The following is a 72,089-nucleotide window of genomic DNA, read 5'->3' on the forward strand; positions in this document are numbered from 1 at the left end:
TAAATTCAATTTCTTTAATTGGCTATGCATATTTTATTTCATCTATGGTAGTTTTGATTGTAATTTTCAAGGCATCTGTCCATTTCACCTGTTGTTAAATTCCTTGGAAAAGAATTATTAGAAATTCCTTATTATCTTTTCAATATTTGTAGGATCCATAGTGATGTCCTCTTTTTAATTCTTGATATTAGTAATTTATGTTCTTTCTTTTTTAGCGATCAGTCTAGCTAGGAGTTTATCAATTAGTTGATCTTTTCAAAGAAGCAATTTTGGGGTTTGTTATTTTCTCTATGGCCTTAAATTTTGTTGATTTCTGTTTTAACTGCAAGCTTTGTTGACAAAGCAGAGCAAATTTTGTAAAAACATAATCAGACAATTTTATTCTCCTGCTGAAAACCTTCAAGCATTTCCATTGCATTTAGGATAAAAGACAAAAGTATTACAATATCCTGTAGAGCCCTCCATGACCTTGCCTTTTGTCTACTTCTCCCACCCCATTTGTTGCTACTACCTCATTCGCAATATTTCACTTGCAGTGGACTTTTGACAATTCCTATGGCAAGCCAAGCTTTTTCCTGAGACTATTCTCTTCACCTGGGCCATTCTTCCCCTACAACTTTGCATGGCTATTTCCTTTTTATCCTTCATGTGTCAGTTTAAAGTATAGAATATCAAAGAAACTTTTCCCTGACCATTCTAAAGTAGCTCTCTGATCCCTAAATCCCACAATTATTCCATATCATGTGATCTACTTACTTACTTAATAAGCACTTTCTGTAAATTATCATTTTTGATTAGTTTATGTTTATTGACATGTCCAAATTTATTTGATGTTAGCTTTTCATCTGAATAGGATACTACTGTGTTGAAGTACAGCATCATGGCGAGTTAGGCTGTAGATTCAGACTGGCTGAATTTGAATCCTAGATCCACCACTTATTGTGTGAATTTGGGCAAATTATTTGATCTGCCTGAACCTCCATTATTCTACCTGTAAAAAAGGGGTATTAAATAGTAGCTATCTTATAATTGTTGTAGAGATACAGTTAAGGCATCAAAAGTGCATAAAACAAACCATGGAATATAGTTAAGTCCTCAGGAAATACACATGACTTATTGTCATTGATTTCTAGGGCCTAACACAGTGTCTGTTATTCAAAGAATGGATGTGAGGAATTGTGTAAAGTGTGCAGTTGTTATTCAAGTGTGTCAGCTATCATTGGCCCAAGTCCTCAAGGCAATGCATTACTCATATAATACAGGCTTTATTATTTGCCATTCACCTTGGCTCAAATTAGCAACAAGACATTTCTATGAAACAAGCCGAATGAATTTCTTTTCAAATTGCTCTTCCCATGGGCTGTTTGTGCCTTATTTCTCCCTACTGAACATAAAGTCTCCAAAAACAGGGACTGAGCCATCCTTCTTCAGTAAACATCCCTGAGCACCTATTATGGTGCCACACCGTGCTCCTTATAGGGGATGAAGGCATAGCTCTGTCCTTGAGAGAACCAACTTGGGGGCACATAGGTAAACAGGCAGTTGCCATAAAGTGTAGTACATACTCTATTAGAGAAATACCTGAAGTTAGATGCTGTAGGACATCCATATCAGACTGAAAGTACAGCTAACAGACCTCCCAAGGTAAGCTCTCCATAATGCTGATATAATGCCTGACACACAATGGGTGCTGAATAAATGGATGTTGAATACCCAGAGGAGGAATAGGGTAAGATGTAATTATATATACCCGTTAACTTTTCTAACTCCATACCCTTGAGAGCTAGGAGTGGTACCTCACTTATCAATCGCTGGACCAGATCACCGTCCCATTCTATAGATCAAAGGGCTATTCCCACAAAAGGCAGGAAGAGTAACAATGGAAATCAAAACAGAAATAGTCAATCTTCAGTGGAAGATAACCTGGCAAGATACACTTTGGGTCATTAATCTGAAATAAATCAGATATAAATATAGTTATTATTTTAAATATTCTTCTGTTCTGACTACTTATGTTTAGCATTTGTGCTTCAATAATGTGAATATTTTTTAATAATGTGAATAGTTAAAAAAGAGAAATAATGGCCAAAATATGAATAAAATTTATTTTTAATATCCTATGTATTCTATAACTGACATAGAATGCAAATTTTTATTTAAAAAAATATTCGCAGTCCTCTTTTATTGATAACATGAGATACTTATTTCATACATTTAAATTATCTTGAGATTTGATAACAATATTTAGCTACAATGTAGCCCAGAAATGAAGATATACAAAATAGTTTTAAGAACACATGTATTTCTACCTGTGGGTACACTTACAAATCATACAAAGATACATATTTATTTTAAAATAAAGACTTTGAAAATGAAACCAGTTCATCTAATTTTTACCAAGGTATAACAAAAAATCTTTTATGCAAACAAAATTAAAATTGAAGCAGAAATAACACCTTCAGCTTAGTTTTCTAATACATCAATTAGATGGTAACTAGACTTATTATGGTGATTATTTTGCAGTAAATACAAATATTGAATCATTACATTGTGCACCTGAAACTAATATATTGTTATATGTCAATTTTACCTCAATAAAAAAAATTATAAAGTTAGAACAATTAAAATAGTTTGCATTGATCAAGAAGAATCACATCAATTCTACAAATCACTATTTCTGAGGACAACTATAATTGTTCCCTTCCCATTTCTGTCATGCTTACAATAAAAGATAAAAAGTATTCTAAACACAATAAATGGACTTCTTATATTTTAAACCATTTTAATATAAAGAATAGCAATTAAATCGTGTCTTACGTTTCTAAAGGTTATATTGCACTAAAATTATTTTACATGGAAGAACTAGTTGATGTATCATGACAAAATACCTTCAAAACATTCTTTGACATTCACATCTATATTAATGGGTATTTCACACTCCACTTAAATAAATTTTCTAGTGTATACCAAATCACCTAACAAAAACAAATCTATAATGCTAACTGTTTTGAGAGCAAAGATATTCAGTATTTATTATTACTGCCTTTGGGAAATACATTGACTTTTAAAAACAAATTTAAGTCAGTGATAGTACCTAGTACCTAGTAATAACATATGAGCAATACCTGAAAATTCTTCATTTATTGTTGAGTTTCTACAAGGCTAATTTTTAAATACAACATTTATTTTATTTAAAAACAAAAAGAAAAAGTGTCAGTCCTTTTATGCAGTGGAGCAGAATTATGAGAAAAGAGATAATAAGAATAATCTTCAATGCTGGCACCTAACCTACGTGTTTTTAAGGGTTTTTTAAAATTTTTTAATTTTTAGTAATGTCTATATCCAAAGTGGGGCTTGAACTTATGACCCCAAGATTAAGAGCATGCTCTTCTGGGTGGGCTAGCCAGGTGCACCCCCCCAAGCTATGTTTTATATAACTTAAAAATTCAGTTTTCATCATTCTGCTGCAATATAACCAAGCCTATAACCAATGTTAGAGTCTTTGAAAATCATGATTATAATTAAAGCTTGGAATTAAAGCATGATAAAGCTAATGGCAACCTCCTGAATCCCATTTTAAGTTAGTTCTACTTCCAAATAACACTTTAAAACAGTTTCAAATAACCTAACTGATTAGCCAGCATCAGCTTAGGAATTTTTTTCAATGTTCTAAGGTATAACTTTTGGCATCAAAAAGCACAAGTAAGCACTTTTGATTTGTGATGAATAAAAAAAAATCAAGTACTAAAAAACCAGCGGTTCCTGTGACAAGGCAAATATCCCCTTCAAGTAATGTTCCTCCCAAAATTAAAGTAACATTTTATTTCTCCCTCTGAGATATTATTAAGCAAAAGAAATCATGATTTTCTTTAGTTGAGGTGAAAAAACTGCTTCATAAGTTCGTATGTTGTAAAAGCCACTGCTTGAGAGGGAACACAGCGAATGTAATTAAGAGATAAACCACGATACAATCCTCTTCGAATTCCGTGGTGTCCATAGACATACTTCATAGTCTCCCACATGGTACTGAAAGACAACGGTTAAACGATGGCACTGTTATACCCACTCAAGAAGAGACAATTTCAGGATCCGTAACAGAATTTTTTTTAAAGATTTTATTTATTTATTTGAGAGAGAGAGACATAGTACAAGCAGGGGGAGGGTCAGAGGGACAAGCACACTCCCCACTGAGCACGATGCCCAGATGGACACAGGGCTCAATCCCAGGACCCAGAGATCATTACCTGAGTGAAGTCAGATGCTTGACCCACTGAACCACCCAGGCGCCACCATAATAGCATTTTTAAAAGAAGCCAAAATGCCATCTTGAATAGCTTTTGGAAGGCAAGTGTAAAAACAATCCCAATCACAATAAAGCAGCAATTCACTCCAAACAAGTATAAGCATTATGCACCAAATTGCCGGGTTCATTAGTACAATCTATTTTGTTTGGACTATGCCTGTAACATTTACTAGCAACACTATCTCATAATAATACCTGGACTACTGGTAAGACCGCAGTCCTATCTCCCTACTTAATTTAAACATTACATTTCCTAAAGAAAATGAACAATGACAAATAGAGAACTTACAGGCACTTTTCATATTCTGGGAGAACAGTTCCTAACTGCATTCGCCGACGAGTTACATCAAATGGGTAGCTAAAAGAAGAAAAAGGCAGAAAGACTTAAAAATGATTTTTAGTGTTCTACGCAACAGTTATTGAATACAAAGCCCTATATATTATTTCCTTAGAAAAGAATGTGTTCCTATACCTTTATTGTTTTGTCGAATCTGGGAGTCAGTATATAAGCACATGAATAAATTAAATAGCAATACAAAGGTCTTGCTTTTGCTTATGTGGTTCCATTGGGTTAGATAATTCTTCTCTCTCATCATTACAATATAGAGTTCTATTCATTCCTCAAGACCAAATTAAATGCCACTTTCTGAAGATTCAAACTGGGTATTTTTCATTATTGGAACCTAAGACAGGGTTTGTCAACTTTGGCACTATTAACATTCTTAGTTGTGGGGGTAATTCTTAGTTGTGGGGGTCTATCCTGTGCACTGTGGGATGTTTAAGTGCATCCCTGGCCTCTACCCACTACATGCCAGTAGCATACCCTCAGCTGTGACAATCAAAATTGTCATTAAATAAATGTCCACTGGAGGCAAAATCACCCCCAGTTGAGAACCACTACTCTAAGAGTATTCAGCAAGTCCCCCTGTATACAGTAGACTAACAAAAATTTTTCTTTAAGGGCAAAAACCAACAATATACATATTGCATTTAGAAGACAGAGAAAATTCTATGTAAAAAAAATTACCTAAAATGAAATATACAAAAGTAATCTCTTTTAGGAGTGGGACCCCACGTGATTTTTTTAAATTACTTTTATTTTGCTAATATTGACTACTTGTATTAGGTCTTATGCTAAACAATTTACATAAACTATCGCACTCCATCTTCACAACTGCATGAAGTAGGTACTATTATCCCAACATTAATAAATTGAGTCTTAGAGACATTCTCCAGTGTGACAAGCTGCTTTCTACTTTCTTATTCAAAGATCTCCATGGTACATAATATATACCTAAATGATATATGACAAAAATAATGATATACTTTTATATATGTTTATATTTACAATGAAATGTTATAATTGAAAAGAAACCATGTTTTTTAAACCGAACAGCTTAAGAAATAACATTAACCAATCACTGAAGCTCCATATGCATTTCAATAGCATCTCCAGGAATTATTTTTTAAGGAGCGTGGTAAGAGGAAGAAACTTTATGAGAATTAAGGGACAAAAACCTCAACCTGAAGGATTTGGTTTCCAAGCAGGAAAAGATGTATGTGAGTACAAGGAATTGGTTAGTAGAAAGGAGAGAAGGTAAGAAGACCAGGTACAAGGAGTAGAACATGGGAAATAATAGTAAGAAAGAAAAAGCACGCTAGGCAGTGTTCTATAGTAAAACATGGTAAGACAGAGTGATACTTGGAAATGTACAATATGAAAATTGATTTTGAGGTATTACCAGGGCTAGAAGATTAATGGTTATCAGTAACAAATAGGAAAGCTAGGAGCTGAGGATTGTCACCAAGAGGAAGACAAGAAAGTAGTATCTGAACTATGGAGTTTGCACTGATGGCAGAAGTCCAAGTAGAAACATCCAAGAACTTGCTAGAGAAGTAATGGAGAGTCAGCGATGAAGATTTAAATAGAATTTGTTATCTGTGCAGAAGTGACCATTGAAACCATAAAGATAGATAAGCTATCCTAGATATTTATGGGAAGAGCAGAGGACTGAGGTCAGGCTGGGCCTTTAACAAATCAGCATGAATAGGTAGGAAGAGGAGGATATGAATCAGCAAAACACCTGAAAAGGGAAGGGCAGAAAGGTTGACTGCCAAGAGAGGGTACTGTTACAAAAACCCAGAACTAGGACAACTGGAAGGAAGCAAAAGAACTGAGAGGGAGCCTTTGGATTTGGTAAGAGTCTATAGGTGTAGAATACAGTTTAAGAAAAGAAGTGGGAGAGATTTTAAGGATCTAAATTGGAAGTGAGTAGTAAAGAAAAAAGGCAGTAAAAGCAAGAAGAGAATCAGGTAGCTACAGGGTGATCATGTTTCTGCAAATGAGCAAGGTTCCAGAGTCAGGTTTCCAAAAGTAAACCATACACCTTTTCTTTTTAACCTTCAACCTCCTATGATCTACTTCCACACACACCTGCTTTCGCAAAAGTGACTCTTAATTGTAAAATCCAATGAACACTTTATGTTTCGGTACTTATCTTACTTTGACTTTTCTTTTCCATGGGATACTTTTTTGTCTTTGTGACACTACTACTTCCTGTTTTTCAGGATACTCCTCAGTCACAGAAAGCTTTTCTTCTTCTTCCTGAGAAGTTCCTGCTTCTTAGTGTTCCAGCCTCTTTTGATCTCATCTACTCAATCTCTCTTGGGCTGGGGAATTCTTGGAAATCACCTTTCCAATTACAATATAGTAATACCTTTATCTATATTCCCACTACAACTTCTATTAATATATAATTCCATTGTATTGCTACTGTCTTAATAAGAATATAGGCTTTTTGAGGCAATAACTTTGTTTTTCCTTCAGCAAATGTCCCAAAGCCTAGTACACTGTCTGGCACAAAGGTGGCCTTCAAGATTTAGTGCAAGAGAAGTGCCTCCTTATACACACACAAACACACACAAATGGTTCAAATTTCAGAAACTCATAAAGGCAAATTCATGAGAAAATATGGGTGAACACCATACTTTTTTTTTTTTTTAAGATTTTATCTATTTATTTGACAGAGAGAGACACAGCGAGAGAGGGGACACAAGCAGGGGGAGTGGGAGAGGGAGAAGCAGGCTTCCCGCAGAGCAGGGAGCCGGATGTGGGGCTCGATCCCAGGACCCCGGGATCATGACCTGAGCTGAAGGCAGACGCTTAACGACTGAGCCACCCAGGCACCCCATATTTTTTTTTAAACATTTCCTTTTTTTTTTAAGATTTTATTTATTTATTTGATCAAGAGAGAGAAAGCACAAGAAGGCAGAGCAGCAGGCAGAGGGAGAGGGAGAAGCAGGCTCCCCGATGAGCAGGGAGCCCGATGTGGGGCTCAATCCCAAGACCCTGGGATCATGACCTGAGCCGAAGGCAGACACTTAACTGACTGAGCCACCCAGGTGCCCAGGGTAAAGACCATACACAGTAATTCTTTCTAGCTTGCTGTCTTTTTTTCATTCTTTCATTTAAAAAAATTTTTTTAAAGATTTTAAGTAATCTCTATTAGAGATAATGTGGGTCTTGAACTTACAACTCTGAGATCAAGAGTCGCATGCTATACGGACTGAGCCAGCCAAGCACCCGTCTTTCTTTCTTTTAAATGAATCCACAGGAATTTGGATGGGTTCAAACTAATTTGGTCAATTTGGCACCTAATTATTTATAAAATGCTTAAAGTGCTACATCTGGAAAAATGTATTCAATTACTGCTTATATTTTGCAAGGTATCCTGTGTTTTAATAATCTATTAGAAAAACTAAAATGATTAATGCTGAAAATCAAGACTGAGAAACTGCAATTTGATTGAATTAAGTTAATGAAGAAACTTACGATATTGTCTGTGCTATTGCTCCAGCAACACCACCACAAAGTAAGTTTATGTGGGTTTTCAGAACTAAGACATTAGGGTTGTCTGATGAAGGTCTGCCAAGAAGGGTAGGAGCATGGGAAAGCCCAACACTCTTTAAGGTACCAAAGGTAAAAAACGAAACACCTGAAATACAAAATACAGATTCACCACTATGCTTAACATTACATTAACCATGAAAAGACACCATTCTTCGTAATAAACAATTAACTCAAGGAACAAACTATACATTTCCTGATTTCTGATGTTTGGCTTATTCTATAAGAAAAAGGTTTAATTAATGTTTATAAATAGCCTAAAGATGACAAAATAACCATCTATAAAAATTATAGCTGTGGTTTTCATACACTTATACTTCAGTTTACTGAATAAAGGCAGTAGTTGAGTATAAATGCCACCTTATATATTAATAGAATTAAGTAGTTTTCTAAGGTTTCACATGAGTAAAACTTAAATTCATGATTAGTAATTACAAGTATATATGACAACTGATATTCACAATAACAATGACAGTGGTAAGATAAAAGCAAAAACTTTAGGAGTGACAAAGAATTGTTATTTTAACTCAGTGTCTAATTTTGTCTTCAAGGAAGAGTTGTGACCATGAGAGAAATGTTCATATTGGATCACAAGACACGTGAAATCTAATAAATATTATCAATAACATGCACTTGGTGCTTGCTGAACATTTACATGATTTTATAATTGACCCATTAAAGTCTCACATTAACAAAATAAAGAATAGAATTCAAGCAATCCTATCAACTAAACATTACTCAAGATAACTTGATATCTGGGGCGCCTGGGTGGCTCAGTTGTTGGGCATCTGCCTTTGGCTCGGGTCACGGTCCCAGGGTCCTGGGATCGAGCCCCGTGTCGGGCTCCCTGCTCAGCAGCGAGCCTGCTTCTCCCTCTCCCACTCCCCCTGCTTGTGTTCCCTCTCTCGCTGTGTCTCTCTCTGTCAAAATAAATAAATGAAGTCTTTAAAAAAAAAAAAAAGATAACTTGATATCTACTAAATTTTAAAAAATATTTAAAATATACATGATGCTTAACAAGAAATGAGCACTAACAAAAATTCAGTCTAGGAGAATACCTCAATATATGCATTTATTCATTTTTTTTTTAAGATTTTATTTATTTATTTGACAGAGAGAGACACAGCAAGAGAGGGAACGCAAGCAGGGGGAGTGGGAGAGGGAGAAGCAGGCTTTCCGCGGAGCAGGGGCCCGATGCGGGGCTCGATCCCAGGACCCTGGGATCATGACTTGAGCCGAAGGCAGACGCTTAACGACTGAGCCACCCAGGCGCCCCTATTCATTTTTTTTAAAGATTTATTTATTTATTTGTCAGAGAGAGAGAGAGCGCACAAACAGGGGGAGCAGGAGACAGAGGGAGAAGCAGGCTCCCTGCTGAGCAATGAGCCGGATGCGGGACTCAATCCCAGGACCCTGGGATCACGACCTGAGCCAAAGGCAGACACTTAACTGACTGAGCCATCCAGGCGTCCCTGCATTTATTCTTTATACAGAATTCTTATTATAGTATTTTGAATTGATGGTATACAATTTTAGAATATTCATATACTTTTACATTTGGGAAATCTATTTTAAAGACTTAATCTAACATCTGAAAAAGCTCACAATGAGGAAATTCATAGCAAGTTAAATATAAGTTGAAAAAATTAGAAATATATAAATGATGTGGAATAGTATTCAGTGAAATATGATGCAACTAATAAGGACATTTGTGAAGAGTATTCAAATATATGAAAAATGTTTGGGAAATGGGGGAAAATGAAGAAACAAAATTATATATACACTATAATTAGGTTAAAATATATTTTAAAAACAAAAAATTTAAAGAAGAAAATAGAGCAAAAAATTTTAAAGTTCTGCTTCCAACACAGCAATCTAGGTATTCTTTTTTTTTTTTTAAGATTTTATTTATTTATTTGACAGAGAGAGACACAGTGAGAGAGAGAACACAAGCAGGGGGAGTGGGAGAGGGAGAAGCAGGCTTCCTGCAGAGCAGGGAGCCCGATGCGGGGCTCGATCCCAGGACCCTGGGATCATGACCTGAGCCGAAGGCAGACACTTAACGACTGAGCCACCCAGGCACCCACAATCTAGGTATTCTGAATGACTTTGTCATTGTTATTGGACTTGCAAAAAGGGTGAGAAGGTCTCCAAAAACCCCAGCACCACAGCCTTCCAAAAATATAAGCTGGAGCCCACTTGGGAATTGTGGGCCCATAAGAGAGGTGAAGTGACTCAGTACAATGAAGCCAATAGCAGAAAGCTATTGAGATGGATCTTGCCACTGGGTTTGCAGAAGATGGAATCACTGGATCTGAAACTCGGAGATTAAGATCAAGTAATGGGCTCATAATTAAAGAACATCAACCACAGAAGGAGGCAAATAAATTTATACATTTATAAAATAGTGGGTAAGGTTCAGAAAAATCAGTGAACAAGAAAGAAATTTTTGAAAACATAAAAAGAAAAGCCACAGGTATAAATCAAATAGCAAAGTATAGAAACAAGTACAAATGTTATCAATAATCACAACTATTAGGTGGGCTAATTGGCAATTAAGGATTTTACAGACCAGATTTTTTAAAATATCCAGTTATATAATGATTGCAAAAGAAATACCTAAAACATAAAGACACGAAAAAGTAGAAAATAAAAGGATGAAAAAAGATATACCAGGAAATATTAACTTGGATCTATCCAAAAACTAATTATGAGTTAAGGGGAGGGGGCAGGGATTTGAACCATGAATATACTAGATAATATTAAGAATTCTTGGGGCGCCTGGGTGGCTCAGTCGTTGAGCGTCTGCCTTCAGCTCAGGTCATGATCCCGGGGTCCTGGGATTGAGTCCCACATCGGGCTCCCTGCTCGGCAGGAGGCCTGCTTCTCCCTCTCCCACTCCCCCTGCTTGTGTTCCTGCTCTCGCTATCTCTCTGTCAAATAAATAAATAAAATCTTTAAAAAAAAAGAATTCTTTTTTAGGGGCACCTGGGTGGCTAAGTGTCTGCCTTTGGCTCTGGTCATGATCTCCAGGTCCTGGGATAGAGCACCATGTCTGGCTCCCAGCAGCGGGGACTCTGCTTCTCCCTCTCCCTCTGCCTCTCACCCTACTTGTGCTCTTTCTGTCTCTGTCTCTCTCTCTCTCTCTCAAATGAATAAACAAAATTAAAAAAAAAAAAAGAATTTGGGCACCTGGGTGGCTCAGTCGTTAAGCGTCTGCCTTCAGCTCAGGTCATGATCCCAGGGTCCTGGGATCGAGCCCCGCATCGGGCTCCCTGCTCAGCGGGAAGCCTGCTTCTCCCTCTCCCTCTCCCCCTGCTTATGTTCCCTCTCTCGCTGTGTATCTCTCTGTCGTAAATAAATAAAATCTTAAAAAAAAAAAAAAAATTTTTTTAAAGTTCATGATGGTATATGGTTATGCTTTATAAAAAAAGCATAGAGAGGAGCTGAATACTGAAATACTGTGGATGAAATAAAGTGGATTTGCTTTAAAACAATTTGGGATGAGAGTGGAGGGAATATTTAGGGGCACAGATGAAAAAAGACTGGTAGTAAGTTGATCGTTGTTGAAGGTAGGTGCTAGGTGCATGGTGGCTCATTACACTATTGCCTACTTTCGAATATGTTTGAAATTTTCCACATTTTAAGCAAAAACAATAAATAATAAACTCATGGGATGCAGCTGAAGCAGGATTTGGCGGGGGAGGGGGGGGCCTACATTAGGGGAAAAAAAACCCAAAGGTTGAAAATGAATGAGGTAAGCATCCAACTGAAGAATAAACCTAAGGAAGAAGGAGATAATTAAGAAATGAACAAGAATCAATGAAATGGAAAATAAAGGTAGACTAGAGAAGAAAATAAAAGCCAAAACTGATTCTTTGAAAAATCTAATAACTGATTAAACAAATAAAAATGAAAAAAAGGGGCATGACAATAGAACAGATTAAAAAAATATGAAGAAATAAGGGAATTCTTTTGCCAAAAAAAAAGAAAACTAATACAAAAGGGTCAAGTTTAAAATGGAAAAGAAAGGTATGAATTACCAAAAATGGTTCACAAAAGATAGAAAACCTGAATGTTCCTACAACCATTTAAGAAATTAAACCAGGACTTAAAAATCATCCACAATGAAAACTTTCAAGAAACGGATAATTCTAATTATTTTATAGAGATTATTCCTGAAGATGGAAAATGAGGAAATACTCTTCAACTCATTTATAAGACCTATATAACCTTGATACCCAAACCACACAAGGATATTATAAGAAAAGAAAATTACAAGCTAATCTCATTTAGAAATACAGATGTAAAACTTCTAAAAACAATTAGCAAACTTAATTCAACGGGATATAAAAAGGTCATGATGTCATAACCAATTTGGGTTGATCTTAGAACATCTATTAATGTCATTCATCATATTAACAGATTAACGGAGAAAACTTATGATCACCTCTGTAAATGCAGGAAAGGATGTCTGATAAAATTCAACATCAATTCACATAAAAATTCTTACCAAAACTTCCTTAACGCCATACATCAACATTATGCTAAGTGAAGAAGTATTACAATAGTCCCTTTAAAATCATTAAGGAGCCAAAATGCCCAGTATCATCACTTCTATCCACTGCTGCATTGTAGGTCCTTAGCTATTACAGTAAACTAAGATAAACATAAATAAATAAGGAAATAAGAATTAGAATGGAAATTTAAAAAATGATATTATTTGTACAGGATATGAATTGCCCACACAGAAACCCCAAAGCATCTACAAGTAACATGGTGGCTGGCTATAATATCAATAAGTAGAATAATGGCTAGCTATAAGATCATATAAAATTAAGTCAAACAATAAACTGAAATGTAATTTTCTAAAAGACACAACACAGCTTATATGGTATCTATAAATATATCTAACAAAAATGTCCAAGACATTCAACATCCCAACAAGGGTTTTTGTGCAATATCAAAAACTGATTCTAAAATGTGCATGGAATAGCAGAATATCTATAGTTCTTACATTCCTTAAAAAAAAAAAAAAAGCAAAAAGCATAAGGTAAACGGACTTGTCCTACCAAATATAAAGACTCAGAAAACTGCACTCTATTATTTTTTTAGAAGCACCACTGCAGATCACTGGGGAAAGGAGGGGCTATTTAATAAATGGTCCTGGATCAAATGGTTATCCTTAAGGAAGAAAAAAATAAATCTAAATGGAATAGGGGCTTGAGTACAAAATGCTAAAATTTAAAAATCATTCTTAGAAAAGAATAAAAGATCAAGATTCTGCCAAATTTGAAAATACCTGCATATGGAGCCATTCCTAATATAGTGGGCATCAGGCCTCTGTAAAATCCAAGGAAACCACCTTCCTTTTGAATGAAGAAAAATTAGAAGTGAGATTATATTGTGCTTAGTATGAAAACATCATAAAAACAAAACCTACATTCCAATGAAAAAATTATTTTGGAACCCACCCTTAAACATAGATGTGTCATAATTATTATTAATATCAACCATAAAAGAGTTTAAATAACATTCAAAATATCAGTAGAACTTGTGACTCTTGATCTTGGGGTCAAGAGTTCAATCCCCATGTTGAGCACAGAGCGTACATAAAAAAAAGGGGGGGCACAATATAGGTGAGAAAAGTAAATGTGAAATACCTTTGCATAAATTGTTTTGAATGCATGAATAATTCCTGTATAAGTGTGTTCCCCTTTCACCTGGAATGCTAGGCGTACTCTCACCATGTCAAGAGGGTAAGTACAGATAACTGCTGTCATACCTGAAAAAAAAGTAGAAACTTAAATGTAAAATCATATATATGTATCTTCCTATCATTAGTAGTGTTCTCAAATTACAGCGATGTTGAAAACACAATGCAATAAAAAATGATAGTTTACTGAGAATTATATCATAATATCATCAGCTGAAAAACAACCTTGTAAGCAAAGGGTCACTTTGTAAAATCTTTTCAAATTCTTCCCACTGTGAAGTTATATTATTAACAGGAAAATAGTACAGTATCGGTGGATCATGAGTATTTTTTTTAATTCTATTTCTTGTCTATTCCCAGGTAGGATACCAGAAAGAAAAAACTATCTTCTAGCACTAGGCAAGATATTTGACTTTTTATTTACTATCTCTGATCCTAAAATGAAGAGATGCTTTACTTACCAAAGGAATTCTTTCTTTTTTTTTTTTTTAAGATTTTATTTATTTATTTGACAGAGAGAGTGAGGGTGTACACATGAGCAGTGGAAAGGGAAACGGAGAAGCAGGCTTCCCGATGAGCAGGGAGCCTGACACAGGGCTCAATCCCAGGACCCTGGGATCATGATCTCAGCCGAAGGCAGATGCTTAACCGACCGAGCCACCCAGGCGCCCCTTGGAATTCTTATAAAAATAAAATAAAGGCATTTTTTTTTAAAACTTCAAAGCATGATCATTATTTTCTTTTTAGTACTTTGGTAAATTTGTTGTTGATGAAACATAATAAAAATATAAATGCTCATAGTCATAGAAAAATTTGTTTTAGGAATAAAAATCTGATAAGCAAATTTAGTATTAAGTTCTAGATTTTCATCAATATATAATTTTCAAATTGCATGAACTATCCAGCTGAGCTATTTTAATTAAATCATCTATTTTTTTTTAAAGATTTTATTTATTTATTCATGAGAGACAGAGAGAGAGAGAGAGGCAGAGGCAGAGGGAGAGGCAGGCTCCCCGCAGAGCAGGGAGCCCAACGCGGGACCCGATCCCAGGACCCTGGGATCATGACCTGAGCCAAAGGCAGATGCTTAACCAACTGAGCCACCCAGGTGTCCCTTAAATCATCTATTTTTAAAATAAATATTACCTTTTTAAAATTTTTCAGTATAGTTAACATATAGGTTAGTTTCAGGTATATAATATAGTTTCAACAATTCTATACATTACTCAGTGCTCATCAAGATTATGTGTACTCCTAATCCCCTTTACCTAGTTCACCCATCCCCCCATCCACCTCCCCTCTGGAAACCATCTATTTGTTCCCTATAGTTTTTTGTTTGTTTGTTTGTTTTTAAGATTTTATTTATTTGACAGAGAGAGACACAGCAAGAGAGGGAACACAAGCAGGGAGAGTGGGAGAGGGAGAGGGAGAAGCAGGCTTCCCACCAAGCAGGGAACCTGACATGGGGCTCGATCCTAGGACCCTGGGATCATGATCTGAGCCGAAGGCAGACGCCCAACTATCTGAGCCACCCAGGCGCCCCTGTTCCCTATGGTTGACTCTGGTTTTTGTTTTGGAGGGTTTTTTGGGTCTTTTTTCCCTTTGTTCCTTTGTTTCTTAAATTCCACCTATAAGTGAAATCATTCGGTATTTTTCTCTCTCTGACTTATTTGGCTTACCATTATATTCTCTAGCTCCAGCTATGTTGTTGCAAATGGCAAGATTTCATTCTTTTTTGTGGCTGAATAATATTCCTCTGTGTGTGTGTGTGTGTGTGTGTATCTCTCACATCTTCTTTATCCATTAATCTATTGATGGCCACTAGGGCTTCTTCCATAATTTGGTTATTGTAAATAATGCTGCAAAAAACATGGGGGTGTGTATATCCTTTGGAATTAATATTTTCATATTCTTTGGGTAAATACGCAGTAGTGGAATTACTGGATCATATAGTAATTCTATTTTTAATTTTTTGAGGAATTTCCATTGTCTTGCACCAGTTTGCATTCCCACCAACAGTGCACGAGGGTTCCTGTATGTCCACATCCTTGTCAATACTTGTTTCTTGAGTTATTTTAGCCATTCTGATCAAGATGTGGGTGATATCTCATTGTGGTTTTGATTTGCATTTCCCTGATGAAGGGTGATGTTGAGCATCTTATGTGTCTGTTGGCCATCTGTATGTCTTCTTTGGAGAAATGTCTGTTCATGTCTTCTATTTTTTAATTGGATTATTTGAGTATTTTTATGTTGGGTTATATCAGTTCTTTATATATTTTAGATACTAACCTTTATTGGATATATCATTTGCAAATATCTTCTCCCATCCAGTAAGTTGTCTTTTAGTTTTGTTGATAGTTTACTACACAGAGAGCTTTTTATTATTTTTTTAACTTTTCAAAACATTTTATTAGTTGAGAGAGAGAGAGAGCGAGAGAGAGCACGAGCAGGGTGAATGGCAGAGGGAGAAGCAGACTCCTTGCTAAGCAGGGCACCCAATGTGGGAATCAATCCCGGGACTCTGGGATCATGACCTCAGCTGAAGGCAGACGCTTAACCCACTGAGCCACCCAGGCACCATCTTATTATTTTTAAAGATTTTATTTATTTGAGAGGCAGAGAGCACAAGCAGGGGGAGGGACAGAGAGACAAGCAGACTTCCTCCCACTGACCCACCACCCAGGCACCCCTATTTATTATTATTGTTATTATTATTTTTTAAGATTTTATTTATTTATTTGACAGAGAGAGAGCACAACCAGGGGGAGCAGCAGAGGGAAAGGGAGAAGCAGGCTCTCCACCAAGCAAGGAGACCGATGCAGGGCTCGATCCCAGGACTCTGGGATCATGACCCAAGTTGAAGGCAGACGCTTAATGGATTAAGCCACCCAGGCGCCCCACCCCAATTTATTTATTTTTTTAATTTTATTTTGAAGTAATCTCCATACTCAACATGGGGCTCAAACTTACAACCTCGAGATCAAGAGTCACACAACTCTACCCACTGAGCCAGCCAGGAGCCCCAGAACCTTTTTATTTTGATGTAGTAAAAATCTTCTATTTTTTGTAAAATACCAAAGAAATGTACATCCAATGTAGAAAAATTAGACCAAATAGATAATAAATTAAACATATACATATTCATCCACCAGTAATAATCACTTAAATATATAATATCTCAAATCTTTATACATGTGTATTTACACATATGTAAACACACATTTAAAATGTGATAATAGGGGCGCCTGGGTGGCTCAGTCGTTAAGCGCCTGCCTTCAGCTCAGCTCATGATCCCAGGGTCCTGGGATCGAGCCCCGCATCGGGCTCCCTGCTCCGCGGGAAGCCTGCTTCTCCCTCTACCAGTCCCTCTGCTTGTGTTCCCTCTCTCGCTGTGTCTCTCTCTGTCAAATAAATAAAATCTTAAAAATAAAATAAAATAAAATGTGATAATGTAATTCTGGGGCGGCTGGCTGGCTCAGTCAGTATAGTATTCACCTCTTAACCTTGGGGTCATGAGTTCAAGCCCCACATTGGATGTGGAGATTACTACAAAATAAAAAACAAATTCAATATTATCTGGATGTACCTTTTTTTTTTCTTTGACAGACAGAGAGAGAAGAGAGAGAGAACACAAACAGGGTGAGCTGCAGAGGGAGAAGGAGAAGTGGACTCCCTACTGAGCAGGGAGCCCGATGTGGGACTTGATCCCAGGACCGTGGGATCATGACCTAAGCCAAAGGCAGGCGCTTAACTGACTGAGCCACCCAGGCACCCCTGGATGTACCTTAATTAATTAAAACAATCCTCTTAGGGGCACCTGGGTGGCTCAGTCGTTAAGCGTCTGCCTTCAGCTCAGGTCATGATCCCAGGGCCCTGGGATCGAGCCCCGCATCAGGCTCCCTGCTCTGCGGGAAGCCTGCTTCTCCCTCTCCCACTCCCCCTGCTTGTGTTCCCTCTCTCACTGTGTCTCTCTCTGTCAAATAAATAAATAAATAAAATCTTTAAAAAAAAAACAATCCTCTTAGACATTTAGGTTGTCTAACCTAATTTGCTATATGCTCCATTATTTGCTATATGATATTGTAATAGCGAAAAATGCTTTGGTGAATGACCTTATAACTAAATATTTTTGTGTACCATTTTCATTATAGATAAATTCCTAAAATAGAATTATTAGGTCAAAGACTAAGGCTATTAATACAAATCGTCTTCCAGAAAAACTGTGTCAATTTGTAATGTCAGCCATTAGAACAAAAGTCCTATTTTCCTGACTGCTCAGGAGCATTAGACAATTAGACAATTAGAATATTCAATTATTGGATAATTTTCCCAACATTTAATGGACAAAAAGCATCCTCGCTGTTATTCTGGCTTGTTTCTTATATGACTTTTTCTTTTTTTCCTCCTTTTTTTTTTTTGGTGGTTTTGTAACTTTATTTGACACTCAGCTGTCAGTTCTCATCCACATTGTATAGATTTTTCAAAGTGGTGCCAGATTTTTGAAAATGGTTACCTATTTTGTATATAGGTAACCAACACATATAGCTTCTTTGATGAATCTTCATCCTCATTACATTTTTTTTCCTTTATTTTTTAAAAAATTTATTTGAGAGAGAGAGAGAGCACAAGCAGGGGCAGCAGGCAGAGGGAGAAGCAGGCTTCCCGCCAAGCAGGGAGCCCAAGGCGAGGCTCGATCCCACGACCCTGGGATCATGACCGGAGCCGAAGGCAGACGCTTAACTGACTGAGCCACCCAGGTGCCCCATGTAGGCTTTTAACACTACCTTTTAAACATGATAAATTTGGGTGCCTAGGTGGCTCAATCAGTTAAGCACCTGCCTTTGGCTCCTGTCATGATCTCAGGGTCCTGGGATTGAGCCCTGAATTGAGCTCCCTGTTCAGTGGGGAGTCTGCTTCTCCTCCCTCTCCCTTTGCCCCTCTCCTCTGTTCATGCTCTTTCTCTCAAATAAATAAATAACATCTTAAAAATAAATAAGTAACTAATTAATTTTAATAAGTAAAATGATTTCCATTCTAGGAGCTCCTGGGTGGCTCAGTTGGTTAAGCATCTGACTCTTGATTTCTGCTCAGGTCATGATCTCAGGGTTGTGAATTAGAGCCCCCGAGCCAGGCTCCACTCTGGGCCTGGAGCCTGATTAAGATTTTCTCCCTCCCTGTCCCACATGGGTGCACTCTCTCGCATAAAACAAACAAACAAACAAACAGTGATTTCCATTCTCTTGGCCTAATTTAACTTTAAAAATTTTTTTTTCTGTCTGTTTAATTTTATTTATTAGACCTGAGGTATCTTACCCCATTTACTTAGCAAATGCTACTGTAATTTTGCATCCATTTTTATCAGCCCAGACCTAAATCTATACTAACTTTCAGAGCTTCCACGACTCCCTGAAAAAGTCTACATCAGTTTGCCATCCCTTGTACAGGAGGTGGAAAAGAATGTTCTTATGTTATTATCTAGGTATCTTTCATAGCATCTCTACCTGGGTAGTTATAACATTATCTGAGCTAAAAACCTAGACAGCTAATATACAGGTAATACTTCAGTGCAAACACATGCAACTCGGGCGCCTGGGTGGCTCAGTTGGTTAAGCGACTGCCTTCGGCTCAGGTCATGATCCTGGAGTCCCGGGATCGAGTCCCGCATCGGGCTCCCTGCTTGGCAGGGAGTCTGCTTCTCCCTCTGACCCTCCCCCCTCTCATGTGCTTGCTCTCTCTCATTCTCTCTCTCTCAAATAAATAAATAAAATCTTTAAAAAAAACAAAAAAAACACATGCAACTCTTTTGTTTTCCTTCGAGAATGACAAAAACTAAATTCCTTTAGTCAATGAAGGGAAAGTCAGTTTAAATAATATGTGAAGTAATGGAATTTAATTTTAAATACAAGCAATACTTTGGATCAAGATTAGCCTAATGATGGTCAGAACAGCTTTGACTGACAGAAGAAAAGGCTGACTTATGATTAGCGTATCTGTGGTATAGCTGTGATACTTTAAACCTTCCATTCTTTAGTTTGCCCATAGCAATAAAGACTATGTGCCAAGCACACCATATCAGGCACCTTACAAATACCACCTTTAATCCTCACATGCCAAACACCACCAACAATCCTACAAGGTAAAAGATGGATATTATTATTACTGCTTTAAATTTGAGAATATTGAGGTTCAAAGTAGTTAAGTAACTTGACCAAATTCACAGTTTTCTGTATCACAGAGTAGGATTCAAAACAAAGTTTTCTGGCTCAACCCAGACATACGTTGCTTTCCTGTCATTTTGTTTCCTTATTAAACATTTGCTTAGTAATTTCTAAACTTAATTTTTTATTTCAGAAATTCCATCAGTCTAGTGATTAGAACTGTCAATTCTCCACTGCAGCCAGTTTGATTTGTGAGCTCTTTATCTGTGCTATTTGTTTTTTGTTTTTTTTTTAAGATTTTATTTATTTATTTGACAGAGAAAGACACAGTGAGAGAGGGAACACAAGCAGGGGGAGTGGGAGAGGGAGAAGCAGGCTTCCCACTGAGCAGGGAGCCCGATGCGGGGCTTGATCCCAGGATCCTGGGATCATGACCTGAGCCGAAGGCAGACGCTTAACAGACGGAGCCACCCAGGTGCCTCTGTGCTATTTGTTTTCAATCTATTCATTTTCAAACTTCTAATGGTATTCAAACCAGCCAGGTATGGCAGTCAACGCAGTGACTTTTCTAAATGGCTTCTTTTAAGCTGAATCTAAATTAATACAGTACAAAGGTGGTGTTCCTGAGACAAGGTTTGGCAATAACATTGAGGGGCGCCTAGGTGGCTCAATTGTTAAGCATCTGCCTTTGGCTCAGGTCATGAACCCAGGGCCCTGGGATCGAGCCCCACATGGGGCTGGGCTCCCTGCTCCATGGGAAGCCTGCTTCTCCCTCTCCCACTCCCCCTGTTTGTGTTCCCTCCCTCACTGTGTATCTCTCTGTCAAATAAATAAATAAAATCTTTAAAAAAACAAAAAAAACTACATGTTTTGAAAGTTGGCTTAATTTTTTTTACAGGCTGTCCTAAAGATTTTGCAAGGGAAATTTTTAGAAAATAAAATTAGGAGAGATTATCTATAAAACAATTCCATCTTTAATGGAATGTTTCACATTAAGAAGTGTAATGAAGAGAATCAAAAGGCTGACCATTTTAGGGCTTGATTGTGCTGACACAACATAACTTGGTTAAAGTTCAGATTTTGCAGGGGCGCCTGGGTGGCTGAGTCGTTAAGCATCTGCCTTCGGCTCAGGTCACGATCCCACGGTCCTGGAATCTAGCCCCGCATCGGGCTCCCTGCTCTGTGGGAAGCCTGCTTCTCCCTCTTCCACTCCTCCTGCTTGTGTTCCTTCTCTCGCTGTCTCTCTCTCTGTCAAACAAATAAATAAAGTAAAATCTTTTAATAGATAAATAAATAAATAAATAAAATCCAGATTTTGCTAGGATTTTCCCAATTCATCACTATCCATTTTATTTTTACAACTGCTATTAATTTTTACAGCTCCTATTTTTTTCTCTTCCCTAATCTGGATCACTTTGGTCTTGCCTATCCCATTTGCTCCCACTGACTCCATTTCTTCTTCCCTTCTTACATGTTCCAAGTCTTCTAGTTGACTTCTTACTGGCGTCAGGTGGCTTAACATGAAATAATTGTGAGTTAACAAAGTGGCACATGATAAATTGGTAGAAAATGCATATGTTCGGGCGCCTGGGTGGCTCAGTTGGTTAAGCAACTGCCTTCGGCTCAGGTCATGATCCTGGAGTCCCAGGATCAAGTCCCACATCAGGCTCCCTGCTCAGCAGGGAGTCTGCTTCTCCCTCTGACCCTCCCCCCTCTCATGTGCTCTGTCTCTCATTGTCTCTCTTGCAAATAAATAAAATCTTAAAAAAAAAAAAAAAGAAAATGCATATGTTCAGAAATCGGTAAAGGTACACAGGGCATTAGCTTAAAAGTTGCAAGACCATGAGTCAGACAGGAATTGGCAAGACATAAGTCAGACTGAGGAACAGGCATAATTTAATTGTACATCAGAGAATGGTGAAAAATAATGCCAACGATTACTGGAATGCTAAATTTGTGACCTAGTTTCACAATATTTTAGCCAGTTTGTTTTGCCATGTTTTCATATATTTCTTTTAAATTTAAAAAATCAATCAAATCTTCCTAAAGAAAAACAAAACCTGTTAGCATTTGTCAAAAAGAAACAACAGAGGAGGGCGCCTGGGTGGCTCAGTTGGTTAAGTGTCCACCTTCGGCTCAGGTCATGATCCCAGGGCCCTGGGATTGAGCCCCCAATTGGGCTCCCTGCTCAGTGGGGAGTCTGTGTGTGTGTCTCTCTCTCTGCGGCTCCCCCTGCTTGTGCTCTCTATGTCAAATAAATAAAATTTTTAAAAATAATAAATAATAAAATCTTTAAAAAAAAGAAACAACAGGTTTAAAAAAAAAAGAAAAAGAAAAAAGAAACAACAGGCCCAAAATGGAGTCACTTGTGCTAAGCCCTTATCACCAAACCAAGTCTTAATACTTAACTAAATGCAGTTTCAACCTTCTCCAGGAAGGTGCCCACTCTTTCTCTCTTCCCCTTCTGGTTATAAAAGCTTTCCATTTTGTGCAGCTCCCCAGACCTATTTCCTTGCTAGATGGGATGCTGCCCAAAGCATGAATTGTTGAAAAAGCCAATCTGATCCTCAAATTATCTCAGTTGAATTTTGTTACACAAGGATATAAAAATCACCAAGTTTTGTTGTTGTTTTTCAATATTCCTAAAAACAACTTAATGATTTCAATGTAATTTTAAACCCTGGAATGCAAGCAGAGGATTCTTAATAATTTTGCACTCTGAAATATTGAAAACGAATTAGTGACTTTAAATGTTTACTTATTTTTGGAATGAAGGGGAGGTAAGAAATATTCTTCTGATAATCATATTTTACCCTTCACTCTAAGCATAAAACTATGAAGCCCTCTACAGGGCTAGAAATAGACTTCTACAAACCCTAACTACAGAAAAAGATTGATGTCTTGCATTGTTCAAACTAAAAATAATATTACACTGTAAAATAAGTTTGAGGATATCCAACTAAGTTCTGATTTTCCTCACAATGACTACATTAATGCTTTTTCAAAATACCAAAAGTCCGTGCTTTGCTGGGGACTTAAGCATGGGTATGGTCTACCTGTCAAGTAATCCCGTACTAGCATTATTTTCCTGATTTGAACTTTTCTCATTTCAACTAATTTATTTTTTATTTTTAAACTATTTATTTTTGACTTATGATCAAAACTGATCAAATTGTCAAAAGAACTTAGGAGTATGGACTCTAGAGTGAGCCTGATTGAGTTCAAATTAGACTCCACCACTAACTAGCTGTGTGACCTTGAGCAAATTACTTAACCTGGGTGTCAGCTTCAGAATCTATAAAATGGATTTCACAATAAGTCATTACCCAAATTAGGGTTTTATGAAGCTTAAGTGAGTTAATATATGTAAATAAATGCTTAAAATAATTCCTAATGTATACTAAATATTATATCTAAATGTTAGCTATTATTATTCTCCCAGTCTTTTTCAAGCTATTCATTTTTTGACCCTTTCTTTTGTGAACCAAATCCCATTTGTCTCCTCTTTTTACCCAAATTCTTCCATTCTCAATCACTTCCTGCACATCAAGAATTCAAATAAAAAGAAAAAAATTTTGTTAATAATATAAAAAGAAAAAAAACAATCAGAGGTTTATTGGAGAGGAATATGTAACAAAGTGGGAACTTAGCTTGACTGTTAGTAATCAGACTGACATATATATCAGTCATCCACATGGTGACTGGGATTTTTCAATTCATAAACCTAGTGTCTCCCATTTTGGCCTTTTTTCTATACTCACATATCTCTCCCTTACTATTCTAACTAGCACTGCTTTACAGAGAGGCCAAAAAAGTCTTCCAAGTGCAATTAAGGGAAATCAGAAACTACCTACCTCAAACAGTGGTGGTGGTAGTTTTCTTCTTCCCCATTTTACAACCACAATCCAATACAGAAAGCAGTATATCTTCACCTACCAGGAAGCAACGAGACTCAATCAAGTTGAGATGTGCCTGCAATTTTCGTGTATGTGCAAACTTCTCTTTTCCTCCCTTAGTCAAGAAACTGAGGACTTAATGATGAATCCAAACCGACTGAGATTGCTTTTTCCCTAGATTCTCACCCTCTTATCGTCTCCATAGTATAGAATCCAGGAATTGTCGCAGCCCAAGAACATACTTTTTTTTTTTTAAATATTTCATTTATTTATTTGACAGAGAGAAAGAGACAGCGAGAGAGGGAACACAGCAGGGGGAATGGGAGAGGGAGAAGCAGGCTTCCCGCTGAGTAGGGAGCCCGATGCGGGGCTCAATCCCAGGACCCTGGGATCATGACCTGAGCCAAAGGCAGACGCTTAACAACTGAGCCACCCAGGCGCCCCTCAAGAACATACTTTAATCAGCAATTAGATTTTGCTGATTTGCAAAGCTTTGAAGAGCTCAACATTACCTCATAATCACTGTATAAAATACAAAAATCCTATGATTACAAATTATATTTGTAACCACAATACCAAAGACAGATAATTCTTGGTCATTAAAACTTCAGAGATCATATTCTGAAAATATGGCAAATATGAATTTTTTATTCTGCTCCAGCAAAAAGCATAAAGAACTTCTTAACAAAGGAACTTACACTATAAGGCAGAGGCAGTAGAGGGAAGATGAAAGAGGACTTCAACCACTTCCATTTTGACCTCAGTCTGTACTTTCTAATTGCTTAAATTCTTCTTTCCAGCTTACCTCTTAACTCAGGCAAAAGACCAAGTGGTTTAGACTTGCTGCAAAGCATCCTGTGAGCATCCCTCAAGCAGTAACAACTGCCCTGAGCCAGCAAGACCCCGTGGGGTTGACCTCACAACAATGATCAACCTGAACTTTACTGCCCACTTGCATGTACCCACCGACCTTTGTCCCACATTTTCCTTATATCAACCTAGAAGTATTTTCAGCTCTTTGAGACAGTCTTTGAGAAGTTAGTCCACTGTATTCCAGGTAACGGCCTCACAGAAATAAATTCCTTTTGGGCGCCCGGGTGGCTCAGTCGTTAAGCATCTGCCTTCAGCTCAGGTCATGATCCCAGGGTCCTGGGATCGAGTCCCACATCGGGTTCCCTCCTCGGCAGGAAGCCTGCTCTCCCTCTCCCACTCCCGGGGCTTGCGTTCCTGCTCTCGCTATCTCTGTTTCTGTCAAATAAATAAATAAAATCTTAAAAAAAAAAAAAAGAAAGAAAGAAATTCCTTTCTTATTTTACCACCATCCCCCTCTCTACCTTTGGATTTTTTCCATAGCGAGTGGCTGAACCTGGTCTGTTTGGGAACCACAAAGCCAGGTGCTCCTGCACCCCTGAGCCCCAGCCACAATTCTGGTGAGCCAGTCAGTAGCTGTACTTCTGATTCATCCAGCCCCCTCAGGATTCCCCAGTATAGAGCAGTTAGCCGTGGCAGCACCCCACGGCTCCCTGTTTGTTTCCCAAGCTAGTGGCTGTGATAGGCAGGAGTCAGCTACCTGTGGCTAGCTGACTCTAGACAGGGAGCTGCTGAAACCTGTTTCATTCTGAGGACTTTCTTTCTCGCTTGCCCATAACTGGCACCAATTGCCTTAACTGCTTTTGATGAAACAGAGAAACACATTAGAAGTAATGGGCCCTAGAAATTTGGCTTCCGGTAAGTTCCCCCCGGTTAAATGCATATGGACCGTGTACTTCTTTAGTTCCCTGCTGTTGGGTTCTTTTGAACCATTTGTCAGGTTTTCATAGCCTATTTCTTCAGGCTTGCATAGCTTGGAGTTGTGGCAGGGGCCACTGAAATTTGTGAAGGTACTGACGGAAAGAGGAACGATGAGAGGTAAACAGGAAGCTAGGGTACATATTTGGCAGGATCTCTGTTGGAATTTGTGTGTATGTGAGTGTATGTACAAGATGGGAAGTACTATTTCTAAACCCTTTCAAAGGCCCCCTAGGGAGAATATTGGCTGACTGGTCTACTTTTAGTTACAAACCTATGAGTGAGAAGAAAATGATACTTACGGTAACACCACCTGGCCTATGTATATGTTAAGCTCCGAGGAAAGATGGCCACTGAATGGCTCTCTTGAATTCCTTCCTCCCAATCGGTTGCCTCCAAATAGGGGGTTTTGGTTTGGCTCTCTTAGCTTGTCTGGGAAGCCATCTGGTTCAGCTGAAGCTCTGACTTTTGGGGAGAACCAAAAACTAAGAAGCCATTTGGTTCAGCCAGTGAAACCCCTAACTTTTGGGGAAGAATGAATACTAACAAGTACTTTTGGTTTCATTTAATTATCATTTTGTTTCTTCTGTGTTCTTTCTGAACTTTTGCCTAGGAAGATAGGGAATACTCCTTCTGTTCCCAAAGAGAGTCCATTAGGACAGATTTTGAATAAATGGTGCAGAGGGCTGAAAAACAACCAGAGAAAAAAGCCTGGTTTGCAAGCAGGAAGGACAGGAGACAGAGGTAAAGGAATGTTAGTCCAAACTTTCAGTCTGTCTCTGGCCTTGGCAGTGGCTCCCTTGCACCTCTGCCTCTGCCCCCCTCTCCTCCAGCTCCTGCATACCACTGGCTAGCCAGCTCCTGTTCCACCCCCAGCACCTCCAGCACCATGGGTTTCCGCTCCTCCTACCCTTGCTATCAAGAAGCAAAAGGTACCCCAAGCTGTTCAGCTACCTCCTTAGGAGGTGCAAACTGAAGCACCTCCCAAGTCAACATGAAGGGGCCCAGAGGTTCCCCTGGACTTAAACCACCCACTTCAGATTTCCCCACAGAGCCCCAGGTAAAACTGACAGTGGGGAACAAATTAATTGAAATAGACATGTCTTTAGAGATACCAGTATTAAACATAAACTTTGATTCTACCAAGGTTTACTAAAAGGTCAAATAAATTCATGTTATCTCTGTTGCAGTTTGTCAGCAAAAAGATGACTGAAAATGGTCGATTTTGTCTATCTCAAAATTTTCATGGGTAATTGTTAAGAGCAAGTAGGATGAATAAATAAAATGGTACAAGGAATGGGAATACACTTTTGTTGAGGGAAAGGAACGTAATTTTGTCCTACAATGAGACTGTCCTACAAGAGACAATAGATTTCTCTTATTTAGAGAAAGAAAGCTTATGACTGAATTTGAATGTAAAAAGAAAGTTGTAGGTTTGTGAAGGGGAATCTCTGGAAAAGAATTTTATGCATGTTCAGGACTGACTAAGATTGGAATGAATTAATTTCTTTGTTTTTCTGGTGGGGGATGGGGAGGAGGCAAGGGGAAAGGGAGAGAGAGAATCTCAAGCTGGCTCCATGCCCAACACAGAGCGGATGCAGGGCTAGATTCACAACCCTGAGATCATTACCTGAGCTGAAATCAAGAGTCAGAAGCTTAACCTACTGAGCAACCCAGGCACCCCATGGAATGAATGAGTTTTAAAAGTGCATTGGTAGGGGCACCTGGCTAGCTCAGTCAGTAAAGCATGCGACTCTTGATCCAGGGCTGTGAGTTCAAGCCCCATGTTGGGAATAGAGCTTACTTTAAAAAAATAAATTTAAAAAGTGCACTCTTTAAAAAAATAAATAAAAGTACATTGGTGTAAGACTGAGATTCGGCTTTTCTCTCTGTTAAAAAGATAGTTTTCTTGGATTGTTGGTCTGGTCTTGATAAGAAATTGTAAAAAGGTTTTTTCCTTTTCTTTATCTGCCCAGAAAAACCAGTTTCTTTCTAAGATTTTACTTATTCATTTGAGAGAGAGGGAGAGCACACAAGCAGAGAGAAGGGGCAGAGGGAGAGGGAGAAGCAGACTCCCAACTGAGGAGGGAGCCCGACAGAGAGGATCAATCCCAGGACCCTGGGATCATGACCCGAGCTGAAGGCAGACACCCAACTTACTGAACCACCCAGTGCCCCAAAAAACCAGTTTCTATATTTTGTCATTATCAGGTCTTTGATTACTTAGGAAAATTAAAAATTCTCAATATTAAAGGAGCTAAGTTTCGCTAATAACTATACAACCTTCTATAGAATCTTTTATTGCCATCTTGGTTAAACAGATAATTAAATACTTAGTTTTATAACAATTTGTAATCTTGTTAAGGCAACTGCTTTAAAACCTTCTGAGGTTTTTGGGGTGTCTGGCTGTTCAGTCGGAGGAGTGTTTGACTCTTGATCCCAGGGTTGGGAGTTTAAGCCTCATATTGAATGTAGAGATTACTTAAATTAAAAACTAAGTGGGGGATGCCTGGGTGGCACAGTCAGTAAGGGTCTGACTTTTCTTTTTCGCTTAGGTCTTGATCTCAGGGTCGTGAGACTGAGCCCCATGTTGGACTTTGCACTCAACACAGAGCCTGCTTGGGATTCTCTCTCCCACTCCCCTGCCCCTCCCACTCATGCTCACACACACTCTCTCTAAAATAAATAATAAATATATTTAAAAACCCAAACAGGGCACCTGGGTGGCTCAGTTGGTTGGGCGACTGCCTTCGGCTCAGGTCATGATCCTGGAGTCCTGGGATTGAGTCCCACGTCGGCCTCCCTGCTCGGTGGGGAGTCTGCTTCTCCCTCTGACCCTCCCCACTCTCATGCTCTATCTCATTCTCTCTCTCAAATAAATAAATAAAATCTTTAAAAAAAAAAAAAAAAACCCAAACAAACAACCTTCTGAGGTTTTTAACAAACTTCCCAAGATTCAAATTCTAAATGAAGTTGTTTTGACTAATTAGGCTTGTTTACTCGGCATGTTAGGTTACATGGGAAACACTGTCAAACAAATGTTGATAACCTACTTAGGTTATATTGTATGAGTAAATGCTATAAGTGTTCTAGAAATTATATGAAATCCCTGAAGTTTTTTTGTTTGTTCGTTTTTAAAGATTTTTTTAAAAAAGATTTATTTATTCATTTGACAGAGAGAGAGAGCACACAAGCAGGGTGAGCAGCAAGCAGAGAGAGGGAGAAGCAAGCTCCCTGCTGAGCAGGGAGCTGGACACGGTGCTCGATCCTAGGACCCTGGGATCATGACCTGAGCGAAGGCAGACGCTTAACCAACTGAGCTACCCAGGCATCCCTGAAATCCCTAAAGTTTTAACATGTCCTGGTATAAGGTCATCACTTGACATTCTAGTTATTGAAATGTTGTGTGTCACAGAAATAACTGCATTTCCTTGTCAACCGCACTATAATGAACTGTCATCCAGTCTTTAACCATGGCCATCTTTTAGTCTTTTGTTATTTTTTTTAACATTCTATTTATTTGGGCACCTGGGTGGCTCAGTTAGTTAAGCAACTGCCTTCGGCTCGGGTCATGATCCTGGAGTCCTGGGATCGAGTCCCACATTGGGCTCCCTGCTCTGTGCGGAGTCTGGTTCTCCCTCTGACCCTCCCCCGTCTCATGCTCTCTCTCATTCTCTCTCTCAAATAAATAAATAAGATCTTTTAAAAAATCTCTCTTTAAAAAAAAATATTTTATTTATTTATTTGAGAAAGAGAGAGAGTACAAGCAGGGTATGGAGCAGAGGGAGAGGGAGAAGCAGACTCCCTGCTGAGGAGGGAGCCCAAAGTGGGGCTCAATCCCAGGACCCCTGGATCATGACCTGAGCTGAAGGCAGATGCTTAACCGACCAGGCACCCCTAGTCTTTTGTTATTTATAATTATTGTTCTGATGCTCTTGAAAATGTGTTTCATCTTCAAGGAGATTCATGAAAAGGACTTTTTGACAAATACAGGTTTCTGACATCTTTAAAATCATAAAACTAAACTGGATAAGAATTTCTGGAACTGGGGGGTGGGAGTGATGGGGTGGCTGGGTGATGGACATTGGGGAGGGTGGGTATATGCTATGGTGAGTGCTGTGAATTTTGTAAGACTGATGAATTACAGACCTGTACCCCTGAAACAAATAATACATTGTATGTTAATAAAAAAAAAAAAAAAAAGAATTTCCGGAACTAATGGAAAAGCTGCATTCAATCAGAAGAAGAATTAGTAACATGGGCCTAAATGATTTGAGAAAGATGATTAATAGTTTTTATTACTCTTCTTTGAAACATTGCTGGTTCTAATGTTTGCTCTTCCAGATTTAAGGAAACTTATTCTCAAGATATCTATGACTTACAGAAATATGATAAAATATTCCTTTGTGAACAAATTGAAACATTTATCTTTACTGCCTACCTGAACCCTCCAAAATTCAGAAACTTTCAGTGAGTATTCTTTCTTTGATGGCAATTTTAATTATTTGCATAAGTTCAGTAAGAATCTGTTCCCTTCTAACAGGACACCATTGGAAACATTGGTTACTTTGCCAAGACTTTGAGTGGAAGGTCATTAGAGAAAGACATGCATAGATTCAGATATGACCAGACAGCTCTAAAGACCTAAGGTTGACTTTATGGAGCCAATAGAACCCCCTGGAAATGCTGGCCTGACATCTTGCTAATAGAGTTCCCAGCAATCTTACCAGGTGAGTAAAGAATGTCATTTCCTGGAAGATGCAGAAACCTCAGGATATTTGGGAGACTCTGAGAAGAGGAATTCACTTAAATTTACAGCTATTTTAGGCAAATCTGATGGCAAGAATTTCACTTGGCCTCTGGCCTTGCAAGGCTATTAAAAGTTTAATATAAAATTCCTTATACGAAAAAAAATTCCTTATAGGGGCGACTGGCTGGCTCAGTTGGAACAGCATGCAACTCTTGATGTCAGGGTTGTGAGTTCGAGGCCCACACTGGGTGTAGAGATTATATAAATAAGTAAATAAATAAATAAACTTTAATATATATATATCCATATATATAATAAAATTCCTTATGCAAAGTTCCAGCAAAGCAGATTTAAAAGAACTAATTCAGGGGCGCCTGGGTGACTCAGTTGTTAAGTGCCTGCCTTCGGCTCAGGTCATGATCCCAGCATTCTGGGATCGAGCCCCGCATCGGGCTCCCCGCTCGGTGGGAAGTCTTGCCTCTCCCTCTTCCACTCCCCCTGCTTGTGTTCCTCTCTCACTGTGTCTCTCTCTGTCAAATAAATAAATAAAATCTTTAAAAAAATAAAAAATTAAAAAAATAAATAAAAGAACTAATTCAGTCACAATCACTGTTCTTGCTGTGCTTATGTAAATAATTAGGCCAAGTTTGTTAAAACTGGACTTGCTTTACAAATTGGTCTTCATTTGGCTATCTTTGATGGAAATGAGGGTGATTTTATTTTTTTTTTTAAAGATTTTATTTATTTATTTGACAGAGAGAGACACAGCGAGAGAGGGAACACAAGCACGGGGAGTGGGAGAGGGAGAAGCAGGCTTCCCGTAGAGCAGTGAGCCCAATGCGGTACTGGATCTCAGGACCCTGGGATCATGACCTGAGCCAAAGGCAGAAGCTTAATGACTGAGCCACCCAGGCGCCCCAATGAGGGTGATTTTATTTTATTTTTTTATAGATTTTATTTATTTATTTGACAGAGAGAGACACAGCGAGAGAGGGAACACAAGCAAAGGGAGTGGGAGAGGGGGAAGCAGGCTTCCCTCTGAGCAGGGAGCTCGATGCGGGGCTCGATCCCAGGACCCTGGGATCATGACCTGAGCCAAAGGCAGATGCTTAACAACTGAACCACCCAGGCGCCCCCCAGTGAGGATGATTTTAAGGAGAAAAATTATGTTTCAATAACACACCTTTGAGGATGTTAGACTCCAGTTCTGATTAATTGTCCTTAAATGTTGATTGTTTGCCTAAGCTAGATATTTTGAGGTAAACTTCAAAGAAATTGCCACAAGAGCCCATGTATATATAGACAATCTTCGTGCCTGTTACTCTGTGGGAATAAAAAAGGACCCCATGGGCATAGGATTATTTGAACAGCTGGACAATGGAATGGACTCCCCAGCAACTGTGTAACTCAACTATCACCTTGACCGATTCTGCGGCTGGGATGGCAAAACAGCTCCTTAAAAGCCAGAGCAGGGGCACCTGGGAGGCACAGTAGGTTAAGAGTCTAACTCTGGTTTCGGCTCAGGTTATGATCTCAGAGTTATGAGATCGAGCCCTGTGTCAGGTTCTGTGCTCAGCATGGAGTCTACTTGGGATTCTCTCCCCCTCTCCTTTTGCCACTCGTGTTCTCTCTAAAATAAATAAATAAATCTGTAAAAAAATTAAAATAAAATAAAAGCCATAGCATACCCCACTCCATGGGGTTAGCTATGGATTTATGAAAACAGTAGATGGCCCCACCTTCATTATGACTGGATTGGACAATGCACTCAGGGACGCCCATATCTCCTGGGATGAGTCATCTACTTGCCAGCAATTCCTCCTAATTATGATATTGTTAAAGCTAGACATCAGGCAAAGAGGGCTTCTTGTTGATTTTATCCCTTAGCCATATTTGTCCCAGGAGTCACCTATACCGATGTAGAATTATAAGTAGAAGCTTTAGCCAAGCATGCAGCAGCCACTCTTAATCAGACCTGGCATGGAGTCACCCTTCTAAATGATGAAACCACATAGATTCAAAAAGTGGTCCTCTAAGGGGCAACCCAGGAGGACCTCAGATCTTTCAGACTATTTTCATAGCAATTCTTTGACCTTCAGCACAACTCAGAAAGAGAGAAAGTTGGGCAAACACAAGCTCCATTTTAACAAGTGGAGAGTGAATTACGGAAGGTTTAAATGATCTGCCCACGGTCAATGTAACGTAATGGAAGCCATCCAGGATCCAGGAAGTGTTCTGTACATTTGACCTCCCAGCCTTGAGTCAAAACACCGAACTGGAGTAGTCCAGAGAAGGCAGCAAGCAGAACTCAGCTTATCACTTCTAGTTTCTAACTCTTCCCTCTTTTTTCTCTTTATCCCATCAGTCTTAGTTCCATAAGAACTGGCAGACCAAGACTGATGTCAAACAATTGAAACATACAGAAGGAAAGACCTATCTTAAATACAAACCTTGATTCTCAGTCCCTACGTTTTCCTTTTTCTGGTTGACTGAGGTTCCACATGTACTGGACTATAGTGTAGGATGAGGGAAAATGCTGAAGTTCAAAAAAGCTTTAAAATAAGCTCTGTTGGAGCGCCTGGGTGGCTCAGTCTTTAAGCGTCTGCCTTCGGCTCAGGTCATGATCCCGGGGTCCTGGGATCAAGCCCCACATCGGGCTCCCTGCTCCAAGGGAAGCCTGCTTCTCCCTCTCCCATTCCCCCTGCTTGTGTTCCCTCTCTCGCTGTGTCTCTCTCTGTCAAATAAATAAATAAAATCTTTAAATAATAATAGGGGTGCCTGGGTGGCTCAGTCGTTAAGCGTCTGCCTTCGGCTCAGGTCATGATCCCAGGGTCCTGGGATCGAGTCCCACATCGGGCTCCCTGCTCAGTGGGAAGCCTGCTTCTCCCTCTCCCACTCCCCCTGCTTGTGTTCCTGCTCTCGCTGTCTCTCTCTCTGTCAAATAAATAAATAAAATCTTAAAAAAAAAAAAAAAAGGAATTGTTTAAATAAATAAATAAAAATAATTAAAATAATAATAATAATTAAAATAAGCTCTGTTGAAATGATTGTGAAAAACACACCATTTTTTACCTTGCCAAATATAAAAATTTCCAAACTTACACTCAAAGGCCACTGAAGGTACAGGAGCAAAGATACCTGATGTAAATAAAATTAACTAGAACATTCATTTCAACTATTTACAATCATAGAAACAAAATGTAAATTGTAATTACTTAAACATGGTAGTAAAAATATAATCATTGAATAATGGAAGCACTTGTCTTATGTGTAATTGCTAGCAATTTTAAAAACTTTTTTTTCCTAGAAATGAAAATTTATAACTAAAGCTCCTTTTAGTTATTATTGTTTTCTAATATATACTGAAAACCTGATGTTAACATGTCTGTCATTTCAGAAAAATGAAACTAGAAATACAATTTGAATGAATAATGCTATTCAATAATCAAATGCCGTGAAAAGGAAATAACACAAAGTCTTCAGGATTTAACTCATATTCATAATCCAACTTAATCTTTCTTACAACGTTCAAAGAAAGAATTTTGATCAGTCACTTCTAAAGTTGAATTTAAAAGAAAATTTAAAAAGTGATGTACAAAATCATAAATTTTATAATTTAGGGGGAGCCTGGGTGGCTCAATTTGTTAAGCATCTGCCTTCGGCTCAGGTCATGATCTCAGGGTCCTGGGATCCAGCCCCACATTGGGCTCCCTGTTCAGCAGGGAGTCTGCTTCTCTCTCTCCCTCTCCCTTTGCTCCTCCCCCTGATTGTGCACTCTCTCTCTCTCAAATAAATAAAATCTTTTTAAAAATTGTTATAATTTAGGGGTCCCTGGGTGGTTCAGTCATTAGGCGTCTGCCTTCAGCTCGGGTCATGATCCCAGGGTCCTGGGATCAAGCCCTGCATCAGGCTCCCTGCTCAGCAGGAGGCCTGCTTCTCCCTCTCCCACTCCCCCTGCTTGTGTTCCCTCTCTCGCTGTCTCTCTGTCAAATAAATAAATAAAATCTTTTTTAAAAAATTGTTATAATTTAGAATCTTATTAAAATTTCTCTTCCATAAAATGAAGATAATCATAGCATTTTCCACACAGTATTTTTCTGTGGACTATGTGTCAAGTGCCTGAAGATACATATCAAGTGCTCAGGTCTATCTACGGTACATAGTAAGTAATCAATACTTGTTAGCTAATGTTACTCACCAGCACTTTCATGCCAGTATAACATACGGAAATATTTCTATACCAGTTGGCAAACAGCTGTTGTTCCAACTCCCTAACATCCCTCCCAAAACTCTGGTAGCCCTCTCCCCCTACCAAAACTCCCACCACCACTACCACCACATACTACTCATGCATCAATCACTAACGAGTTAATTGGAAACTTTCAGAACCTGTCCTATTTATTAGTACCTCTACAGTTGTATTGCTAAATATTTTGAATATTATTCCTGGTTATTGTTACTACTTATTGAACTTGGATCAGCATCAAGTAGTCAAGAAAAGCTAAATAAACACTGGATAAGGCAAAACCATAAATGAGGACTATATATCTAGGTAGAAAGGTAAGGCTGAAGAGTCATTGGTTTCAGAGTCTGAAGTTGTATCTGGAAAGTCTCTAAGACCTGTCATCTAAGAACAAGCCTGTCATCTCAATAACCAGGAAGGCAGATGATTATCTATAGCCATAGTGTCTCCAACATCTATCCAGGGTTTTTGTTTCCTTTTGGGGCCTACATGCTCAACACATCTGTCTTCCACTCTCCCCAACCACACCGCAGATCTCAAGGGTTTTAGATATTCTGATACATGGAATTTTTTTTACCACTCCTTTATAGCTACATATTTAAATGACCTTTTGGTATGATAAACAAAACTGCAATGAACATCTCTGTTGCTAAATATCACTGTATACATCTTTACTTCTTCTCTTAAATAAAGTTACTGAGGGGGGTGGGGTATGGGGTAACTGGGTGATGGGCATTATGGAGGGCATGTGATGTAATGAGCACTGGGTATTATAAACAACCAATAAATCACTGAACTCTACCTCTGAAACTAATATTATATGTTAATTAAATTTAAATAAATTAAATTTAAAATAAAAATAAAATTACTGAATTTAGTATATGATAGAGGTGGTACTTAAAATCAGAAAAAAAGGCAAGTTATTGAGTAAACAATGTTGGCATAAATGACTAGTCATTTGGAGAAAAATTTTATTCAATCCCTACTTCATTTTTTATATAAAAATAAATATTAAAGGGGTGCCTGGGTGGCTCAGTCATTAAACGTCGGCCTTCGGCTCAGGTCATGATCCCAGAGTCCTGGGATTGAGCCCCACATCAGGCTCCCTGTTCCACGGAAAGCCTGCTTCTCCCTCTCCCACTCCCCCTGCTTGTGTTCCCTCTCTGTGTCTCTCTCTGTCAAATACATAAATCTTTAAAAAATAAATAAAATAAAAATAAAAATAAATAAAATTTTAGAAAACATGATAAAATGTTTTTATCTTAGAACGAAGAAGGCATTTCTAAAAACAACACAAAATTTTGAAGGCACAACAAAAAGACTAATGCATTAGCTATGTAAAACTTCTATGGGTTGTGGGGGTGTGGGGGTTGGGTGTGCGGGTGTATGTGAGAATTCTGAATGACTCTTCTTAAAAAATATTACAAGGTTAAAAGACAAATCTAAAACTGATAAACTATTAGCAATATCTGACAGAAAAAAAGCAATGCCTAATTCCCAAATTCATAAAATAATTTTTTATAGATTTTTTAAGCAAAATGATATTTAAAAAATAGAAGCAACTCAGACTGAAAATGAAAGAAACACAAATGGTCAATAAACATTGGAAAGCAGTCCCGTTTCCGTAGTGTAGTGGTTATCACGTTCGCCTCACACAAACATTGGAAAGCTGATCAACCTTACTCATAATTAATTACTAAATATTAAAAATTTCGTAAGACCCAGTATTGGTATGGTATGTAAGGGAAAAAGTCATTAAAAGCATTATGAAGATCAGCTTGACAATTCCTATCAAAATTCAAATGCACATATCCCTTGATAAAGTAATTTCCCTTCTCAAAATTTATTCTACAAATAAAATAACACAAGTACAATGTGTTACTTGTGAAACAAAAATTGAAAATATTCCAAATGCCAGTCAATAGGAGACTGGATTAAATAAATCATGATACATTCATAGATTAGAATTTAACATCAGGTCTTTAGAAAAAATAAGAAAGAGCTCTGTATTGATATAGAAAACAGTCTTGAGATCACTGTAAAATAAAGGTTCTGGGTGTCTGGGTGGCTGTTGGTTAAGCATCTGCCTTTGGCCTAGGTCACAATCCCGGCATCCTGGGATGGAGTCTGGCATCAGGTTCCCTGCTCAGCAGGGAGTCTGCTTCTCCCTCGGATTCTGCCCCTCCCCTCTGCTTGTGCTCTCTCTCTCTCATGCTCTCTCTCTCTCAAATAAATAAATAAAATATTTTAAAAAATAAATAAAATACATCCGTCCACTCCTCTTACCTGCCATGGATCCAGCCATTAATCTGTGCACATGACCGGAAACTCCCAGCTTTGTAGTAATTAACTAGAAATCAAAAACATCAAATTAAATGGAATATTTTTAAGTACTTCTCATTTCACTGTTTCATAATGAAGAAATTTCAAAACAGAGTTACAGGACTAGCAAGAAGAAAATTAGTGTTAACCATAAATGAAACAAGTGCAACTGTATAAAGGTGCGCAGTTATAGCACATGGTGAGTAGGTAAGGTATTTCCTCTGTAGCCTTCTGTTCTAGCTCTGCACTTTTACCATCTTCATTTAGAATTGCCAAATATACTATGTTGCACATTGACGACTACATATACTTAAAGAGTGAGTGGCAATAGTACAAATAAAATGCTACTACAGACAATGAAGTCTTGATATAATGATGGCATCAATTCTGACTGATGAGCTTAGAATGTTGTTCCCATCCCATTGCTTACATTTCTTTTTAAGATACCCTATGGAATTTAACATACTTAACCATTTTCTATATTAAGATGTTTGAGAGGATAAACTTTCAGTCCAACAGAGAAGAGAAAGTCAATCAATAAGTAGGATAAGAGAAGTTGTTAACTGATAGCATTACTCAAGAACAGACTTTCAGCATATGATTTCACTATTGTATTTAGTAAGAAAATCTAAAGCCACAACGTTCCTTTCCTACAACTGAGAAACAAAAAGCACATTAAAAAGCTATTAAAATTTTACGGATTTATTATTATTTACTTGAAGTTAATTTTGGCTCTTCCTCATAAGTGTGTACATAAACAATGTGCTCAAAATTGACTAGCAATTCTAGAATAGATAACTCCAAAACCAAGTTACACTTAAAAATTTAAGCTATCACAAGTCTTTCTCCTTCAAAAAGGCATTACTTTACCCATTCATCCAAAGTAATTTTAAAGGCCAAAGCAAATGCCTTTCAACTAAGTATGATATTCAAGGACACAAAAAAGAAAACAATATAAAAGTTCAAGTACCGTTTTATAATGCTCAAATGCCATAAACTGGATTGCACCATAGGGAAAGATTCGAATCATCATTGCACCATTCCCTTTATATAATCCAAGGTATCCCTCCTTCTGGGGAACAGCACGCAATGCAGAAAATACTCCTATTTTTAGAAAAATGTTTAGAAGAAAAATACTATTAAAACAGAGAAAACTAAATTCAAATTTTCATGACAATCACAGAAAAGATTACTATGCCATCATTCATGATATAATTTTGCCTGAGGAATTACATAAATAATAATTTATGTTTAGCAGTTAACCCTACTTAAAATACTAAGTCCAAATTATACAAACATATCTCATGTAAAAATATAAAACATATTTTAGCAAAAACATAAAAAACCCCAGCCATACATTATAGGAAATTATATTTTAAATTATCACAAATTATATTAACTTACAGCAATCTAAAAAATATTAAGAGAAATATATTCAAGGACCAGATACTGCACTGCAGATGAGGGACTCTGAAAGGATAAAGGAAGGTTTCCCAGACTGACCTAGATGCATGTGTAGTTTGTTTACATAAGGAAATTGCTAAATAAAAGAAACAAATATTATTTTTTTTTAAAGATTGTATTTATTTATTTGAGAGAGAGAGCGCAAGCATGTGTGGGGGTCAGAGGGACAGGGAGAAGCAGGCTCCCCACTGAGCAGGGTGCCGGACATGGAGCTCAATCCCAGGACCCTGAGATCATGACCTGAGCTGAAGGCAGATGCCCAACCAACTGAGCCACCCAGGTGCCCCAAAGAAATTTTAAAAACTATTAAAACTAAATTTGGGGGGAAATTTCCATTAGGACACTTTAATTAGGAAGACTGATAAAGGCCTGAGTTCTAATCCTATATATTAATGTGTTATTTATTCTATTAATGTCAATCACTACTCTGAAGTACAGACTTCTCATAAACAAATCACTACTTCCATTATTAAATTATTCAAATTCAGATTCATTTCCAAATTTTCAAACAAAAATTTGATCAAATACAAAAGTAAATCACTAGCCTCACTTACAATTTTAGAATGCAAGTAATCTTTTGATCTCTTCCCAGAAATTAAAATTGTAGATACTTATTAACATCCAAAAAAAGATATCCAGAAGCATTTTTTAATAAGTAGATATCTAAATGGACTACTAGTCTATTAAAAAGAATTCTATTGGGGCACCTGGCTGGCTCAGTCAGTGGAGCATTCAACTCTTGATCTCGGAGTCTTGAGTTTGAGCCCCATGTTGCGGGTAGTGATTACTTTAAAAATGGCTTAAACAAACAAACAAACATATAAAGCAAGCACCTGTATAACTCCCACCCTTTAAAGAAAAAAGTCACCCTCAATCTTAAAAAAAAAAAAGGGGGGGGACGCCTGCGTGGTTCAGTCGGTTAAGCGTCTGCCTTCAGCTCAGATCATGATCCCAGGGTACTGGGATCGAGTCCCATATCGAGCTCCTTGCTCAGTGGGGAGCCTGCTTCTCCCTCTCCCTCTGCCTGCTGCTCCCCCTGCTTACGCTCTCTTTTGCGCTCGCTCTCTCTTTGGCAAATAAATAAATAAATAAATCTTTAAAAAAAAAAAAAAAAAAGAGGGGTACCTGGGTGGCTCAGTCAGTTAAGTGTCTGCCTTCAGCTCAGGTTATGATCTCAGGGTCCTGGGATCGAGCCCCACATCGGGCTCCAGGCTCAGTGGGGAGTCTGCTTCTCTCTCTCCCTCTGCCTCTCCCCTCTGCTCCTACTCTCTCTCTTTCTCAAATAAATAAATAAAATCTTTAAAAAAATTTAAAAAGAATTTTATATTCTTTATATATATAAATATATACATATATCTATATACAGCTATGTGTATATGTAAAAATTCTCTTTAAACACATGAGTAATGAAACTAGATATACTCCCCCATGCGCCAAAAAAATTCTCTTGCCAGAAGAGGGGGCAAAGGTTAAGCTCTGCTTAATTTGATTCAAATGTGCTTATAACAATTTAAGAATAATCGAATTTAGAACAATGGCTACCTAGTAGGGACAGGAAGGCTGATGATGAGAGAGAAGTAGAGGTTTCAACTGTACCGGTAATGTTTATTTCTGAATCTCTGCGTGGATCCACATATGTTTACTACATTAGTCTTTAAAACTCTTTAATTATCACAAATATTTTGTTAAAAAGGATTTTAACAGAAACCACTAGTAGAAGGGAAATAGGTATAGTATTTTCAAAAAAGGAAATCCAGAAAACAAAGTGGGAGAGGTTGCTGGAGAGGACAGAATACAAGAAAGCACAATAAACAAAAAACATTATGATGGTGAGTGAAAAAAAATCAATGATCACACACACAAAAAAAATCAAAATGACAAAAATTCCTCTATTAAATGCCAAAGATTCTCAAATTCTGTTAAAAGTCCATATCTAGGGCGCCTGGGTGGCTCAGTTGGTTAAGCGACTGCCTTCAGCTCAGGTCGTGATCCTGGAGTCCCGGGATGGAGTCCCACATCGGGCTCCCTGCTCAGCGGGGGGTCTGCTTCTCCCTCTTGATTCTCTTCCCTCTCATGCTCTCTGTCTCTCATTCTCTCTCTCTCTCAAATAAATAAATAAAATCTTTTTAAAAAGTCCATATCTAATTTATAAAATTCTTACCCAAAGCAAAATAACAGAGAAAGAGCAAGAATGGATGTTGAATGTTTTCACATGGCTTTTAAATATCCACTGAGATGATTATAGATGATTGTTTTTCTCCTTCAACCTATAGTCTACTATTTTTACTTTGGGAAATGAATGAATTAAGGCTTTCTTTATGGCATAACATTGGACCAATTCTTTTTTTTTTTTTTTTTTTTAAGCAGTTTCCACACCCAATGTGAAACTCACAACCTTGAGATCAAGAGCCCTATGCTTTACCAAGCCAGCCAGGTGCCCCAACACTGGACCAATTCTTACAAATGTTACAAGCATGTTTGGAAAGAATATGTATTCTCTGTAGGGTGCAAAGTTCCTTGTGCATCTGTTATATCAAGCTTGTGTGTTATTTAAATCCTTCTCTGGATCTTTACCTATTTTAACAAGATAGGATTAGAAGGAAATAACATTTGGTAAAATATAAGCATGTTTGTCTATGTATACATCAGCTCTGAAAGGAAATGGAAGTAACTCGAAAAATGCTAATTCCAAGGAGGAAATAAGGGAGGGAACAAGATGTTTGTTTTTATACTTTTTGAATTATGAACTTGTGACATCATACATTCAAAAAAACTATAAATAAAAATATAAAAGCAATAAAATTAAAAGTAGGGGTGCCTGGGTGGCTCGGTCGGTTAAGTGTCTGCCTCTGACTCAGGTCATAATCCCAGGGTCCTGGGATTGAGCCCCACGTCAGCTCCCTGCTCAATGGGGAGTTTGCTCACCCTCTCCCTCTGCTGCTCCTACAGCTTGTGCTCTCTCCCCCCTCTCTCTCAAGTAAAATAAATAAAAAATCTTAAAAAAAATAGAAGTAAAGATTTTTAAAGAATCCCATTATGATTCACCTACCTATTTTTACATCACATTGACTGTAAAAAGCTAAATGAGATAAAAGATTTTCAATATATTACAGAAAAAATTATTTATGCAAAGTGGGGGAAAGAAAAATTCTAATTGTACTCCTTGCTTTTCATCTGGCCAGAATAATTTTGCTTCAATATAAAAAATACTTTCTGATGCCTTGGATGTAAAGTTACACATTTTTTAAAAGAAGCTAAAGTAGAAGTTTTACTCAATAGCATATTTTCATCATCTTTGTGAATATTCATGTTTGAAAAAGCAAAATTTGGGGCGCCTGGGTGGCTTTGTCGGTTAAGTATCCAACTCTTGATTTCGGCTCAGGTCATGATGTGACACTAAGCCCCGCGTCGGGCTCTGCGCTCATCAGAGTCAGCTTGGGATTCTCCCCTTCTGCCCCTCCCCCTGCTCATGCTGTCTCTCTCTAAAATAAATAAAATCTTTTTTTTTTTTAAGATTTTATTTATTTATTTGACAGAGAGAGACACAGCGAGAGAGGGACACAAGCAGGGGGAGTGGGAGAGGGAGAAGCAGGCCTCCCGCTCACTGACCAGGGAGCCTGATGCAGGGCCCGAACCCAGGACCCTGGGATCACGACCTGAGCCAAAGGCAGATGCCCAACAACTGAGCCACCCAGATGCCCCAATAAGTAAAATCTTTAAAAAATAAAAATAAAAAACAAAATTTTACAAACTACCTTATGCATGTATATAAAAAGAGAGGCATCTAGAATAAAATGCCCAAAAACATTTAAAAAGAAAATTAAAAGCCATATATATAATTTTTTTGGCTTATATATTTTAAAGATACACGAAACTCCATATACTACACCAATAGTTCATCGTTTCACTCCAGGAATTCCATTTCAAATTTTGCATGTCTTGTAGGGTAACACTGTAACCCATGGCATGTAGCCCCATAGAGCATGAAATCTAATGTGAATATGTAATCTACTGACTACAAATCAGGAAACAAAACAACATAAACCAGCATAGGGAGGAGGTTAAAGGAATAAAACAATCCTGCTCAAACATTCCTATGTTGGGTTATGGTAAATACCCTGAGATACAGGGTAATATAATTCATCTGCTTTTTAACCCTTAATTTGGACAATGAAAGAAAATAATTTCCTTCCTTTCCACTTTTATATACTGTCTCAATAAGTTCAAAGGTCTGATTCTATGTATGAGCAGCACACTGTGCTCATTGCTGGACAAAGAAATGGCAGTAATTTTTTTCTTTCAATTTTAACTATACTTACTTAGTATTAAAAATATTGACAAGAAAATGAGCTATAGTTAATATATAACATAAATATTCATTACATTTTTTGAGAAAAATCACATTTTAAAAACACCATTGGAAAAATAATTGATTTTTTTTTTAATTGAAGATAGCTGACACAATGTTACATTAATTTAGGTGTACAACATAGTGATTTGACAACTCTATACATTATGGAAAAAAAGAACTGGCTCTTATTCACTCTGTAGAACATCTTTCTTATACAGAGATGCTGCATAGGTCATGCAGAGCACACATCATTCCTATCTACTGAAGCATGAACCTATAAAGCAATGGAGTGCTATGAGTTAGTTGCCTTTACCTAATTTCTTTCTTGGTCTCTGTCCACATTAATTTTTTTTCTTTTAAATCTTTTTCCCTCTAATTGAAAAAGTAATATATGTTCAATGGGTATTAATATTATCTTAGGGGGAAAAATTACCTTGAATTTCACCATTGAAAATTAACCACTTAATGTTTGTCTTTCCAGCCTTTTGTCTAAGCATATGTTTATTTACATAAAATGCAATATGATTAAACCATTTTATATGTTTCCAGTTATCTAATACATCATGAACATTGTTCCTAGTCAATTAATATTCTTTTTTTTTTTCAAGTAAGCTCTATGCCCAACATAAAGCTTGAACTCACTAACCCAAAATCAAGAGTCACATGCTGGAGCGCCTGGGTGGCTCAGTCCTTAAGCATCTGCCTTCGGCTCAGGTCATGATCCCAGGATCCTGGGATCGAGCCCCACATCGGGCTCCCTGCTCCGCGGGAAGCCTGCTTCTCCCTCTCACACTCCCTCTGTTATGTTCCCTCTCTCGCTGTGTCTCTCTCTGTCAAATAAATAAATAAAATCTTAAAAAAAAGAGTCACATGCTCATGGCACCTGGCTGACTCAGTCTGTAGAGCATGCCACTCTTGATCTTGGCGTTGTGAGTTCTACCCCTGTGTTGGGCATAGAGATTACCTAAAAAAAAAAAGAAAAAGAAAAAAAGAGTCGCATGCTCTACTGACTAAGCCAGCCAGGCACCCCCAGTTCATATTATTTTCAGTTTTTGTGTGACTAGAAAATAGCCTACAATATGGATTTATTTATTCATTTAAATTATACTTATTATTTAATACAGCCAATTTCCTACTATTGAACATTTTGGTTTGTTTGTTTTTACTAACATAAATATAATGTTTTGATCCTTGTATATACATCTTTGAGCACATTTCTGATTAGTTCCTTACAATAACCTCCTAGAACTAGAATTGCACACCCAAAGAATATGTATCTTTTCAAGATTTTATTTATTTATTTGACAGAGAGAGAGAGCATGAACAAGCAAGGGGGAGTGGCAGGCAGAGGTAGAGGGAGAAGCAGGCTCCCCTCAGAGCAGGCGGAGCCCAATGTGGGTCTCAATCCCAGGACCCCGGAATCATGACCTGAGCCGAAGGCAGTCACTTAACCAACTGAGCCACCCAGGCGCCCTCTTTTTAAGAGTTTTGATGCATATTACCAAAATCCCCTCCAAATAGGCTATAAAAATTTCTTACTCCCACCAATGACATATTATTTTATTAGAGCATCCATGTTACTTAAAGTGGCTGGTTTTTATGTTTGCAAGGAACAAACAAGGGCTTGATATTCTTTAACAATTTAAGTTTATCTATATATACTAATCGCATTGAATTCTGTTTACACTAAGATTTCTAAAAGGCTTGTTTAACTAGGTGTTTGAAGGAGTAGGGTGCCTGGCTGGCTCAGTCAGTACAGCATGCAACTCTTGATCTCAGGGTCGTTAGTTGGAGCCCCACGTTGGGTGTAAAGATTACTTTAAAAATAAAAAATAGGGGCCCCTGGGTGGCTCCATTAAGCGGTCAACTCTTGATTTCAGCTCAGGTCATGATCTCCGGGTCCTGGGATCCAGCTCTGTGTCAGGCTCCATGCTCAGTGGAGAGGATTCTCTCTCTCTCCCTCTGCCTCTCCCCGCCAACTCATGGGTGTGCTTTCTCTCTCTCTCTCTCAAATAAATATAGAAATCTAAATAAATCCTTAAATAAATAAAGAAATAAACCTTATCTCCATCACTAATTTTTTTTTAAAGATTTTATTTATTTATTTATTTGAGAGAGAGAGAGAGAGAAACAGCATGAGAGGGGATAGGGTCAGAGGGAGAAGCAGGCTCTCCGCTGAGCCGGGAGCCCGATGTGGGACTCGATCCCAGGACTCCGGGATCATGACCTGAGCCGAAGGCAGTCGCCCAACCAACTGAGCCACCCAGGCGCCCTAATTGAATATTTTTTAAAAATCAGGCTGAGCTGGGACACCTGGGTGGCTCAGTCAGTTAAGCGTCTACCTTCCGCTCAGGTCATGATCCCAGGGTCCTAGGTTCAAGTCCCACAGTGGGCTCCCTGCTCAGCTGGGAGCCTGCTTCTCCCTCTGCCTGCTTTGCCTGCTCTGCCTGACGCTCCCCCCGGCTTGTGTTCTTTCCTTCTCTCTGACAAATAAATAAATAAAATCTTAAAAAAAAAAAATCGGGCTAAGCTGTTATGTGTCTGGAAAGAGCATGACTCTTTGCTCCCAATAAACAAATAGTACTTATTTCAGTGATTCCAAGATTTTGGTTTAGAGAATATCAGTATCCTAAAATGATAATATATTTAACCACTATTGCAAATGAAAAGGTTAAAGTAGATAAGAGATAAATCTCTTGCAAAATTTGTTCCCAAACTTGAACTCCCTTTTGTATACTCTTTCCACTATAATTCACAACCGGAAACAAAGCCAGCAAATGGATAATGTTTTCATTCACTTTTACCTTTAGCATCCATTAACTCACCTAAATGTTTGTAATGGTGATTGTGAGCTTGTAATAAAACCTTTACTCGATCCAAAGGAGCAACTGTTGTTTTGGCACAGCATCCGGCAATACCTAAAAAATTTTTAAACAGTCAGGATGAAATTGTGTACCATTTCTTTCCACATGGAAACTGTTATTTATTCAGCCAGCACACCTTCTGATTTCTAATTTGGTCTCCATGGGTAGAACTGCCCAGTTGCAGGGATATGCAGATGACTGGCCCCCGTTCCCTGTAACTTAATAATTGAGTATGTCAGACTTAAAAATAAATTTGAAGAGCGTAAATCTTCCCCCTAATACCTGATGAGCACTGGTAATCTTGCTAAATGTAGTTATGGAGACAGACACTTGAAGGTTTTTACCCGGCTATGAGGCTCTGTTTCAAGTAACCTCTTCTTCTGGATGACTCTATCATTGAAACAACCAACTTTTACCCATAACAGTCAGCATACCCATATATATTCAGCAATTATGTATTTGGTCCCTACCACGTGCCACTGTGCAGACATACAGATGACAGTAATGTGTGCACATGGGCTTTAGTGTAGGTCAGAATCCAGGGCAGCCCTACTAGCTTGACTTGCTTCTTCTAAGACAATAATATATGAAGACTCTGCTATAGACTGTGTCCTCCCAAATTCATATGTTGAAAACTAATTCCCAGTGTGATGGTATTTAGAGGTGAGGCTTCTGGGAATTGCTGAGGTCAGCAGGGTGGAGCCCTCGTGAACAAGATTAACGCCTTTATAAAAGCCCAGAGAAATCCCTGGCCCCTTCCACCATGTGAAAACACTGAGAAGGTACCACCATGTGAAAACACAAAGAGAAGGTGCTGGCTATGAGGAAGCAGGTTCTCACCAAACACAAAATCTGCTGACACCATGATTTGGCTTTCCCAGCTTCCAGAACTATAACAAATAAGTGTCTGGAGCTTCCAGGTTGATAAAAAGGAAGTAAGAAAGAAAAGAAAGAAGGAAGGAAAAAGTTGTTTATAAAACACCCAGATTTTGATATTTTTGTTTTAGTAGCCCAAACAGACGAAGACAATTTTGTAAAGTACCTTACATGTTATGAGCACTTGATAAAATAGGCTGTTACATTATAAAAAGGTGGATAAAAAGTCTCTGGTGTCTTATTATGATTACATTAAGCTCTTCACTATTGCATATTTGATCCAGAAGGTATGAGAGGACTGGAATTTTGTGGGTCGCCTTTATTACTATACAGAGACCAGTACAGGGCCTGGCACGTAACAGGCACTCAGTGTTATTTAATGAATGAATGTAGGGGCGCCTGGATGGCTCAATCAGCTAAGCGTCTGCTTGCAGCTCAGTTCATGATCCCAGGGACTGGGATTGAGCCCCACATCGGGCTCCCTGCTCAGCAGAGAGTTTGCTTCTCTCTCTCCCTCTCCCCCAGCTCCTGCTCTCTCTCTCTCTCTCTCATTTAAAATACTTTTTTAAAAAAATGAATGTAGAGTTTTACTTCACAAATTTTTTATTTTTTATATTTTTTAAATATTTTGTTTAGTTATTTGGGAGAGAGAGAGTGAGCGAGAGAGAGAGAGAGAGCACACGAGCAGGGGGCAGAGGGAGAGGGAGAAGCAGACTCCCCTGCTGAGCAGGGAGCCTGACGTGGGGTTCAATCTCAGGACCCTGGCTGGAATCATGACCTGAGCCAAAGGCAGAAGGTAGGGGCGCCTGGGTGGCTCAGTTGTTAAGCATCTGCGTTCGGCTCGGGTCATGATTCCAGGGTCCTGGGATCGAGCCCTCCATTGGGCTCCCTGCTCCGCAGGAAGCCTGCTTCTCCCTCTCCCACTCCCCCTGCTTGTGTTCCCTCTCTCGCTGTGTCTCTCGCTGTCAAATAAAAAAACAAAACAAAACAAAAAAAAACAAAGGCAGAAGGCAGACATTTAACGGATTGAGCCACCCAGGCACCCTTACAAACTTTTTAAAATGTGAGACAAGGGTTGCCTGGGTGGCTCAGCCAGTTAAGCGTCTGCCTTCAGCTCAGGTCATGATCCCAGGGTCCTGGGATAGAGCCCCACATCGGGCTCCCTGTTCAGTGGAGAGCCTGCTTCTCCCTCTCCCTCTTGTGCACTGTCTCTCTCTCTCTAATAAATAAATAAAATCTTTAAAAAAAAAAAAAAGTGAGACAAAATCACTCAAAATCCACACACATTTAATAGCCTACCATGTAACTAATATTAATTAAAATTCATATTCTGAGATATCCAAAAATAAAATGCCTATTCATATTCAAATATTAAATCCACATGTAAGTTTCTATATCAAGCTTCTTTTATATGAACTAATGAAAATCATAGTCATGACTACTCAAAATTGAGAAGAAACTACAAATAATTTGCATTCGGGTACATTTGGTTTCAGAACATTATATTATTTTCTCAGTCATTATGAACTAACCATATAATGAAATTATTTAGAATGTATTCATTAAGTAGTTTCCTTTGAGGGGCGCCTGGGTGGCTCAGTTGGTTAAGCAACTGCCTTCGGCTCAGGTCATGATCCTGGAGTCCCGGGATCGAGTCCCGCATCGGGCTCCCTGCTCGGCGAGGACCCTGCTTCTCCCTCTGACCCTCCCCCCTCTCATGTACTCTCTCTCATTCTCGCTCTCTCAAATAAATAAATAATCTTTAAAAAAAAATAAATAAATAAGTAGTTTCCTTTGATAGTATCTTAACTCACTTAATCACATTACTTTATAGCTCAATTAATCATTACAACAATCCATTGAGTTAAGTCATGCAGCTTTTATCTTCCTTTTGAGCAAATGAGGTTAAGATAGTGGCCAAGGCCACTGCTAATCAACAATAATAGTTAAGTTTTGAGTATTTACCTTGTACCAGGTACTAGGCTAAGAGATTTTTTTTTTTTAAGATTTTATTTATTTATTTGACAGAGAGAGAGAGCGCAAGAGCAGGAACACAAGCAGGGGGAGTGGGAGAGGGAGAAGCAGGCCTCCCGCTGACCAGGGAGCCAGATGTGGGGCTCGATCCCAGGACCCTGGGATCATGACCTGAGCCGAAGGCAGAAGCTTAACGACTGAGCCACCCAGGCGCCCCTAAGAGATTATTTTTTTAAGATTTTATTTATTTATTTGACAGAGAGAGAGAGCACAAGCAGAGGGAGTGGCAGGCACAGGGAGAGGGAGAAGCAGGGAGCCCCACATGGGGCTCGATCCCAGGGTGACCTGAGCTGAAGGCAGATGCCCAACTGACTGAGCCACCCAGGCGCCCCTAGGCTAAGAGATTCAACTCAGAACACTATGCCGAGGCTTTTATGGATACTATTTCATTTAATCACTACAATCTTCTAAACAAGGAAATCTTTTCCCATTTAAAGGATGTGAAGAGGTGCCTGGGTGGCTCAGTCATTAAGCGTCGGGTCATGATCCCAGGATCCTGGGATCAAGCCCCGCATTGGACTCCCTGCTCAGTGGGAAGCCTGCTTCTCCCTCTCCCACTCCCCCTGTTTGTGTTCCTGCTCTCGCTGTCTCTCTGTCAAATAAATAATTCTAAATAAATGAATGAATAAATAAATAAATAAATAAATGATGTGAAAACTGAGGCACAGGGAGGCTAAAGTAACTTGCCCAAAGGTATTTTGTTATATCACTTGGACAAGGAACTCGTTCAAAATTATTCACACTCTCCAAAAATCTGAAGCAGCACTTTACGAAGAGACACAAATGGCCAAAAAGAATATGAAAAGATATTCAGCATCATTAGTCATCAGGGAAATGCAAATTAAAACCACAATCACATACCTTTAAACACCTATTTAAAGAGAAACACAATTACACAAACACAGAGGACACAAACTCTGATAACAGCAAGTATTGACAAGATAGTGGGGATACAAAATGGAACAGACACTTTAGAAAAGAGTTTGGCGGGCGCCTGGGTGGTTAAGCGACTGCCTTCGGCTCAGGTCATGATCCTGGAGTCTCAGGATCAAGGCCCGCATCAGGCTCCCTGCTCAGTGGGGAGCCTGCTTCTCCCTCTGACCCTCCCCCCCGCGCCCGTGCTCTCTCTCTCAAATAAATAAAATCTTTAAAAAAAAAAAGAAAAGAGTTTGGCAATTCCTACTTCACTCCAAATAAAACTTGGAATCTTTACGATTGTTTGGGAAGCCCTTCATTCAGCCTCCCATCACCTCTGACCTCCTTCCCCCATCAACACTTGGCTCCAGCTACATAGCTTTTCTTAAAGCCTGAAATGCTCCTCTTGAGACATCAACTTGCAAACTCCCTCACTACTTCAAATCTGCTCAAGTGTCATTCTCTCCAAGAGATTTATCATGACTGTCCTAATTAACATTACACCCACTCAGCCTCTGCATTTCCTTGCCCCATTCTTTTTACTTCTTCCCATTGCATTCATCACCTTCTAACATACTATATAACTTACTTTCTCATTTTACTTGCTCTCTTTCTCCCCTCAACTCTTCAATCAGTGTAAACTCCAGGATCTTTGTTTTGTTCCCTGATACACACTGAGCATGTAGCAGGCACTCATATTCCTTGTATAAATGAATGAATGCCGTTTTTATCAGAACAAAATAAATTCTTAATACTACTGCACCCTACAGATATTCTTTCTAAAAGCCCTTATAATGTGGAATTTTAAAAATTCCCAGCTTAACAAGTAATTAAGTGTTGACAACCCAATTAATTAAGAGACGGTAGAGACTGAAAACACTTCTTTATCGGAAGGCAGAGGAAGTTTCTGAGAGACAATTATGAACTTTCTGGCCTCACAGTGACACGGATAGAAGGGCTGCCCCAGCTACCCATCATGTAGCTATAGAACACTTGCCTACAATCACTGGAACCAGTTTTGGTTGTAGACAGTTTTACACAATTTCCCAGTCAACTTTAAAAAGCTGACCTCCAATATCTGCCTTCTTTAACGCAAACGGCAAAATCCAATTCTACACTGGGTCATTTATAGTCTTTATAAAAGAAAGGAGTTCCCAGCATGTTTCACGGAAACCCTGGAGTCTTGGCAAAGGACTAGGCTCTTTTCCCTACCATCCAACCCCGAAGAATGGGTGCTTGGTTCAGCCCGTCCACCTCCCCAGCGGCTCCCTGACAGCTCGAGGCCCTTCCTCACCGGGATCCTGCAGTCAATAATCAAGTGATTATTAGAGTTACAACAGGTCAGGGCAAATAGCCAGCCGAGCACTGAAGCAGCCAGAGTCCAAGAACGTCACTGCGGCCGCAAGCACCGTATATACCCCGGATCCCGCCCTGCCACCCCAGCACGGCCGGGTCCCCCCGGCTGACACCCACCTCCAGCCAGAAAGGAGCGCAGCCAGTAGAAGTCCCGACGGGCGGTGGGCCCTCCGGCTCCTGCCGCCTGCGGCATCGCGGGAGGGGGGTCGGCCGCTGCCAAGGCCGCCGCTGCCGCCATCAGGACCAGTGCCGCGTCGGGAACTCTGGTCGCCAATTTACCAGCCACGGGCTGGGGCCATGGCCACAGCGGGCGGTGACAGAGCACCGACCGCCGCGCGGGCGGGACGGAATAACACCCGGCGGCGCGGCGCAGGCTGATGGCGTAGCCAGGGGGCGGGGCCTGGGCCCGGGTCCCAGGTGGGAGTCGCCCGCGCTCGCCACCTACCCCACCCAGCGTCACCCCACGACCTACTCCCGGCCTCGTTTTCCAGGCCTCTTCTGTTCTAACGGAGGACAGCGTGGCCCCGAGGGAGGTCCCACCAAAATCCCACCACCTCAGAGAGCTCTTCCCCGCCCATTGACTTGTAACTGCCCATCGGGCTGTCTTCTGAACTACGTCAGATGAAGCCTTTCCAGAACCAAGCTTTGGTTCCGCTCTGCTCTTTCCAGGAACCTCTGAAATTGCACCATCTCCCACCAAATCAGTTCTGCCTTCACAGAGCTTCTCACTGAACCTCGGTTTCTGCCCTTCCTAACCACCTATTAAGCTTCCACTCCACCCCATCACCTCTGTCAAAGAAATGTTGCTAAAGCAGATTGTTCTTTCTTTGGGGCCCTACAAATTACACAAATACTTTTGCCTTGCCAGGCCTTTCTGAATCTGTGCCTTGTGCTTAGCTCTCAAATCCCACCGAGCTCTACTCCCCACTCCAGTCTCAGCACTAAACTCTTAGAAGCTCCCCAGTTCCTTCTCCCTTCCCCCATTGTATTCCAAGACTCTATTACTTAACTACTCTTTAGGAGCACAATTCTCTTACTGTGAGCCCCTCATCACTTCCATGCTGGGCAAAATCATTCCTATTCTTTATAACCAAAGTTGTTCTGAACTTGTATCGTCTCTTTCAGAAACTATCTTTTATGATTTCCTCAATACTTATTCCATCCTTTCCTATTACTGGCACTGGTCTCTTCCTTCTCTTTCTGTGGATATGCTTCTGCAAGGTGTTTCTAGCCTCATGTAGTCTCTAATGATGAGTCCAGATTTAAATTTTATCTTTCCCCATGTTCCCAATTTTTTATTTCCACTGGAAAATACAGACCCATATAATAGTATCATTATTTATATTTTACATGTCTAATGACAGGAATCAAAAGCTCCCCAGAATAGAATGATTGTACAACATTGTAAATGTAACTAAAGGTACCACTAAATTGTACAATTAAAAATGGTTAAAATTCGGGGCGCCTGGGTGGCTCAGTCGTTAAGCGTCTGCCTTCGGCTCAGGTCATGATCCCAGGGTCCTGGGATCGAGTCCCACATCGGGCTCCCTGCTCCGCAGGAAGCCTGCTTCTCCCTCTCCCACTCCCCCTGCTTATGTTCCCTCTCTCGCTGTGTCTCTGTCAAATAAATAAATAAAATCTTCAAAAAAAATTTTTTTTTCAAAGAAATCTAAAAAACACAACAAATGAACAAATAAACAGATTCTTAAATACAGAGAAGAAACTGGTGGTTGCCAGAGAGTAGGTGGGTTGGGGGGGATGGTCAAAATAGATGAAGGGGATTAAGAGGTGGAAACTTCCAGTTATAAAATAGGGAAGTCACAGAGATGAAAAGTACGGTATAGAGAAAATAGTCAATAATATTGTATAATGTTGTATGGTGACTACACTTATCATGATAAGCATTGAATAATGTATAGAATTGTCGAATCACTGTGTTGTACACCTAAAACTAATATAACATTGTATGTCAATTATACTTCAATAATAAATTTTAAACTAATGATAAAGAATAAAATTTCCAGGGGCACCTGGGTTGGCGCAGTCAGAAGAGCATGCAACTCTTGATCTCGGGGCTGTGAGTTCGAGCTCCACATTGGGCATAGAGCTTACTCTTTTCTTTTTTAAATTTTTTTTTAAAGATTTTATTGATTTATTTGACAGAGAGAGACACAGCAAGAGAGGGAACACAAGCCCAGGGAGTGGGAGAGGGAGAAGCAGGCTTCCCACGGAGCAGGGAGCCCGATGTGGGGCTCGGTCCCAGGACCCTGGGATCATGACCTGAGCCAAAGGCAGACACTTAACAACTGAGCCACCCAGGCACCCTGCATAGAGCTTACTTAAAAAACAATTAATTAAATAAATAAACAAAAGAAAATAAGATTAGCACTCACTCCACCATTTCTACCAAAATTCTTTTCTCTGCTTTAATTTAAATATTTTCCATAGCACTTCTTGCCTTTACATAAATATATGATATACAAGATTCATATTATATATAAAATGTTCCTATTATCAGTTTCCCTCCCCTAGAACGTAAGTTCGGAGTGCCTGGGTAGCTCAATCAGTTAAGTGTCTGCCTTTAGCTCAGGTCATGATCCCAGGGTCCTCGGATCAAGCTCTGCAATAGGCTCCCTGCTTGGGCGGAGCCTGCTTCTCCCGCTGCTCCACCTGCTTGTGGGCTCGCTCTCTCTCTGTCTCTCTGTGAAATAAATAAATAAAATATTTTTTAAAAAAAGATTCCTAAAAAAAAAAAAATAGAATGTAAGTTCCATGAGGATAAGAATTGTTTCATTGATTGTTTCTTTTTTTTTTTATTTTAAAGATTTTATTTATTTATTTGAGAGAGAATGAGAGAGAGCACATGAGATGGGGGAGGGTCAGAGGGAGAAGCAGGCTCCCCGCCAAGGAGGGAGCCCGATGCGGGACTCGATCCCGGGACTCCAGGATCATGACCTGAGCCGAAGGCAGTCGCTTAACCAACTGAGCCACCCAGGCGCCTCTCATTGATTGTTTCTGTTTCATTGATTGGATATGTCATTTGATACTGAAGAGATGATTAAACGATGGTGGATCTACTTAAATACCAATCTTTTCTGTTTTTTAAAAGATTTTATTTTTATGTTAACTAACTACAATTTACATTAAAAATTTGAAAAAAAGAAGATTTTGTTTTTAAGTAATCTCCACACCCATCATGGGGCTCCAATTCACAACTCCGAGATCAAGAGTCACATGCTCTACGGATTGAGCCACCCACATGTACCAAAGATCAATCTTCTCTATCTCTGCCTTTCACTTTTAGGGTATCTAGCAACCAGTAACCAGAGGCTAGGAAAATAGAGAAAAATCAATTCACTTCCTCAAAGAATGTACCATTTCGTGGGATGAATGTGAGCCTAACAGTAAAATAAATATAATACAAATAAAAGTGGGGGTACAGGAGAAAGATCATATTTGTTAGCAGTCATCAGGAAGGAGGTAATTGAACTGTCCTTTGACATGGACCAAGGCAAACTCACATACATATCCATACACACATAGAAGGACACTCAATCTGTTCAAGAAGCAAAGAATAGTCCAGTTTGCCTATCTCAAGATCCTTGACCCATCTCCATGACTCCCCAACACTTGCATGGCAGACCATTGACCAATAACGTTAGAGAAGTAGGTCAAGGTTATATCATGAACAGGTTTCATCTTTGGTTAAATAGTTTAGACTTAGTTCAATGGATAATAAGAAGCTGATGACAGCTATGTTTTAGAAAAGTTGATCTGGAAGAGATGAATAGAATGTTTAGGAAAGCAGATACTGAGAGATCTTTAATAAGGAAGACAGTCAGGAAGGTTTTGCAATAATCCAGGCAAGAGGGTGGTGGCAGCATGAAAACATAGTGACCTAAAAGGAAATGGATGGGGCACTTGGCTGGCTCAGTCAGAAGAGTATGGGACTCTTGGGCTTGGGGTTGTGAGTTTGAGCCCCTCATTGGGTGTAGACATTCCTTAAATAGATAAAACTTTAAACAAAATAAGAATAAAAAGAAATGGATGAAGGAAAAGTCAAAGCTGCAGCAGGGGCACCTGGGTGGCTCAGTCATTAAGCATCTGCCTTCGGCTCAGTTCATGATCCCAGGGTCCTGGGATCGAGCCCTACATCAGGCTCCCTGTTTGGCGGGAAGCCTGCTTCTCCCTCTCCCACTCCCCCTGCTTGTGTTCCCTCTTTTGATGTCTCTCTCTCTCTGTTAAATAAATAAATAAAATGGCTGAAAGAAATTTAAAAAGTTGCTGCAAACTTTTTTGCTAGAGTGATTAATGGACTTGATGGTATCATCAACAGAATAGAGAAGACAGAAAGAGGGAGTAGTTTAAGGCACAGAAAGGGGTTAGAAATGTTAGTACAAACAGTAAAGATGAAAAACAAAAACAATAGCAACAAAAAGCCAAAATAATTTTTAAATAAACACTGTATGGGAGTACTTGGGTGGCAAAGTTGGCTAAGCAGTCCATGCTTGATTTCAACTCAGCTCGTGATCTCCAGGGTTATGGGATCAACAGGCAGGCTGTTGCAGGCTGAGGCAGGCTCCATGCTAAGTGCAGGGTGTACTTGGGATTCTCGCCCTTTCCCTCTCCCTCCTCCTCTGCCCTTCCATCGCTGGCATGTACCCTCTCTCTCTCTAAAATAAATAGATAAAATCTTAAAAAAAAAAAACCCAAAACTGTAAAGATGATGAAAACATGCAAAGTGCCAAAGAACAAAGTTTGTTTTGTTTTTAAGTAAGCTCTACCCTCAAAGAGGGGCTTGAACTCGACTCTGAAATCGAGTAGCATGCTTTACTGACTGAGCCAGCCAGATGTCCCTTGCAAAGGACAAAGATTTGGCAAAGCTTTTTTTTTTTTTTAAGATTTTATTTATTTATTTTTGTGGGGGAGAGAGCACATGAGAGGGGAGAAGGGGCAGAGGAAGAAGGAGACTCCTTGCTGAGCAGGAAGCCTGATGCAGGACTCGGGATCATGACCTGAGCCAAAGACAGACACTTAACCGACTGAGCCATCCAAGCACCCCAGTGCTTTTTTTTTTTAATATGGACTATATATGAATGCCATATAGATCATATATAACAATAACTACCTAAAAGGCCTTCTTCGTGGGGTGCCTGGGTGGCTCTGTTTGTTAAGCTTCCAACTCTTGATTTCTACTCAGGTCATGATCTCAGGGTCCTGAGATCAAGCCATGCCTAGGGCTCTGTGTTGGGCATGGGGCCTGCTTAAGATTCTCTTTCTCTCTCTCCCTCTGCCTCTCCCCACCTGCCTGCACTCAATCTCCCTCTCTCTCTAAAAAAAAAATAAAAAATAAAAAGCCTTCTTTGAAAACGTCCCTATCCCCACATGTACCCCCACATTTCGTGAAACATGGAGGAATCAGTGTGCCATTTTAAGATGATTCATTTATTTATTAGAGAGAAACAGAGAAAGAGTGGGGGTGAGAGGGGATTGTGGCCTGCAGCAGGAGAAGGACAGAAGCAGCCTCCCTGCTGAACACAGAGCCTAACAGGGGGCTCAATCTCAGGACCCTAAGATCATGACCCAAGCCAAAATCAATTAACCAACTGAGCCACCCAGGCACCCCTCAGTGTGCCATTTTAATAAACATTGTCATGGATCTTAGCTATCTTCAAGTCTTCTATTAAGTAGTATTTTAGACCACAGATTATTAACCTTTACTTACTTATATTTATCAGGAATAAGCATCATAGGGACGGGTCGGGGTGGCTCAATCAGTAAAGGTCTGCCTTCAGCTCAGATCATGATCCCAGGGGCCTAGGATCAATTCCTGCATCGGGCTCCCTGCTCAGTGGGGAGTCTGCTTCTCCCTTTTTCTCTACTTCTGCCTGTCCCCCTGCTCATGTTCTCTTGCTTTCTCTCTCTCTCTCTGCCAATAAATTAACAAAATCTTTAAAAAAAAAAAGGAATAAGCATTATATATCACAGATGCCTCATTAATTGCAATAATTTTGAAGTTATAGATAACTTACCCTATACATAACATAAGATCTTTGCTCCTTTAGTATAGAATTTATCTATATACAAAATTTAAAATATTTTATTTTATTACTTTTTAAGTTTTATTTATTTAAGTCATCTCTACACCCCATGTGGGGCTTAAACTCATGACCCTAACATCAAAAGTCGCATGCTCCTCTGACTTAGCCAGATGCTATGCAACTTCACATGAAATTGAACATCTGCATTTTCTTTTATATACATACAAAGTGTGGTATTTTAGGGGCACCTGGGTGGTTCAGTCAATTAAGCGTCTGACTCTTGATTTCAGCTCTGGTCATGATCTTGGGGTTGTGAGATTAAGCCCTGTGTCGGCTCTGAGCTGGGTGTGGAGCCTGCTTAAGATTCTCTCTCTCCCTCTCCTGCCCCTCTCAGCTCTCACTCTCACTCTTTCTCTCTCTCTCTGTAAAAAAATAAATAAATAGGGACACCTGTGTGGCTTAGTCGGTTAAGCACCCGCCTTCAGCTCAGGTCATGATCCCAGGGTTCGGGGATGGAGCCCCATGTGGGCTTCCCTGCTCAGTGGGGAGTCTGCTTCTCCTTCTCCCTCTGCCTGTTACTCCCCCTGTTTGTGCTATCTCTGTCTCTCTCAAATAAATAAATATATAAAATCTTAAATAAAAAAAGAAATAACATGAGAGAAACATAATTCTTACTATTTTCAACTCTAGAAATAAATATATATTCTGAATTTATGATACCAGATTTCCATGGCTAAGATGCAATAGGCAGTTGAGAAGTTTGCGGACATAAGGTAAAGGTAAATAAGGAAAACAGGAATTTTAGGAAATTGCCTCAGATTTCACTTTTATTTTGGCTTAAGACATCCTGTATTTAAAAAATGAAAACTGAGGGGCGCCTGGGTGGCTCAGTCGTTGGGCGTCTGCCTTCGGCTCAGGTCATGATCCGGGGTCCTGGGATCCAGCCCCGCATCGGGCTCCCTGCTCAGTGGGAGGCCTGCTTCTCCCTCTCCCACTCCCCCTGCTTGTGTTCCCTCTCTCGCTGTCTCTCTCTCTGTCAAATAAATAAATAAAATCTTTTAAAAAAAATGAAAACTGACATTTTCTAGGTCAAGTCTTTTACTAGAACCCATCAAATCTGCACATCAATTTTTTCAATTAGAGTATAGTTGTTGAACATTAATTTCTAACAACACAGCAGAGTAAGAAAGAACAAAAGTATTGAATGCTTGCTTCTCTACTTAATAGATAAATGATCGTAAGGACTTAGTAAATATCTGATCTTCAGTTTCTAATCTTTAAAATGTGAGTGACATCCACACCCAATATGATGTGAATATCAAATACGATCATTGAGCCATAGGAGCTCCCACAGGGCTCAGCACATAATAGGTGCTATATTTCTCTCACTTCCTTAGGATGTGCACTCCTAGACCTGCAGAACACATCATTATTCATTCAGTCATTATACATTTACTTTCTACCTACTGTGTTTTAAAGCATTATGTTAGATGACCAAGATATAAAAGTTAATAAGACAAAATTTCTACAAAGTCTTTTGTAAGAGAGCAAGGAGCTACAAAAAAGTGAGTACAATTTGTTGGAATTAGGGGTGTGCATGGAGTACTATAAGGTAGAAAGAAGGGAGAGACCAATTCTATAAGAGGAGTGGGGAAATTAAGAAAGAAAGAGACAAGCTGAGCCTTGAAAAATGAGTAAGAGTTTTCCAGGCAGTTGTAGAAGAAAAAATATTTCATAAGAGGATCTGAATCATCTAATGTTGTTACAATTAGATATAGCAATGAACTAGAAATTGTTTACAGGACTGACCTAATTTATTCTTTCATTCATTCAATAGGTATTTCTTATACAGATGATAGGCATCATAGATACAATAGTAAATAAAAACTTGGTCCATCTTGATCTTGGGGTGGTAAGTTTGAGCACCATGTTGGGTGTAGAGATTACTTAAAAACAAAAGCTTAAGGGGACGCCTGGGTGGCTCAGTCCGTTAAGCGGTTACCTTCTGCTCAGGTCATGATCTCGGGGTCCTGGGATCGAGTCCCGCATTGGGCTCTCTGCTCAGTGGGGAGCCTGCTTCTCCCTCTTCCTCTCCCCCTGCCTGTACTCACTCTCTCTCTCTGACAAATAAATAAATAAAATCTTTTAAAAAATAAAAATAAACAAGACAAAACCAAAACAAACCTAGCCCATGCCCTTCAGGGAACTTATACTCTAGCAGGAAAGACAAATCTTAAATAATCACAGAAATTCATGTCAAATGGAAACTGAGATAAATGCTTTTAAGAGGAGGCTTAATGCATGGTGATTAAGACCGTAAAACAGGAATTTGACCTAAACAAGAAGTTTAGAAAAGGCTACCTTAAAGAAATGTTGCGGGGCGCCTGGGTGGCTCAGTCGTTAAGCATCTGCCTTCGGCTCAGGTCATGATCCCAGGGTCCTGGATCGAGCCCCGCATCGGGCTCCCTGCTCGGCGGGAAGCCTGCTTCTCCCTCTCAAACTCCCCCTGCTTGTGTTCCCTCTCTCGCTGTGTCTCTCTCTGTCAAATAAATAAACAAAATCTTTAAAAAAAAAAAAAAAGAAAGAAAGAAATGTTGCTTGAATCCAGAGGTGAAGGATGATGACTAGGGTTTAGCTGAGGAAGGGAATAAGAAAAAGCATTCTAGAAAAAGGAAACAGAGCCTCTGGTGGGAGAGTTTGGTGGTTTCGAAGTCTGATCACTATCTCAAATGCATTACTGCACTATGTACTTTAAGGGTCAAGAATTCAGATGCCTTCCAGGGATCAGGCAGGTCACTTACAATGATAAATGTGTAAGACGATAGAGGGAGCTGCTAGACGGACGAAGTGTCAAAGTGTTTGTTCAGCTTAAAATGAAACTTGTCTGCAAATGAAATTTACTGGTTTACAAGAACAGAAATATTGGTTTGCAAGCCACTGTGGCTGGAATAGGAAGAACCAGGAGGTTTGTGATATAAGATGAGATACAGAAATAGGCCAAATCTTATAGCCTCTAGCAACCTTGTAGCCACCGTGGAGGTCTTGTCATCATCCTAAAAGCAACATGAAGGGGCACCTGGGTGGCTCAGTTGTTAAGCGTCTGCCTTCGGCTCAGGTCATGATCCCAGCATCCTGGGATGGAGCCCCACATGGGGCTCCCTGCTCCGCGGGAAGCCTGCTTCTCCCTCTCCCACTCCCTCTGCTTGTGTTCCCTCTCTCACTGTGTCTCTGTCAAATAAATAAATAAAACCAAAAAAAAAAAAAAGGCAACATGAAGCCAAAGTGTTAAGCTGTGGTTGACATGGTCAGGTGTACATTTCAAAAAGATCCCTGCCCATGGCTTGGATAATGGAATAGGGACAAAAGTAGTTATGATTAGACTATTGCAAGATGTGGCACTTGGTCTAGAGTAAAGGCCATAGGGATGGAGGGAAATGGACAGATTGGAGAGACACTGAAGTGATAGATAAAATGGGTGAGACTTGGCAATGGATTCAATAAGGGCAATGGGGAGAGGGAGATGTCAAGGATAATTCCTAGATTCCTGTTAACATAAATGTATGGATTCACTGAGGCAGGGAGCACTGAAAGAGGATCAGTTTGTTATTGGTTTAGAGCAAGATGGAAGGACAGAGGGAAGGATGAGTTGCTTGGTTGGAACATATTGAGTTTGCAGAGGCCTTAGAGACATCCAAGTGGAGATATTAAATAGTTGACTATATAAGGAGCAGCTTGGGCTGAAGATATAACTTTAGTAAACAAAATGAGAACCCAGAATTCAGTCGTGGTTAATTGCAACACTTAATGGCTAGCTAGAGAAAGATGGCAAAGGAGACAAAGAAGTAGCTACAGATGTAGAGGGAAAAACAAGAGTTATAGAAGCCAATGGAAAAGAGTGTTTTAAGAATAATATAGTATTGGGTGATGAGTACTGAGTAACATATGGAATTGTTGAAGCACTGAAACTAATATAACACTGCATATTAACTATGCTGGAGTTAAAATTTAAAAATAAATAAATAAAAATAAAGACAAAAAACTTAAGTGATTAGAACGTTGAGAGAGAGAGAGAGAATAATATAGTATTGGAAATATTGAGTTTAGGGACACCTAGCCAGCTCAGGCAGTAGAGCACATGACTCTTGATGTCAGGGTCATGGGTTCAAGCCCCATGTTGGGCGTGGAGCCTATTAAAAAAAAAAAAAGAAAGAAAGTTGAGTTTAAAGGTCTGTGAAGGATTCAAGTTGAAATAATCTGGAACTCAAAAATGGACTCTAAGGGGCTCCTGGGTGGCTCAGTTGGTTAAGCATCTGCCTTCGGCTCAGATCATGATCCCAGGGTCCTGGGATGGAGCCCCACATAGTTCTCCCTGCTCAGCGGGGAGCCTGCTTCTCCCTCTACCTGCTGCGCCCTCTGCTGGTGCTCTCGCTCTGTCAAATAAATAAATAAATAAAATCTTTTTTTAAAAAATGGACTTTAAGTTTAGAGAGATAAACTTGGCGGTTTGCAGCATTCAGGTTACAATTTAAGCCGTACTTATTTAGGGAGCAGAGGTTTTTTTTTTTTTTTAAGATTTTATTTATTTATTTGACAGAGATAGAGACAGTGAGAGAAGGAACACAAGCAGGGGGAGTGCGAGAGGGAGAAGCAGGCTTCCCGCTGGGCGTGGAGCCCGATGCGGGGCTCGATCCCAGGACCCTGGGATCATGACCTGAGCCGAAGGCAGATGCTTAAGGACTGAGCCACCCAGGCGCCCCGGGAGCAGAGTTTTAATGTGTAAAGATAGTACTCGTACTCCATCACATTAGCAATTACTATTCACACACTTAAGCAATAGTAACACTGACGGATTTACTTACTGTTTTTCCTCCCAGAAGATAAAAACACTTTGGACAATTATCTAATTGCTTCTGTCAGTCAATATTTGGCCTGTCAGCAATATTTATTATTATTAATACAGTATTACAGTATGAAGTCCTATACAAAGATAAGATCCAAAAGAAATAGAAGATAACAATCTTATCCTGAAGATAAGGGGGAATATATGGGAAAGAGACCTACAGGGCCCCTGCTTTGTGTGGGCCTGTTGTAGGTGCTTTACACTTATTGTCATGTTTAAGGTATTGTGACACCATGAAGCTTATCACGAAATTAGTCTTGGGGTACCTGGGTAGCTTCGGTCAGTTAGGCATCCGACTCCTTATTTTGGCTCAGATCATGATTTCGGGGTTGTGGGATCGAGCCCACCATCAGGCTCTGTGCTCAGAGCAGAGTCTGCTTGTCCCTCTCCCTCTGTTCCTCCCCCAGTTCACTCTCTCTCTTTCTCTCTCAAATAAGTAAATGAATAAAATCTTAAAAAAAAAAAAGAAATTAGTCTCAGTTGTGCAAACATAGAATTGCTGGATTGCAGCCATAGAGTTTAGATCGAACCTCAGAGAGGTATTTAACAACAACAACAACAACAATTTTAACATTTAGTTATTTATTTTAGGGAGAAAGAGAGAGGGCATGCATGTGGGGTGGGGAGGGGCAGAGGGAGAGAATCTTCAAGCCGACTCCCCACTGAGCCCAGAGCCCTACGCGGGGCTCAATCTCATGACCCATGAGATCATAACCTGAGATGAAACCAAAAGTCAGATGCTCAACCTATTGAGCCATCCAGGTGCCCCAACAAAAATTTCTTGAGCCATTTGGTGTCCTCTATGAGCCAGGTACTGAGCTAAGCACAGGGAATCAGATAAGCCCCTTGCGGGGCATATGGCTTAGCAAATGGAGTGGAGTGTGTGAGAGGTGCTATGACAGAGATGTGGAAATGCTGCAGAAGCAGTATGGAAGGAGCTGTGGCTCTCCTAATTCTGCCTGGGTTGTTTCGGGAGGCTTCATAGACAAAGAGCTCTGGGAGCTGGGCTCTGAGGGAGGAGGAGAAGTTTGCCAGATTGACAAGAATAAGAGTAATAAAGAGGAAGGAGAGACAGAACAGGAGGGAAGACATTCCAGGCAGAACTGTATCTGTTCCAACCTTCCATCCCTTCTATTCACAAAGCCAGAGAAAATGTATTTGTTAGGAGAGACTCACCCAGTAATTAAGATAGCTTTGAATTCTCACTAGGGAGGAAGAAAATGTCCAGAAATAGTTCAGGCAGTTGCTTTTATTTTATTTCATTTTTTTAAAGATTTTATTTATTTATCTGAGAGAATGGGAGACAGAGAGCATGAGAGGGGAAGGGTCAGAGGGAGAAGCAGACCCCCTGCTGAGCAGGGAGCCCGATGTGGGACTCGATCCTGGGACTCCAGGACCATGACCTGAGCTGAAGGCAGTTGCTTAACCAACTGAGCCACCCAGCGCCCTCAGGTAGTTGCTTTTAAAGTGCCCAACAGGGGCGCCTGGGTGGCTCAGTCGGTTAAGCGTCTGCCTTCAGCTCAAGTCATGAACCCAGGATCCTGGGATCCACAGGTCAGGCTCCCTGCTCAGCTGGAAGCCGGCTTCTCCCTCTCCCTCTGCCCCTCCTCTCTGCTCAGGCTCTCGCTTTTGCCCTCTTTCAAATAAATAAATAAAAATCTTAAAAAAAAAAAAACTGCCTAATAAGTGGAGGACACCACATGTGACACAGAGAAACATTTGCATGGAACAGGCCCCAGGATGCTTCAGGTAAAAATGAAAGGAAAATAGATCAGGAATATTGCCCATGGCTTCCGAGGTGAGAGATTAGGGGCTGGAGTTACAAAGCAAAATATTCTGGGCTGGATTCAGCTTTGGAAGTCTTCTGCTGGATCAGAATCCTAAAGTACTTGCAGTGCTGAGAGAACTCTGAAGAAGAGAGAGAAGATGGTGACAGCATTTTGGCTGGACATGTAAGACAAGAACCAGGATGGCCTACACGTGTCACAGAATTCCAGGATGGAGGCATGTCAAAAGTAATGGTGGGGGGAAGGAGCATGAAGCTGTGCTGGGAATGTGACTTTGGGAGAGTGGGTCAGCAGGCTCGGGAATAAATAGATGTTATAGGAACAAGAAACAGCAAGGAATAGAATTTGTCATGGGGAGAAATGGCGCTGAAGTTAGATGGGAGAGCAAGATCAGGTAAAGGGGTGACCTGGGCATGCTAAATATAAAGACCTCAAGAATGCAGAGAAGATGGAGCATTGAAGAAGAGACTGAGGATGCTAGAAAGAAGGGCCCTTGAAATAGTAAAAACAGCTTAAAGTAGCATGGACACTATGGGCTCCAGAGCAAAAGTTACAGAGTAGCCATATAACAGAAGAAACTTCAGCAAAGGAAGGAAATACTACTGCTGAAGAAGGGTGGGAAAGGTAAGTAAGAAAATCTATTGCTTGGGGCACCTGGGTGGCTCAGTTGGTTGCGCTTCTGCCTTTGGCTCCCGTCATGATCCTGGGGTCCTGGGATCAAGCCCTGCAATGAGCTCCCTGTTACAGGCTCCCTGCTCCGTGGGGAGCCTGCTTCTCCCTCTCCCTCTGCTACTTCCCCTGCTTGTGCTCTCTTATGCTGTCAAATAAATAAATAAAATCTAAAAATTAAAAAAAAAGAAATCTATTGCTTGAGGGTCCCACTTGACAGCTTTGGCTATGAGCAGCTTTGGTGGTGAGGAAAATGAAGGCTTAGAACACGTCCCATGGCAGAAAGAGGCTAAAAATCTCCCCAAACAGGGAGTACTGAGGAGCAATAAAGACTTCAGGCAGATTTAGGTCTTAAGATACTGAAGCTGGCTAAGGCTCTAAGAGAATTCTGCTGCTTGCAAGCAGTAGAGAAAATGGATGATGGGAATATAGAGGTCAAGGGAGGGTGCTTCCAAGTTGAGTTTGGGAGAGGTTAAGAGAACAATTGAATTAGTGGATTGAAAAGGTAACCCATGACATTGCTGGACAAGGCATAAAAGGAGAAAATGGCCTAATCTTGTCCTAAGTAGGGAAGGAGCTTGCACCACAACAGGCTCACTTTGACCACATTCAGATAGCTCTCCATTGGAAGTTTGGTCCTTTTGGAAGTTGTCTATAATATAAAAGATCTTGTTTCATCTTCATATGTCTTCATGCTTTACAATTACTGTGAAGACATGCCAATCCTACTTTCTTTCAAAACAATTCTGGAAATACCAGTATTTTTGTTTTTTGTTTTTTTTCCTTCAGAATACCAATTTTATTTCCTTTCTTCCACCTTCTTCACTGAAATGTCTTTTGGTTTGTACCTACCATGTGTTGTACGGACCCTGTGTATTCTTGACAATCTTTGAATTCAATTTAGAAACTTGAGAGAGAAAAAGGTTGTAGGTCTGTGTCTGCCATTAAATGAACCAATAAATGCCCTAAATTCCTGCAAACTTGCTCAGTGCAAATTCTCCAGTAATTCCCTTGAGTCTTTTCTACTCTAAGTTTTTCTTGCTCTCTTGAACTTCTGGCAGAATTGACAGCATAAATGTTTTTCAATTTTTTTTTTTTAAGATTTAATTATTTGAGAGAGAGAGAGAGCACAAACAAGCTAGTGAGCATGAGCAGGAAGAGGGAGAGGAAGAGAGAGAATCCCCTCTGGTGACCATCAGTTTGTTCTCTATAGTTAAGAGTCTGTTTCTTGGTTTCTCTCTCTCTCTCTTTTTTTTTTAATTTTGCTCATTTATTTTGTTTCTTAAATTCCACATATGAGTGAAATTGTATGGTATTTGTCTTTCTCTGACTGACTTATTTCACTTAGCATTATACTCTCTAGATCCAACCATATTGCAAATGGCAAGATTTCATTCTTTATCATGGCTGAATAATATTCCAGTGTGTGTGTGTGTGTGTGTGTGTGTGTATCATATCTTCTTTATCCATTCCTTTTTTTTTTAAAGATTTTATTTATTTATTTTGAGAGAGAGAATGAGAGAGAGAGCACATGAGAGGGGGGAGGGTCAGAGGGAGAAGCAGACTCCCTGCCGAGCAGGGAGCCCAATGCGGGACTCGATCCCGGGACTCCAGGATCATGACCTGAGCCGAAGGCAGTCGCTTAACCAACTGAGCCACCCAGGCGCCCTATCCATTCTTTTTTTAATTTTTTAAAAGATTTTATTTATTTATTTGAGAGAGAAAGAGAGAGTGCACATGAGCAGGGGGAGGGGCAGAGGGAGAGGGAGAAGCAGACTCCCCACTGAGCATGAAGCCCCAAGGCAGGACTTGTCTCAGAACCCTGGGATCATGACCTGAGCTGAAGACAGACACTTAACCAACCCGAGCCACCCAGGCACCCCTTCTTTATCCATTCTTCTATCAATGGATGCTTAGGCCTTTTCCATAATTTGCCTATTGTAAATAATGCAGTAAACATAGGGGTGCATGTATCTTTACAAATTAGTGTTTTCATATTCTTTGGGTAAATATCCAGTAGTAGGGGCACCTGGGTGGCTCAGTTGGTTAAGCGACTGCCTTTGGCTCAGGTCATGATCCTGAAGTCCTGGGATCGAGTCCCATGTCGGGCTCCCTGCTCAGCAGGGAGTCTGCCTCTCTCTCTGACCCTCCCCCCTCTCATGCTCTCTATCTCATTCTCTCTCTCAAATAAATAAATAAAATCTTAAAAAAAAAATATCCAGTAGTAGAATTACTGGATCATATGGTAATTCTATTTTTAATTTTTTGAGGAAACTCCATACTGTTTTTCTCAGTGGCTATACCAGATTGCCTTCCCACCAACAGCGTAAGAGGGTTCCTTTTTCTCCACATCCTCGTCAGCACTGGTTTCTTGTGTTTTTTTATTTGAGCCATTCTGACAGATGTGAGGTGATATCTCATTGTGGTTTTGATTTTCATTTCCCTAATGTTGACTGATGTTGAACATGTTTTCATGTGTCTATTGGCTATCTGTGTATCTTCTTTGGAGAAATGTATGTTCATATCTTCTGCCCATATTTTCACTATTATTTGTTTTTTGGGGGGGGGTTGAGTTGTATCAGTTCTTTATATATTTTGGATACTAACCCTTTATTGGATACGTCATTTGCAAATATCTTCTCCCAGTTAGTAGGTAGTCTTTTAGTTTAGTTGATTTTTTTAAAATTATTTTTATTTTTATTTATTTATTTTTTTAAGCAGGCTCCATGCCCAGTATGAGGCTTGAACTACGACCCTGAGATCAAGAGTCACATGCTTGGGTGCCTGGGTGGCTCAGCCGGTTAAGCGTCTGCCTTCGGCTGGAGTCGTGATCCCAGGGTCCTGGGATCGAGCCCCACGTCGGGCTCCCTGGTTGGCGGGGAGTCTGCTCCTCCTTCTTCCCCTGCCCCTTCCCCAGCTTGTGCTCTCTCTCGCTCACTCTCTCTCTCAAATAAATGGGTAAAATTTAAAAAAAACAAGAGTCACATGCTTTACCAACTGAGCCAGCCTGGGTGGCTCAGTTGGTTAAGCATCTGCCTTCAGCTCAAGTCATGATCTCAGGGCTCCCTGCTCAACAGGGAGTCTGCTTATCCCTCTCCCTCTGATGCTCCCCCTGCTTGTGCTCTCTCTCTCTCTTTCTCTGTGTGTCAAATAAATTAAAAAAAACTTTAAAAATAAATAAAAAAGAACAAAGAACAAAGGTGAAAAGATTATCATGAAATAACAATATCCTGGCATTTGTCAATTAACTGAAATGATTAATTTAAAAAGTATTGAAATCGGAAAATCACACAAAGATGTAGAAAAATGTCCATGGTGGGACACTTGTGTGGCTCCGACGGTTAAATGTCTGCCTTCGGCTCTGGCTCTGGTCATGATCCCACGGTCCTGGGATTGAGCCCCTCACTGGGGGGGGGGGGGGTCCTTGCTCAGCAGGGAGTCTGCTTCTCCCTCTGCCCGCCACTCCCCACTGCTTGTGCTCTCTCTCTCTCTCTCTCTCTGAAGAGACAGTATTGCCAAATTTAAAAATTTTTGCCAATCGAGATTATATTCTTTAGGAAAGAAACTGTGAGAGTGCGTGTGTGTGTGCATGTGTGTATGTGTATGGGTGTGTGTATTTGAGGAGAGTATATATTTTTTTTCCTAGGGCACTGCCTAAGGTAAATTAGTAAGCAGGTAAGATGAAATTAGTTATATCTTGGGGCACCTGGGTGGCTCAATCAGTGTGGCTCAATCAGACCTTCGGCACAGGTCATGATCCCAGAGTCCTGGGATCACTTTCTTTTCTTCTTGGGTAGACAATGTTATTGACTAGTTCCTTATGAGTTGATCAACCTTTTAGTTTCTGTTAAAAACATCAGACCCCTTTTCTGATAGGTTCAGATGGACCTGGTGATGTTTGGTGAGATGTTTAAGACACAGATACCAATGTGGATGTAAATATCATGTACATGTGGAGGTGCCTGGTGGCTCAGTTGGTCGTGTCTGACTCTTGATCTCAGCTCAGGTCTTGATCTCATGATCGTGAGTTCAAGCCCCGTGTTGGGTAAATAAATAAAAAAATAATAAATACGATCTGCATGCTGATGACTCTCAAATTTGTTTTTCCAAATGAAACCTCTTTTCTGAATTCAAAATTGTCCCAGACTTGGCCAGTGGGAGCGATCTATACTTTTTTTTGACATATAGAGTTTCCAATGTTATACTGTTGTGAAACGCAGTGAAATGGTTGTGTTGCCATAAACACAATCTCACCCATAGGGCCTTTGCACTTGATTTTTCCTACACATAAAATCTCCTCCAGCTCCCTCCCTTATCTTTTTCAGAGCTACTCAACGAACTCATTGCTGTATTTAAAATTGCAGCTTTAGGGGTATGATCCCAGGGTCCTGGGATGGAGTCCCAAGTCTGCTGCTCCCTCTGCCTCTCTCCAACCTGCACCTCCCACCCGACCCTCTGCTCTCTCTCGCAAATAAATAAATAATCTTTAAAATTGCAACTTTCCCCAGCACTCCCTGTCCCCTTCCCTGCTTTTCCTCTCTTCCCTCTAACCATCACCATCTGACACACTATATATATTCTGCTTATTTACCTTCTTTATTTTAGGCCCTACCCACCACTCCATGATGGAATGGAAGCTCCACAAGGGCAGAAGTTTCATTTTGCTATTGCTGTTTTCTCAAAGTTTAGAACTGTGCCTGACACGTAGTATGGATTCAACTAACATTTATATAATGAAGGGAATGAGTGTTACCATGGACATTTTTTTAAAAGATTTTATTTATTTATTTATCAGAGAGAGAGCACAAGCAGGGGGAGTGGCAGGCAGAGGGAGAAGCAGACTCCCCGCTGAGCAAGGAGCCCAATGCAGGACTCCATCCCAGGACCCTGGGATCATGACCAGAGCCAGAGCTGAAGGTAGACATTTAACCAACGGAGCCACCCAGGTGTCCCACCATGGACATTTTTCTACATCTTTGTGTGATTTTCCCATTTCAATGCTTTTTAAAGTTAATCATTTCAGGTAATTGACAAATGCCAGGATATTGCTATTTCATGATAATCTTTTCACCTTTGTTCTTTTTTCTTTATTTTGAAAGATTTTATTTATTTATTTGACACAGAAAGAGAGAGCACAAGCAGGGGGAGCAGCAGAGGGAGAGGGAGAAGCAGACTCCCTGCTGAGCAGGGAGCCCTGAGATCATGACTTGAGCTGAAGGCAGATGCTTAACCGATAGAGCCACCCAGGCACCCCTATTCTTCTTTTTTAGATGTTCTTTCTTTTTGTTTTTTATGGAGATCAAGTTATGAGTCAAACTCTCCCAACATTCGTTTCTTTCTTTCTTTTTTTTTTTAAGATTTTGTTTATTTATTTGACAGAGAGAGACACAGCGAGAGAGGGAACACAAGCAGGGGGAGTGGGAGGGGGAGAAGCAGGCTTCCCACCGAGCAGGGATCCCGATGCGATGCGGGGCTCATACCAGGACCCTGGAATCATGACCTGACCCGAAGGCAGATGCTTAACGACTGAGCCACCCAGGCGCCCCCCCCCCCAACATTCTTTTCATCTAGGTCCTCGGAGATTGTTTCTGACAAGGTATTAATAATTAGGCTTTTGGAAACATTGAGAGAAGTCCATTATTGCAGATAAGATTTATTTCAAATGCCACATGTTTTTACTTTCTGCAACTAAGGTAGTTTGTCTGACTGTAGCCCTGAAAACACTGTAGTGCAGTCATTAGTTTGTTCTGCTTGCCAACCAGGATTTGTGTTCCTTCTGTTTAAGAGGCGAATTTTATTCATCTCTGTATACCTATATCCTAACTTAAGAATAAATTTGAATGAATCAATCCGTGAGAAAGGTTGAAAGTTTAGGAATCTTTCTCTCTCTCTTTTTTTTTTTAAGATTTTATTTATTTATTTGACAGAGAGAGACACAGCGAGAGAAGGAACACAAGCAGGGGGAGTGGGAGAGGGAGAAGCAGGCTTCCTGCGGAGCAGGGATCCCGATGCGGGGCTCGATCCCAGGACCCTGGGACCCTGGGACCATGACCTGAGCCGAAGGCAGACGCTTAATGACTGAGCCACCCAGGCGCCCCAACAGTTTGGGAATCTTTCTCAAAGGAACAATCTGGTTATGCTTATTAAAGCAAGTATACCAAAGAATAAAAATTATGTGCAGAATCGGGTTAGAATGGTGTTGAAGGTAATGAATGATAGGATGAGTCTTTCTCTCCAGCTGAAGTTTTGACGTGGGAGGAACGATAGTTCCATGAACACCATTTTCCTTACATCTGTAAGCCCATGAAAGATCTGGATTCCCTTGTCTGTGTCATGACTGACCGCTGGAAGAAGCAATGGCCGTCCAACATTAGGGAGAAATTCCAAAGCACCACCCAGTCTTAATTTGGCATAATGCCACTGGTTATTCCTTCTAATGTTAAAAACTTACTTCTTCTGGTGCCTTCATTGTTTCATCCATAAAGTGAATATGACCACCCTCCATGTACAAGGGCCAAATAGCCAGCAAAAATGTAATGATGACCTTTTCAGACATCAAGCCTAGAGTCAAGGGAACCCAACCCTCCTCTGGCCTCTCTTTGGTGTTGAGGATAGTTTACCATCATCTGCAACCCAGATATTGCTCAACTGTGTCATCTCTGATCTGGCATTCCCTTGATCTATCTATAAACATTCAATTTAGAAACCCTAAAATTTGTCTCTCAGCCCAAGAGCCCCTCGGGAAAAAAGATAATGACAAGAAACCCTTGACACCTCTCTTCGGGTCCAATACTCCCTTTTGACCTTAAAGAAGAAAAAAAAAGGGTGTTATGAGAGAGGAGGGCGAAGGGGAGGGGTAAGGGTCGAGAGGGGAGTCCAGCTCCAGTTTGGGGAAATCCAGCTCGCATTTTGACTCTAGCTCAGTGGTGCAGGGTCCAGCAAAGGCAGAGCCCCTGCTTCACTCCCTGAGGTCTGTCCTGGGGAGACACTACTGCTCCGGGGGGCTGACCTGGCGGGGAGTGGCAGCGCAATCCGCTCCCGCACCGCTTTGTGCGTGCAGCCGCCAGTCCCTCGGCTCCCGGGTCTGCCCCCTGGGACAACCCCCTGCCCCGCCCCAGTCATGCAACTCTACCTGCCTCTCCTCTGTGGACCTTTGGGAAGCTGCCGCCCACCCCGGGGGCTCGGGCCCTGACCCTGCCAGGCTGCCGGTAGGTGTCCGCCCTGGGCCCGCTCACGCTCCTCGCGCCCGCCGGGGCCCTGGGCTCCCAAGTTGTGGGGACCGGCGCGAGTTGGAAAGTTTGCCCGAGGGCTGGTGCGGGCTTGGAGCCGGGGGCACGCGCTCTGCCCTCCGAGCCAGAGCGGGCCGGTGGTGAGCTGGGGACTGGGCAGAGGGCAGGGGTGAGGGGACCCTCACGCGGAGGCCGGAAGGGGGTGCGAGGGGCGGTACTCGGCTGGGGCTGGGATGAAGGCCAGAGCTGGGCGTCCGCGGGTCCTCCGGGTCCGCAGGGGTGGGCCCGCTCCCCGCGGCGACCCCCTGCCCCGAACCGCTTGGGGAGCTTTTGTTGCGGGTGGTAAACAATGCCCCCGGCCGGAGGACTCGGCCGCCTGCCCCCGAGGCCCAGCTGCGGCGCGGGATGGCGGGGAGCGGAGGCGGGGGCGCCGTGGGCTCGGACCTCGGGCGCCGCTGCAGCCCGGGCTGGGGGAGGGCAAGTGTGCCTTCGGGGATCCCTGAAGGTGCCGGCGACCCAT

General features: G+C 40.2%; 2 protein-coding genes across 3 annotated transcripts in view; one reads left to right on the forward strand and one right to left on the reverse strand.

The window, feature by feature from the left end:
• Window positions 1–2,082: 2,082 nt before the first annotated feature.
• On the reverse strand, window positions 2,083–51,414 carry LOC118018766 (graves disease carrier protein). Of its 2 annotated transcripts, XM_035017507.1 has the most exons (9): window positions 51,061–51,414; window positions 45,724–45,816; window positions 38,054–38,187; window positions 37,048–37,111; window positions 13,874–13,995; window positions 13,513–13,579; window positions 8,136–8,298; window positions 4,593–4,661; window positions 2,083–4,026 (listed from the first exon to the last, which is right to left on the reverse strand). In XM_035017507.1, exons 1-9 carry the CDS (start codon window positions 51,179–51,181, stop codon window positions 3,870–3,872), a joined length of 990 nt encoding a protein of 329 aa, XP_034873398.1. In that variant the 5' UTR covers window positions 51,182–51,414; the 3' UTR covers window positions 2,083–3,869. The 2 variants fall into 2 exon arrangements, with proteins under 2 accessions (XP_034873398.1, XP_034873405.1); XM_035017514.1 differs by lacking the exons at window positions 37,048–37,111; window positions 38,054–38,187; window positions 45,724–45,816; window positions 51,061–51,414 and adding an exon at window positions 21,112–21,233.
• A 19,768-nt stretch (window positions 51,415–71,182) lies between these two features.
• Window positions 71,183–72,089, forward strand: part of LOC118018781 (methylcytosine dioxygenase TET1-like) — a 133,322-nt gene continuing 132,415 nt past the window's right edge. Inside the window, exon 1 of the mRNA XM_035017519.1 lies at window positions 71,183–71,548. The gene's annotated coding sequence lies outside the window, so the exon portion shown is untranslated. The remainder of the gene's footprint in view (window positions 71,549–72,089) is intronic.

The sequence above is a fragment of the Mirounga leonina genome, unplaced genomic scaffold, assembly GCF_011800145.1.
Source record: "Mirounga leonina isolate KUSES-001 unplaced genomic scaffold, KU_Mleo_1.0 Mir_107, whole genome shotgun sequence".
Lineage (NCBI taxonomy): Eukaryota > Metazoa > Chordata > Mammalia > Carnivora > Phocidae > Mirounga > Mirounga leonina.

What these genes read in the sequence shown, in the direction of transcription:
- LOC118018766 (XM_035017507.1), bottom strand. Translation starts at nt 51,181, where the DNA reads ATGGCGGCAGCGGCGGCCTTGGCAGCGGCCGACCCCCCTCCCGCGATG. An exon ending in AATGGCTGGATCCATGGCAG is followed by an intron (nt 13,996 to 37,047) that starts GTAAGAGGAGTG and finishes CTTTTTTTTCAG; the next exon opens with GTATGACAGCAGTTATCTGT. An exon ending in CCAGAATATGAAAAGTGCCT is followed by an intron (nt 4,027 to 4,592) that starts GTAAGTTCTCTA and finishes GTTGTCTTTCAG; the next exon opens with TACCATGTGGGAGACTATGA.